This window comes from Cupressus sempervirens, chromosome 4 (genome assembly GCF_028749045.1).
Source record: "Cupressus sempervirens isolate cs-2001-9-10 chromosome 4, ASM2874904v1, whole genome shotgun sequence".
NCBI lineage: Eukaryota > Viridiplantae > Streptophyta > Pinopsida > Cupressales > Cupressaceae > Cupressus > Cupressus sempervirens.
In genome coordinates this window covers 690,381,057-690,453,145 of record NC_143121.1, presented here as the reverse complement: position 1 = coordinate 690,453,145, position 72,089 = coordinate 690,381,057, and positions in this window count along the sequence as shown.

Genomic DNA, 72,089 nt, shown 5'->3' with positions numbered 1-72,089 from the left:
TGCAATAAGAATTCCACTCTAACAAGTTGTATCAGAGCTTGGTCATAGGTTCAAATCCTCAGACCCTCGGGTAACACTAGGGGGAGATTATTAGAAAACTTTCAACATTTCCCTCGAGATTCATGACATTAATGGATTAACTATCTCCCGTATACTATAATTTGAGTGGTTATATCGGGCATTGACAAATAAATCTTTTGGTGCAATGACAACCCCACTCTAACAATTAAATGCATTTATAACCACAAGAATCATAATGTCTCTTTGGGTTGTAATTGATGTTAAAGCTTGATATACATTTTTTGACTTGTCAAAATAAGATATTATTGCTACCTTTTCACTTTTTTTGTATTGAGGACAACATATGACCAACAAAACAATACTCCATGTTCTTTTGAATTGTATTTTTTTGAAAGTAGAGGCTTGTGGTAAAAATTTAAAATACAATGTTAGCATTTAATCAAGGTACCTATAACCTAATATAAAAAAATCAAGAGGAAAAAAATATCTTAGAGAATCAAAATAATTATAAAAGGGAAAGTGGGAAAAATCTATGTAGAGATAGTACTTTGTTGTAGGGAAGCATTCCCTCTCCTTTGTACAAAGCATAAAATGGTCTCTATATAAACAAAGAATAAAAGGTGAACTAGCCATGGAAAAGAGATATGAAATACTCAACCAACATTGAAAATCGTAAATAGGGGAAAAGAGATATGTAAGTTTTCTAACTTAGAAAATAAATGACCAAAGGAAATGAATCAGTTCTGTCTTAGGAGAGAGATTAGATACATTTTGTATTCTTGTAATCTATATGCTCTCATATTTTGTATAAGGGAAAGTTTTTGTAGATAACTTTTTTTATGAGTACATCACCATTTTTAACAATTCTACTAATCAATGTCCATACAAAAATATTAATAAGTAGCTACATCTCTCACTTGCATAAAGAGGAAGAAGCTAGTAATCACTAGCTATTTATTTTTTTGTCTTTTCATAGATATAGTATGCCCAAGACTTTGGTAATGTAATGCCCCGCCAAGGGATCCAAAGAAATTTTACTAAGTTTGCCAAACAATTTTTTTTTTAAGCATGAAAGATAAAACCATTCATAACATTTGCGGAAGCAATAGCAACAATTCAAATGAAAATAAACATAACATATATACATAACAGGCTACATTCTTTAGAGATCCCTTAACGTTGTATCACATCTAGATTAACTATTCATGTAACATCCCATATTTATGAAATAACAATGATACATCCAATGTACTTAAACAATATACAAGTGTCCTTTTGTAATTATATTTTAGTTTAGCTCAATCATCCACTGTACATATCACAGGGTATGAAAAGCTTAAAAGAATAAACATCCAAGTAAATAAAGTACATCATCATCATCAAATATTAATCCATGATGCAATAACTTAAATGAAACCACATATCATACATGATACATCATCACAAAAGATATAAACATCCATCACAAAAGATAACCATATATCACAAACATAAATAACTAAGTGCATGGTTCCTCCCAACCGTTAATAGCATCATTAGACCATCGTGGATCCTAGCCATCCCTCCGTGTGTAACATTCCAAAGCACCAAAGAGATCATCGGTATTAACATAGTAGGAATGTCACTCCTAAAACATCCTACTAACATGCAAAGTAAAGCATAATAAATCAATATAAGAAACATACCAGTAAATACATCCATCATAAGGTATATTATCTATCATAATGCTCCATGAACTTAATGAAGAATAAATACCAACTAAGGATACTCCAGCCACGGTGTTTCAGACGGATCTCAAATGATAAGAGTGAAATACACTACCACCCGACCGCATGGAACCTAAGTGGTCCACTCCCATCGTGCTGAGGAGATAATCTCAAGTCCCAAATAGGATATCAATTCACGAAGCACAAATCTCTATAAGTCCAAGAATCCTAAAAGTATACTAACTCAAAGGTTCCATCACACAAAACTGACATCTAATTCTCAGAGGCACACAAAGACATGTAGGAAACCTACTCTGCAAGCGAGAAAGTGTCATCGCATTTATCATGTACAAGTTACCTTGGCAGTTAGCTAAACTTCACGGGTCCATACTGATCTCATGCGACCACTAGTATCCTCTCATACTAACAAGGCATACTACAGAATGCACGGTCACAACCATGCGTTCTCACTACTCCCATCCTAGCCTGTACAAGCACTCAAGGCATGGGCGAGAATATCAAAACAATTATCTTTTTAAGTTCATTTAATCCCCATTTAGTGTGTAAATGTTATCACTTATTAACCAAACTTACAATGAGTTACCCTAGCAGCCACTTAGGGCTCTGGCCCCCATTGCAAGCCACTTCCCGACACTACAAGTAGATTACCTACCCTAAGCTCATGGAATCATAAATCTCAAAATCATAAAAAATAATCCATAATAAAATCATCAAATATGCATAAAAGCATCAAATATCCATAATAAGAATCATCAAATCACCAAGATAAGAATCATCAAATCTCCACGAGCATCTGGAAAAGCATCCATAGAAAATCATGACCACAACAGTTCTCTATTGGCAACTGAAGGCATCACTGATAATCATAATAATCATTGGTTCTCAATAACCAAAATATATCTCAAAATAAATCACTGTATCCATTGGTTCTCAACAAGCAACCAAGAATATCAAAATCATACTGATCGAAGACTCCAAAATGGTTGAGTCAAACATGTCACAACATGACATCATCAAGAAATAAATCCACATTTCAGTCCCATCATGGCGACTAGAAAGTAATCCAAGGATAACTAATCGATGACTCAAAAATGATTAGCTTAAGCATCTCAGATATATATACATCTTTGCTTCACACATGAAGGCTGAAGAACAAATACAAACATTTCATAGAGCATACGATCACATAACCATGGTTGGGCTTATAAAGATCAAGACCAAATAAGATCAACATGCCATCACATCTCATAACCCCCGAGCCTCTGGTAATAACCTAGGACTGGTCAACACTAGTCAACCCAAAACCCAAAACAAGAAGCATATAGAATACACGATGCAAACACATGTTTTGGTTTACTAAATTCACATAGTTGAATAATGTGTAGGGGTTTCCAGTTTTCTGTTTGCAAGTATACTTTCAAGTGTTTTAAGTTTCATCATTTGACCTACAAGTCAACCCAATTGTTCCTCGATAGCATTACCCTTCCATTATTAAAAATTACATTCTAAGAATAACTTAAGGATAAATATTCACTAAACTGATCATCATTGACATTAATTAAATTGTCCTTTATATTTAACCATGATCCATATTCTAATTGATTAACCTTTCAACTTTTTTTAGGATCATTATTCGTTATATAGAAGAGGACCAATTATAATTCTTCGAAAAGAGATTATAACTTTATTAAAATGATCAATTACATCAATCAATTAACATAGGTCCATATTCTAATAGTCCTCAATTAAATATTTCTAAGTCTCCACAATTAAATATCTAAAGTCATCATTCAAGTCATAAGAATAAGACCTATCAACTTGATATCAACATTTCTACAATCTTATTAAAAGAATTATATCAATTAAATCTTCATTACTTTACTTAATTGTTAATTAAATCTAATTAACTCTCATTAATTCAATTAATAATTACAAATTCAGTTGACTAATAACTAACAATAGTTTGTGCGTAAAAAGTCATCTATAATCCAAATATTCATATTGATAGTTCAATAACTTGTTAATAACAAGCTATGTTGAAAATCTTATTAATAAATCTATAATGACCACCTTAGCCATTCTATCAATGAAAACTAACTTTTCCTTGACAAACCCTTATTATTGATAATCATTCAGTTAAACCCCATTTGATTCAACTAATTATCAACCAACTATATTCCATTTCATTAACATTAGGATTAGTAATAGTTTAATAACTAATAACAAGTTAAAATAAATCTACGATAACAGATTCTTTATTATTTTTGCTAACAACAATGTCACTAGTAAATTAAATATAACTACATTAAGAATCGTTCCCCGGATAAAATTTACCAATAATCAATGGGTAATCATTTGTCCAAAATAATCTTTGATGATTTTAAGTATAATGATCACCAACTTCATTAATCACAATTTCATTCATGATAACATGAATTCATTTCCATTGTATTTTTCCTCCCTTAATTTGATCTCAACTAAATTCTTAATACTATACTTCAATTATTAACTAGTGTCAATTAGATTGAATTTAATTGAATCTATATATAAACTTATCTATACTATCTTTCATTAATAATTTATTAAACTTAACAATTATTAATAAATAATAACTCACTAATCATTTCAATATTCAATTATAATGATTGATATTCGAACCAATCAATGAATAACAACTAAATCATTAATATCTCTTTTCTTTTAATTTTTTCTAAGTTAAAAATCCATTTACTTAAATTGACTAATAATTAATTACACTTCTTCTACTATTAACTAATCTTAATTAAATTTGATTTAATTAGATTAGATAATAAACCATATAAAACTATATTAATAAGATTCTAATAAGGAAATATTACAATAATATCTTTAATTCATTCCATGCTTTGATATATATTATTTTTGTGAAGTTTAAGCATAAAGAACTCTTGGTTATGGGAAATAGAAAAATATTTGTCTTTGAATAAAACAGTCTCAGTACGACGGCCATATCTCCTTAATGAACCGTTGGATCGGCCTGAAATTAAAATATGTTGGAGAGGGCCAAGTTGTGCCCATTTTGACTGGAGCGATCAAATAAATTTGATTTCGATAAAAAGTTATGAATGACTGAGTTCGGGTCTATCCAAGGGGCAGCGACAGGACAATTTGTGACGAATTAAGAATTTCCTCTTAAAAGGTAATTGTTCTCTAAATTTATCCAATGATTTTACTAATGGATTTGGCCATAAATCTTGAAACCATTTTCAAATCTATTTCAATTTGATTCTAATTCGAACCCAAACCCATTTTCTCTTTTTTTTAAATCCATGCATATAAAATTCTCAAATAAATTTAATTGCCCAAATTGAAAATGCATACAATAAAAATATGAAATTCCTCAGAAGACATATGGAAGACACGAAGAAGACAGGAATGCATGATGCAGAAATAGCATAAGAAAAATCACAAGAATCTACTCAGATTCTAATGCTAATTCGCTCTTCCTCAGAAAACTCGTAGAGCAAGCTCCTTTCTTCAGAGTTCTTGAGTCCTCCAATGCTCCAATTGCTCTCCACCCCCTCTCTAAGCTTCTATGAATGCCTGAATATAAAGAGCTCTCAAGAAACTTTTGGATTGCTTCTTGAAACCGCTGAAAGGTGTCACCAACTAAGCATGGGTCTTTTCTAATTCTTTTTGATGAGTCATAGAATTGTAGACACCTTGTGCTTAATTGATGCACTAACCCCCGTGTTGTTGACATATGTTAATTCCCATGCAAGCTTATAACTCCAATTTACTTTTTAAATAATCTCTATTTAAATTTTATAACTTTTATTATTATTATTTTATTTATTACTTTATTATTATTTTATGATTATTATTAATTTTAATTTCTAGTTTTCTTTTATTTAATTTCTTTTTTCCAATAATTCACATTTAATTAATTACAATCAAAATATCAAAGATCATGATATTTTATTAATTTTCTCAAATAAATAATTTATTAATTAAATCTATTTATTAAGACTTAATTAATGGAAAATTCACCATAGACCTCTAAGATAAAATATGAAAACTCATCATAGAACAAATCATACAAAATAAATCTAAAGGGTTAAAAATCACGAAATGTGTCATCCAACACATTCAGTGGGTATTAAACTCAGATACTTGTCCTAATTTCCAATTAGGACAAATGGCTCAAAGGGTTGAGATTTGGACTTGAAAATTTATCTCCCCTCTCTTATCATTGAGATAATATGATAGGGTACGCTCATCCTGGCAATTCAGGGAAGTCGATACCCGGTACCTGCAACCTGCATAAAAATCATGCATGTACAAACACAATATTTACTAAACTAAACAGACAATGGTAGGAAGTGGTGCATCGTGTAGATTCCGACTAGCAGGTGACTATGACTCCCTTCCTTAACCATATCAGACACGCCATACAAAAGCAAACTCGCAAGGCAAACATGCACACAATACACATGCAAGTATGGGATAAGTATCCATAAGAAAGCACATATGATAATAAATCATCATTAATAATTGAAAGCAATGTAATAATCATCATCAATAATTGTGAACACTAAAAATAATCATCATACATACATGAAATGTAGAGTCTAAGTAATCTCATCACATAATAAACTGAATCCATAGCACAATATCTGATAATCTCAAAAGAATGCTGCTAACCAACAACATAAAACTAGTTCTAAAAGAGTTTAGCAGCGATAACAAAATGTGAACCAGGGGCAGGCATTACAGGTAGTCATGCCAAAAACATTATCTATGAAGAAGGAAATTTATAAGAATGCTAACCGAAAGAGCTTTACATTGAGTTTTGCCTCTTCTCTGTTGTTGAATTCCATGAAAGCATAGTTCTACACAGTATCTTGCTAACAATCGATCATCTTAATTATTTTTTTTAAAGAAAAGATATTAAAAGTAGGCATTAATGAAAGGAAATGAAAAATTCTAATTGACTGTAGAGGAAAATGTTAATCAATGGTTAAGTTGAAGCCCTAGGAAGTATCTCTCTACTATAGAATGAACTAAAAAATTTAATTAAAATAGTGATTCGAAATAATTTTGAGTACACATTTAGTGAAAGAACAAAGTTGGATGCATTTAAAATAAAATAAAAATTGAAATATTTTTGGATGCATGATGTCACTCTTATGTCAATTTACACATTGGACCACACAATATTAATATGATATAATAAGAGGGGGTTGAACCCACAATAGCAGGTTAAACTTTTTTGGAGGAAGAAATTCCTCCAAAAAAGTGCAAGACAAATTTTTGGCCCCAAAACTTTTGATAGAAAGTACTCACATAGTTTCAATATAAACTATAAAAGTTCCATTTAAAACTACTTTTGAAGGTAGTTTCGATCTAAACAAAACATGGAAAATAGTTTCAATCGAAACTAAACATGACAAGTAGTTTTGATAGAAACTACCTTAAAAGTTTTGATTGAAACTTTTAAGGTAGTTTCTATCAAAACTACAATGAGGCAAGTGGGGTTTAAAAACCCCACCTGTGGCCCCACAAGTTATTTTCATAGTTTGAGCCAAGAGTTTTGATCAAAACTAACTGTAAGAGGGGCATCTGACTCATACATACATACATACATACATACATACATACATATATATATATATGCATGCATATTGTGGATATACACGCTCTCTAATTTTTAATGTTTATGTGTTTATTTTTATGTATGGACATGTGTTACATGTATATTTATTTTTAATGTATGCATGTGTTTGTAATATATATATATATATATATATATATATATATATATATATATTTCAATATATATATATATATATATATATATATATATATATATATATATATATATATATATATATATATATATATATGCATTAGTTTTTAATTTGTATATATACATATTTATATATTTACATAGATACATATGTATATTCATATATGTATGCATATAAATTATATATGTTTATGTGTTCATATATTTAAATATATATGTGCACATGTGCATGTGTATGTTGAACACACATTATATATGTACATGTTAATATTTTTTTTAATACTTGAGTTAAATTACACATTGGAAATTTTAAAATTGAACATTTTCATGCACTCAATTTTTTTTTAATACTTCACCTAAATTACTCTTGACTTAAACTAAAAACTTTGAATGAGAACACTAAATTAATAAAGTGAACACAAAATTCTAAACGTAGAAATATAAATAACTTACATGTAGCTTAAAATCCCTTACAAACATTGTATTCAATCATAATGAATACCATGAACCTAGGTCCCTAGGACCCCTTTAAATGTATGCATACATAAACTAGAGACCATGACATTTGTAGTTTAGAGATTCATGTAATGGATTGATGATAGATTTTGATATTCTTCCATTAAGCCATCATTTTAAGATCACTTTCTATGTTTTCATATAGAAATTTCAATGTTAGATTATACATTCTCCTCTCTAGGCTTTAAATGATCCTAAACTAGGACCCTTTGACATTTACATATATGAATTATCTACATGGCCTCTTTAAGTTTATAAAATTATGGTGGATTAAGGTTTGATTTTAGGTTATCCCATTTTAAGACATCTTATATTAGGACCCCTTAATTTATTATGATCTCTAGCTCGATACATGTTCAATTTTAGATTCTATCTTTTAAAGTCATTTTAAATGAAGATCCCTTCAAATATTTTATTATGACCCCTTCAAATATATCCTATTAGATTATGTATTTTTATGTCATCCTATTAAGATCTAGTTCCATATGACCTAGCTATGTGTCCTAGTCCACCCATGAGATCTACTAAACTTAATCAACAAGTATAAAGTTACTGTTCATGATATATAGACTTAAAATAATCCTCTTAAGATAGATCCTATATTCCATATGTTTGATTTTATGTTCTCCCCATGTAATTCATTATTTTATACTATCCTTGTAAGACATCCTATTAGCACCCCTTTATGTACACATGATATATTAACATGTTTAATTCATGTTTAGGACTTGAGAGTATTGCATACATTTTCATTTGATGTATGTATAATTTATGACTTATATGCATGTACATGTTCAAATATCTAGTTTAGGAAGTTTATGTGCATGTACCTATGCACATATGTATATGTTCATTTCATGTTTAGGACTTATACATGAATGCTCATTACATGTGTAAAAATAAATTTGATACATTTGTATGTTCATTTATGTTTTAGGACATATATATTTAAAAGTACATTTGATACAAGTGTACTTTCATTTCATGTTTATAATAAGTTTGACTTGTGTATATTATTATCTTTATCTTTTGTAGAAAATGTTATATTATACTTCATCTTCAAATTCCTTACTGCTGAACGATAATTTGCATCTGAAAGTGAAAGATTTCTTGAAAATTTATAGTTCAATGTCAATTTAGGCAAACAACTGTAACCCATTGTTGTGGGTCCACCTAAGTTTCAATTTTATATGCTGTAAAACTTATCCTAGATGAGAGATGGGGTGGAATTTGAATAGATACCTCAAGTTTACCAAAAAAAATCAATATATTATATAAATATATAGGTAGGTAGGTAGTGGCGTGAGGAATATGATTTGGTAATATCACAACTATGTGAGTCCAAATCATTTCCAAAAGTTATGAGAGATGTATTGAACTAATAACAAGCTTAAATGGCAATGCATTACTTCCAATAGCCACAAACACAAACATTCAGATGATGTTTCACTTTGAATTTTACTCTAAAACCTTACTTTAATATTAGTGATCAAATTTAGAGTTCAGGAAGTCATTGCCTTGGAAAAATTTGTTCAGACATTTCAACATTCTCCCAACTTTATTGGTTTCTTCATATCTAAAGAATGGGAACAATAATATCTCCACATCAAAAGGTAACATTTTAATATGCTTCTCTGAAATTGGGAAAACTTATCACATTATAACTTATTTACCATGGCCGAAAAGTTTTATTAGTCCATGACTTATCTATACGGTAGGGAACTAATATTTTAAATGGTGGTCTACAATTAATTTTATAACCAAAATTACCATAATATTAAAGTTCAAAAATGATTTATTTTTTCATTAATTTTCAAATGTAACAACTTTTATTTTTTGATTAAATAGTATCATTTTTGGGAGGAGTAAAATTGATTTTTTTGAAATAATTTTTTTAGGAAATAGACCTTTAGAATATTCTTCAATACGAAAAGAGTCTACTATAAGATTTGAAAATCCAATAATCTTTTACTATAGACAAGACACATGGATCGACAACATTGCCATCATAGATGGCATTCTCAACAACACTCTTCACACACTGTCAAAACAATCTATATAAGGATATAAAATCCCAAACCAAAAAAAAGCCTTCAAATTTTTTCTACAATTCTAAATGCAAAAGTCTATGCTAAACTCCTAATAATACCAAATCTAAAGGCGATTTTCTGCAATCCGTCTATTGCGCTTAAGAAATTCATAGTTCTTACAAAATATTTAGTATAATAAGAAGCATATACCATACCACTTCGGTGAGAAACATTTATGAGAATTTCCTTCCAAAACTACCTACAGGAAGATGAGAGTAGTCATCCCTATTTTCAAGGGTTCTACCACATAAATTTTTGCACAAAAACTGTTTGCTCACAAATTACATAGACAACGTCTAAATGGGAAGATCTAATATCAAGTAATTTATTGATGACAAATGGGTCCATGCTATAAAATATTTTATAGCATCGACCCCTTTGTGTTCTCTTCAATCTTTGCAAAGATAAGTGTTAGATAAAGCTAGAGCAACAAGCAAGGAAGGAAATAACACCCAAATTTACAACTCCATATAAGAAAAAGTTTCAAATATAATGGTCACAGGATTCTTCGAAAATTGCCACTTTCTTGTGCCTGATGTCGAAGAAATATTCATAAATAGCATTAGGAAATTACAAATATTTTATAGCATCGACCCAATTGTTGACACACAATTTTTAGAAGATACAGGCAACAAATTTTCCATCAACAGTATTTCCTTACTGCTATGGACGAATACTGCCTAGATATAGATTCTAACCACTGCAATAGAAGATTGTAATCTGAAATGTAGAATTGAATTTATAGCACAAAATCTCTGAGCTTTTCAAGAGCACTCAGATAAGTAAGAAAATTTTCTAATTTAAAGTTTTGTACTTTGCTAACAATAGATGGTTCCAAAAATTCCAGCGACAAATAAGGAGTCTCGCAAATCTTGAAGATAACTTTATTTAATGCTTTTCTATTCTCTTATATGTCTACCTTTATTATAATACAAATAGACAGGCAATACATGCACCGATATCTGGAACTTTCATATAGATATGTAGGTTTCTAGTACATATTTACCTGTGCCAGTGGTAGGAAGAGAAAATTATGCTGAAAAAACACCTCTGCCTCTACCTTTTCAACCCAGCCATTCAATGTTGACTGCGAATTTCAGAGAAGTTTAGGCCAAACCAACTCCACGCATTAAAGGGATTGGATGGAAACCAACTACACTCATTAAAGGGATTGGATGGATATTGTCTTTTTCAGGATACCAAAACAATTTTAGTATTCATACATTATTTGAGAACTGTATCAACCAAAATTCAGCACAATCTCAAATTCAACACAATCCCAAAGGAGGACTGTTCACTGTATGAACAAATCTGCAAAAAGGAGAGCCGCATTAAAATTAAATTTAACCAAACTTTAGCCAATCTTAACCAAGATCAATTAGAATTACAGAAATGGTTCTACAGTCGTAAATCATATGAAAAGGTAAGTCTCCCTAAACACGATCCTACTTAAAGTTTTCACTCTCGGCTAATACTTTAACCCCAGAAGCCAGAATACAAAGCCAAAAAGGAGTATTAGCCCAAGAAATCAAACTGGAAATAGCCCCCAGGCATAAATTTGATCTGATCCAAATCTGCCTAAGCTATTAGCCCATGAAATCAAACTGGAAATCACTTCCAGTTAAAGAAATCAAACTAGAAATCACTTCCAGTTTCAGACTATGAGACCGAGTTCAAGCAGAGATTCAATTTCGTATATAATTTTCAAAGATGCAGCTATTGGGCCAGCTCAAAATTCATCATAATCTGAGCTATTTGCCTACTATGAAACTCATGAAAGAAGAATTTTTGCATAAACCCACCTCAAGGCAGGATCTTAACCCATTGAGCGAGCCACCTACCAAAGATAACCTCCATCGCCGATACCCACAATGAGAAACTGTCAAGCACAAAGACAAGTTAAAGACAAAACATAACGGAAAACTTTACAGAATACCTTCCAGCAAAATCAAAGCACAATTTCAAGAAGCCTAAATTACTAATATAATGAAATATTTATACTCATAGAATATTATGAGCTCGATAGGTCTGTTAATGCAGAAAACACACAAGCTACGACAGAGAAAACATGTGGCTTTAGCTTTAATATCAGCACTCTTCTCCAAAACAATGTAGCTTAAAAATGAATAGACAACTATTTGATGAATACACAGAAGAAATCAAATCAATAAGTGACGAAACTAAGAACTTTTGAAACTAAATCCGGTTCCTTCAGTAAACCATAATAAAACATAACAATACAAAACAAAAATGCTTTCAATTTCATTAGAATACCTTCAAGAAAATCTCAGAAAACAAAGGACTCATCAAGCTCCTCACAGACTTCCACAACCTTGCAGAAAGCCCTCATTCAATATTTCTAACTCATCACACCGACAATTACAATGACGTGACATTTGCAGTTGAAATAAGCATTGTTTTAGGGATTGAAAAAACTACAAAAAGATTGAGAATTAATTATTGTTGATGTCTGTTTTATGACTCACCAAATAGTAGAACAAAATACCAAAATATCTTATCCTCTCTTGAATAAAGTCTTGTGTATGCTAAGATTGCTAGAAGATCATACAATGACTTCAAGGCTCTTTTAATGCCAGGTATTGACAGTGGATAAGATCAGTGGTTGATGTGATTTGCTGATGATCACAAGGGGCCTTACGTGTTTATTCATATTCATTTCAAGCCATACTGGATGTGGGAGCTATCTTAAGGTTTTGCAATGAAGCATTTTTAATTTTTTTTTTGAATTTTTCACAGACTATGCAAAAATTAAATAGGATGGGGTTCAGGAATTCTATTCTAATCCTAAGGGTAGTGATAACAAAAAATAGTATTCTAGTGGACAAATTCCTCAATTTACTGAATTCAACTTCACCAAGTTATACTACAACTAAGCATGAACCAGTGCAATCTTTAAGGGTTATGGAAAAGATTTTCATATCACCGCATACACCATCATAAAGAACAATGTATACAAATGATAGAAGTTGAGTGTATGCATGAAAGAGGTTTATACTACCTTTACACAACGAATTAGAATCACTAAAATGTCAAAAGTATGAACCAAAGGAATTCATCAATACACCATCATATTCTCCATTGTAATCACCACACATTGACTATGCTAAACTTAATCTACTTGAAGAGATTTTAGGAGAACAAGCAAGCACTAAGACACGTCAAGTATTCACCAAACTCCAATGAAAACTTTATTATCTCAGTAACTCATAGCAACAATCTCATAAAAATCTCCTCTTTTACAAATGAGAAATGAGGCCTTTATATAGGTCCTCGATTACAACGGGTGGCCCGGATGATCACAATAACCGATGGCCAAGATCTTGCCACATCAACCCTAATTAGGGTTAGGGCAATGGAAAAGAATCTACATTAATGCCATAAGGAATCCACTACTATAGTTGGTAATAAATGCCCATCATGCATGCTAATTTAAGAAAGAGTGGGGTGTAATAAATGATCCCTATGCACACCCACTCTGCATTTAATGCATCTATCCTTGATTTCTTTGCCTGAAAGATCAAAATCGATCTAATACTATTTCCAACTCCTCTATACTGATGCTTGGGGAAGATTCTTGCTTGAATTCTAGAACTGCAATTACTCTTTCTGCTTTTCTCAAGCTTTCATCCCAATCTGGTAGTAAGTCCTTAGTAGTGTGCATTGTATTTGAGAAGATGGAGAAGTTCTCAAAATCATCTCTTCCATATACGTTTAGCTGAAAGAATTCCTCTAACTTGACTTTCAGATTATCAGTTGTCATTTCCTCTTCCCTTAATCTTTGTGATAACAAGAATGCAACTACATTTGATATTCCTTGCTTGATGTTATCAACAATCTTTTTCCATCGACTGGATTCCCTGGTAAAGCTTTCAAACATTTCCTTAGCCATGTTCTTGAATTTTTGGATTTGAACTTTGATCTTTGAACCTTGAATGTTTGGGACCAGATCACTTAGTACTTTGATCTTGGTACTAGAATTTTGGATTTGAGCGTCTTTCTTGAATTTCTAGAACTAGAGCTTTCTCCTCCTTTTTCTTCAAATGCTTTCAATTCACTATTATGCCTTTTCTTACATTTTGAAGAATTCCCCCTCTTTTTTTTTTTATCATCATCAATCATTTTTCTAGTCTTGGGTACACACTTGAAGAGGGTGAAATTCAAGATCTAGAGGAGAAATTCCTAGCACTTAATCCCTTTTCATTTTTCCATGAAGGAGAAAGTTTCCAACACTTAGCCATTTATTCTTCCATGAAGGAGAAATCTCCAACACTTAGCCATTTTTTCTTCCATAAAGCCATTTATTCTTCCATGAAGGAGAAATCTCCAACACTTAGCCATTTTTTCTTCCATAAAGGAGAAAGTTTCCAACACTTAGCCAATTTTTCTTCCATGAAGGAGAAACTTCCAACACTAGCATTTTTTCTTCCGTCAAGGAGGAATTGCCAACACTTAGCCAATTTTTCTTCCATGAAGGAGAAAGTTTCCAACACTTAGCCACTTTTTCTTCCATGAAGGAGAAACTTCCAACACTAGCATTTTTTCTTCCATCAAGGAGGAATTGCCAACACTTAGCCAGTTTTTCTTCCATGAAGGAGAAAGTTTCCAACACTTAGCCATATTTGCTTCCATGATTTCTAATTCTCTTGCTCGTGGAAATTTTGAGTGGTCATAGATTTTGTCCATGATGGAAGAATTCCGCAACAACCATTTTTCTCCAAGGCTAGAAATTTTGAGTGATCGGGGATTTTGTCCATGATGGAAGAATTCCACAACAACCATTTTTCTCCAAGGCTGGATTTTTTGAGAGATCATGGATTTTTTCCATCATGGAAGAATTCCGCAACAACCATTTTTCTCCAAGGTGAGACTTTTTGAGTGATCATGGATTTTGTCTATGATGGAAGAATTCCGCAATAACCATTTTTCTCCAAGGCTAAATTTTTTGAGAGATCGTGGATTTTGTCCATGATGGAAGAATTCCACGACAACCATTTTTTCTATTATCTTCATGCCTTTCTACTTTTGGATATTTCATGGGTGATTCTAGACTTGAGCATTTTTTTTTCTTGATTGACTATCATGCTTGCTCATTCTTTTGGATATAGACACATGTACCCTTTTGGCTCTTTATCAACCATAGTTCACTTGTTACAGAAATAGACCTGCCATAAATAGACATTCTAAAAATAGTAAGTTGTCCCAAAGTCAAAATAAGGCCAATCTAAGAGGTAGTGAAATTTACTAGAAATAGACTCACTAAAAATAGACTTTCTAAAAATAGTAAGTTGTCCCAAAGTCAAAATAAGACCAATCTGAAAGGCAACGAAATTTACGAAAAAAAGACTTACTAAGAATAGACTTTCTAAAAATAGTAAGTTGTCCCAAAGTCAAAATAAGGCCAATCTGAGAGGCAATGAAATTTACTAAAAATAGACTTACTAATAATAGAATTTCTAAAAATAGTAAGTCAAGACATTCAATTCTAAAACAAGAAAATAATTTCCATTCTCAGAGCCACATGGACAACACTTTTCACATCTTGCCAATTTTACCAATTCTCATTTGAAAGAGCGAACTTTAGAAGATTTAGCCCAATACTACCAAGAACTAAAGCCAAAAGGACAAGACCAAGAGACAAAAGGGGGCCCCAGGCTTGGGCGATGATGTGACAATTGGTCACAACATCTGGTGACTTCATGGGTGAAATGTTACAAAAATTTCAAGGATAAAACTTAATCTGAACTCAAAATCTCTAGTTTCTCAATCTTACGTTACCAATAAGAGAGAAAACAAGCTCAAAAAGGGAGAATAATCATATATTGGATCAAAACACATTTACTCCATGACAACCTAAGTGTGTGCAAATGTATTAATTCTAGCTCGAAAAGACCATTTAGAAATTCTAGGATTAATCATGACAAGTTATTGATTCCTCTTGACTTCAAAAGCATCCTGGACATTGCCCCGCTGCCAGTCAGGTGTCCATAGCCCCGACGGAGTTGTCGCTGTAAAACCAATGGAGATTGCTCCACTTTCAAAAAATTATTCTTTAGAACACCTATGTAGATTTCCGCGTACCCCCAAAGCCAATCTTATTATTTCATCATTTTCTTTTTTTATTCCTTTTGAATTGGTATTTCATTTCTTTCTTTGCTCTTGGCTTGTAAGCAATGAAGCTTACCATGGGTTTAGGATTTACAGTGGCGCTGAAGCAAGATTTTAAAATTTTCACAAGTCATGACCTTTCCCAAAGATACATAAATGGACTTAGAGCAATAGTTAAGAGTGTGAAATATGTGGCAACCTCAGAGTTCATGTGTCAAGACACAATGCATGATTAACCTTCCAAGTCAAGTATGTTTTCTAACCCACTGAAAATATATGAAGGATAGCCATGATTCTAATGTTCTTCATAACAATTATCCAAGAAATGAAATAAACAAACTTAGTGAAATCTTTAGATGAAGTAACCAAATCATCACATAACTCCACTTGCAAAAAAATAACAATTCTCGCAACTATGAGCCACCTAGCAAAAGCCAGAACCGAAGCCAAAACAAAAGAAGAGAAAAAACCGAACCACCCAAGGAAGACAACCTAAGGAAAAATAAAACAAAACAAATAAGGGAAAGAAACCTAAACTACACAAAGCCAAAACTCCTAACCAGGAGAGGGAAGACAAACCAAAACCCCACCTAACTAAAAAAAAAAAAACAAAAACAAAAACACGCCACAAAGAAAAACCTAAACTAACTATGTACATGTTAGGTTTCTCAAAGAAAACCTAAGGGCATAAATAATGCTTAAGGAATTGCCCATTGATAGGCAACTGAACTTCCTTTCCTGTTAGAGTCTTAAGATTGAATGCATTATCTCCCAAAATTTCAGAAATCTGATAAGGACCTTTCCACAGATTATCAAACTTGTCATGTTCACCTTTCTTTTCATGTGCCTTATCCCAGCGAAGTACCAGATCTGAAATTCAAAATTCTTTAACCTTTGCCATTTTTTCAAACCATCTCTTAACAACTCCTTGATGTTTAGCAAACTTTTCCAATGCTTCTTCCCTCTTCTCTTCCAAGTGCAATAATTGGGTCAAACGTGTCTGCACTCTATCTTCTCCTTCCATAAAATCTTGCATGAATCGTAGTGTTGGAATTCTTAATTGGATAGGAAATATTGGATCTTGTCCGTAGACCAAATGATATGGAGATGTCCCCAAAGAACTCTTTATTCTGATCCTATCCACCCAAAGTGCGAATCTTAGCTGTGTATGCCAATCTCTAGGGTTATTGTCTAATAACTTCTTCATTGCACTCAATAGATTTTTGTTTGTTGATTCTGCCAATCCATTCCCTTGCAGATAGCGGTTTGATGAAAAGTTTAGTGTGATCCCATAGTCAAAAGCCTAGTTTGAGAACTTCAACGATCTAAATGCTGGCGCATGGGGACATCCAAACCTGGCAATGATATTTTCTTCAAGAAATTTGATAACAACCTCTGTTGTACAATTTTTTAGTGATTGAGCCTCGGTCCATTTGGTGCAATAGTCTGTAGCAGTCAGGATATACTGGTGGCATCCTGATGATGGTGGATTGATGGGACCGATGAAATCTAAACCCCATTTTGCAAACGGTTTTACTTCAATAATAGGTTGTAATGGCATAGCAGGATTTCTTTCACATGTCACAGCTATCTGACATGTGTGACAAGTCTTCACGTGTTCATAAGTGTCTTTAAACAAGGTTGGCCAATAATACCCTACTCTTGATATTTGATGAGCCATAGCCAAACCACTTCCATGACTGGTTCCATATTTACTATGAAAATGCTCAATGATGTGTCTAGCCTCTTCCTTTCCAACACATCTTAAATAAACCCCATCATGATTCTTCCTATATAGCACAGATCCTTGAAGCATAAAATTTTGACTCTTCATTCTCAATGAACGCTTTTGAACAGAGTTCAAGTGTGATGGAGACTTATGGTTTAGCAAATAATGAACAATATCATGATACCATTCATCTGGGGATACTTCTTCTAACACATATACTTGTTGTACTAATCCTGGACCAGTTGTAGAAAAGGTTTGAGCTAGAGCTTGTCCTCGTACCAACTTCATTGGTTGTATCTCCATGTCATATTCTTGAATAATTGCCATCCACTTTCCTCTTCTTTCTCCCAATTCATTTTGCATCAGCAAAGTCTTTACTGTTGCATCAGGAACTATTGCATAAACCTTGTTTCTTAGGATGTAATGTCGGAATTTCTTTATGGCTTTCACCAAAGCATAAGCTTGTTTTTCAACATTCGGATATCTCAATTCTGCATCTTTCATGGGTGAACTCATGAATGCAATAGGATGTTCATCTTGATCATCTGCCTTTTGGGTGAGGATAGCTGCACAAGTATGTTTCGAGGCAAAAGAATATATATAAAAAGGGTTGGTATAGTCAGGACTCAACAAAACAGGAGCATCCACAATTGCTTTCTTGATTTCTTCAAATGCCTTTTTTGCTATAGGGGTCCAATCTATCCTTGCTCCTTTCTTTAGCATGTCATTTAATGGCCTTACTATTTCTGCAAATCCAGTTATGAACTTCCTTACAAAGTTAATTTTTCCAAAGAATGACTTTAATTCTTTCTGAGTAGTTGGCAATCCTATCTTTGATATTGCCTCAATGCGCTCAAGATCAATTGAGATTCCTCATTCTGATATTACATGTCCTAACAATTTCCCTTCAGTGACAGCAAACATGCATTTCTTTGGATTCAAGGAAATCCCATATCTTCTACATCTTTGGAAGATTCTCCTCAAATCATTGATGTGATCTTCCCTATGTTGAGAGAAAACTATGAGATCATCCATGTATATGACGATGCACTTCTTTACCAAGTCCCTGAAAGCATAATCCATGGCCCTTTGAAAAGTAGCTCCTGCATTGATCAAACCGAAAGGCATTCTTCTATAAGAAAATGTACCCCATTTAGTTTTGAATGCCGTCTTTAGTCTATCTTCTTCTTCTACCATCACTTGGTTATATCCAAAATAACCATCTAAAAATGACATCATTTGAGAACCGTTAACAACTTGTATCACTTCATCTAATGACGGCACTGGATAATTATCCTTCTTTGAAGCTTTATTGAGATTTCTAAAATCCACACACAACCTTATCTCTCCATTCTTCTTTCTAACAGGTACAAGGTTGGCAACCCACGTTGAGTGTCGAACTGGGAATATAATCCTTGTTGACAATAACTTCTTCACTTCTTGATGCATTAGTGGTTCTAACAATGGATTCATTGGTCTCTGTCTTTGTCTAAATGGTTTACTATTTGGCTTTAACGGAATAGTATGTGTAATGAGAGACGTATCATATGTCTTCAAATCTTCATATCCCCAAGCAATGACATCAGGGAACTCCTTCATAAGCTTCAATATTTCCTCCTTTTCTATGGGGGTACAAACTTTCTCGATAAATACATTCTTGACATTTTCTCTCGTTCCCAAGTTCACCTTTTCACATTACCCTCCTTCAGTACTTTGGTACTTGAGGGAACTTAGTGTGTCGGCATAAAAAAATCTTTCTAGTTCAATCATTCCTTTTGGAATGGTATTTTTCCTTAAATTCATAATCTCATCGATTTCAAATTGAGCTTGTTGTTGTTCTCCTTCATCTATGACTTGTGCTTCAAATACCCTCGAGCTTGTCAAAAAATCAAGAATATGCTTGTCATCTTCAAACACTTGAAAATTTGTAATGTTGTCAGGGACTGATGGTACTGAAGTTAGCTCAACTATAAATTTCTTCACACAATCCATGGCTAATGGTTCTAATGAACTTTCAAATTGAGCCAAAGAGTTTGCTATTGGATTGCTTGTTCGACTTATCCTTTTAATATTGAAAGCATTAAAGCTTTCGATTAGGTCCCAAACTCTATTGTGATACCGACCCAATCTTTTATCATGGCATGTATATTTCTTGCATACCTGCCCAATGACTATGTCTAAATCTCCACGTACATGTAGGATTTTGGCACCTTTTTGATAGCAAAGAGCAATCCAATGACCAGTGATTCATACTCAGCCACATTATTAGTACAAGGGAATTGCAACCTATGTGCTGCCAAATATGTTTCTCCAGTTGGGCTGATGAGTTCAACACCAGCTCCACTGCCTTTCTTTGATTTGGATCCATCAAAGGATAGAGTCCATACTTGATCATTTTCATATTCCATGGGTGATCTTACCTTTGAATCCTTGGATTCTTTTTGATGTTCTTCTTGTCCTATTTTACCTTCTCAAATTCTTTCTTGCCGTGGGTCTAAAATTTTCATACAGGATGAGTTCATTCTGACCACATTTTCTGCTATCCATGCTTGTGGAACCATTTTAGAAACTTGTGCAATTGCTTCTTTGCACATGGTGCATGATATCTCAGAATGAAAAGCATCATGTATTCTACACCAGTTGGGTAACAACAGATTTTGAATGGATGCATCTTTTCCTAGTTTAACTTCCCACTTAATGCTTTTTAGGAAAAAATTCCTAAAATTCTCAAACATTCCTTCATTCAGTGATGGCTCTAAATTATCCATAACTAGTACCTTAGTGAAAATTGGAGTCACATCAGGACATCCCCCTTGATTGTAACCTTGCAACATTAAAACCTCTCCAGTTTTGGGAATATATGATCCCAAAGTGGTTTCCATAAACAAGGTCTCATTGTGTTCACCATACTCAGTGATCAACAACTGGAGCCTTGGAGTGCTCTCTATCCTTATCTGATTGGGAATTCCCTTCCATGGGAGCCACATGTGTGAAAAGTGCATTGCAATATAACCATTCAATTTCCTTGCCCAATCTCTACTAAGAAGCATGCCATACCCTTCAGGAATATCCACAACAGATATGTCAATACAACTTTGAACACGTGGATCAGAGGCCAATTGCATGTGAATATTATTCAACTCTCCCATGACCGGGACTTCAGTTTTATCCAATTGTGTGACTTTCTTATCAGTCTGAAGTGGAATCAATCCCAACTTTCTACATATGTCCAATGGCATTACATTAATTGATGCATCAGAGTCAACTAAACAATTATGTAACATTTTTCCAAAAATTCTAACGAATACTAGGAAAGGTGCAGGTTCCTCCTTCCCTTGATAAAAAACCACTGGCTTCTGCCCTTTTGAATCAAATGTCTCATTATTATGTATAGAATTTCTCCCATTTTGAGTTGTCATGGAACTTTCCACTATAGGAGAATTATCTTTGATCATTTCTAGTGATGGATTCTTTGAAGATACTTGTCCATTTGATGTAACCTTTTGATCATCCTATGAGTTTTGCACCATTCCAATGAAACTTGAAGGATTTTGAGCAAGCTTAGATGCATATGGTGATACATCATCTGCAACATTTGTGTTTTGCGCAAAATTGTATTGTTGGACATTGGATACCCCTCTTGGAGGATGTGATACATTTTGAGAAACAATCTTTGTGGGGGCGTTATTGAAGCTTTCCAATAATGTATCTCTAATTTCTAAAATCTTCGTCAATTCATATAGTGGAAGACTTACTTTAATTTTCTTGAATTCCTCTAGTACATAAGAACTCAACCTTTTCAATTCCTCTCTAGAAGGACTTCCTTTCTGTGTTTGTCCTGGATTTTCACATTTCCTTTGTTCTCCTTGTTGAGTAGAGGATTGAAGATTATTCTTTCCTTTATCATTTTGTGAAGAATTTGTCATGGGAGATTGGCCTCTATCTCCTTGAGAGCCTGTGAGTTGTCGATATTCAGGGGAGTCTCTGAGAGGCTTAGGATTATTGTTCGCATTTGGATGCGGGGGAGTTGAAAAGTTATTTGGAGGAACTAATGATGTTAATGGCTCATGGTTCCTATAATTCCTCTGATATGTCTTTATTGGAGTATTACCAGATGTTTGTTGATAAGCTTGCACTTCACTTGTCCCTTCCACCAAGACACTATTATATAGAGGAGGGAATAAAAAGCCATCCTTATGTAGTGATTCATTCGGGGATACTGGTGGAGGTTGATTATCTGGTGGGACTTGATAACGCGACATCTCTATAGGAGCATTTGCTGAAGCTGGTGGGAATTTTTGATTAGCTTGTATTGGCATGTAATCTTGAGAATCAAGAGGATGAAACTTAAAATCATCAAAAACCAATGCTTGGTCATATCTTGGTGAGGGTACTATCTCATATCCCATAGGAGGAGGATTCTCAGATGTGGTAGTGTTCCTCACTTCTCCCTTGGAAATATCCGCTACTCTTTGAAATTTGTGACACTGTAATTCAGAATGTTGACTAGTCTCATGTAATCTACACCATCCAGAAAGTGCAGCTTCTGCTAAGAAAACTTTATCAGCTAGGTGATTCTCAGATGGAGGATTATCCAATGGTGATGGTACGCCTCCATTATTTGGATTAGTGTTCCATGATCTTCTTTGATGACCTTTTTTATTATTATGATATCCTTGATTTCCTTCATTGAATCCTTGGTTGTGTCCTTGATTACTATCATGATGTGGAGGGGTATTCCCTTGATAACCTCGGTTGCTACCTTGATATGACTGATAATTTCTTTGTGCATTTTGCAACTGATTATTTTGATTTCTAAGGTAAGTGACCTCAGTGGAAAATTTTTTCACTTGTTCAATCAGATCTCTCATCTCATCTTTTTCCTCTTGGGTCCTTGTAGAATTTGTCGTGTTCTGAAGATAAATTGGTTGTGTGGGCATTGCCTGCGACATAGGTGCTCTAGGGTGCAACACCAACTGGCTCGGAGGGGCAAGAACTGGATTGATAGTCGGAGCATAATTCAAAACTCCTTGATTCAATGCATTTGCATTTCCAAAATAGCAAGGTGCTCCATTCGTAGTTGCTGGTGATTGTAAACTAACTTTCTCTGCTTTAGCATATGCTTGGATCAAGCTTGCAGGAGCCGGATGAGTTTTTTGAACAAACATAGATGTGAAACAGTCTAGGGCTGCATAGTAGATAGGTCGTGCTGCATCATCTCCTATGCGATATGGATCACGCAATCTTGAATAAGCCCTTTGAAATCGGTTATTGAAAGCACCAATTGATTCACGTTCTTGTCTCCTTATCTCGATAAATTGTCTATACAATTCTGCAGGGGTGATAGGCAATCTAAACTTCCCGAGGAATGCATCCTAAAATTGTTGCCAAGTCTGTATTGAATTTGAAGGTAGGTTGATATACCAGTAAAATGCTTCCTCACCCAATGAATAAGGGAATAGTCTACATGCAACATCCACATCTTGCATGTTTCTATTCTGAAGGACATCCTCAAAAATTTTAATGTGTTCATCAGCAGTGCGATTCACATCATTCACAAAGAATTTAGAACAAAAGTGTTTAGGATTCTTTGGCATATTATTGTATGCAGCAAATGTTGCAAGGGGTGATGCATTCTATGGACGCCATTGCTAGAACTTGTTGTTGGACAGTTGCAGGTGAAACAGGTATTTGCACAAATAACTATTGAATTTGTGTAGCTCTTGGTGGAACTCCTCCTTGGATTGATCCTTGTGCTTGATGTTGAGGTGGTGGAGTTTGGAATATCCTTGTGAGATCAGCTACACTTGGTGAATTTTGACTCGTAGATGCTTCTTTATTTTCTCACCTAGGCTTTGGATCAAAACTAAACTCTTGTAATTCGTGCGCTTTCGGGGTGAATCTCAAGGATCTTCGATGTACCTTGGGTGAGGATGAATTAATGTTCTCCAGTATGTGAAACTGCTACGAAATCTTTTAGTTAAGGCCCTCCTTCTAGCACCAGTTTCTGTTGATGTGTGTTTTATGACTCACCAAACAGTAGAACAAAATACCAAAATATCTTATCCTCTCTTGAATAAAGTCTTGTGTATGCTAAGATTACTAGAAGATCATACAATAACTTCAAGGTTCTTTTAATGCCAGGTCTTGACTGTGGATAAGATCAGTGGTTGATGTGATTTTCTGATGATCACAAGGGGCCTTACATGTTTATTCATATTCATTTCAAGCCATACTGGATGTGGGAGCTATCTTAAGGTTTTGCAATGAAGTAATTTTTTTTTTTTTTGGATTTTTCATAGAATATGCAGAAATTAAATAGGATGGGGTTCAGGAATTCTATTTTAATCCTAAGGGTAGTGATAACAACAAATAGTATTCTAGTGGACAAATTCCTCAATTTACTGAATTCAGCTTCGCCAAGTTATACTACAACTAAGCATGAACCAGTGCAATCTTCAAGGGTTATGGCAAAGATTTTCATATCACCGCATACACCATCATAAAGAACAATGTATACAAATGATAGAAGTTGAGCGTATGCATGAAAGAGGTTCAGGCTACCTTTACACAATGAATTAGAATCACTAAAATGTCAAAAGTATGAACCAAAGGAATTCATCAATACACCATCATATTCTCCATTGTAATCACCACACATTGACTATGCTAAACTTAATCTACTTGAAGAAATTTTAGGAGAACAAGCAAGCACTAAGACACATCAAGTATTCACCAAACTCCAATGAAAACTTTATTATCTCAGTAACTCATAGCAACAATCTCATAAAAATCTCCTCTTTTACAAATGAGAAATGAGGCCTTTATATAGGTCCTCGATTACAACGGGTGGCCCGGATGATCACAATAACCGATGGCCAAGATCTTGCCACATCAACCCTAATTAGGGTTAGGGAAATGGAAAAGAATCTAAATTAATGCCATAAGGAATCCACTACTGTAGTGGGTAATAAATGCCCATCATGCATGCTAATTTAAGAAAGAGTGGGGTGTAATAAATGATCCCTATGCACACCCACTCTGCATTTAATGCATCTATCCTTGATTTCTTTGCCTGAAAGATCAAAATCGATCTAATACTATTTCCAACTTCTCTATACTGATGCTTGGTGCAGATTCTTGCTTGAATTCTAGAACTGCAATTGCTCTTTCTACTTTTCCCAAGCTTTCATAAATTACTAATAAACAAATTAATGATTATAAATATAAATATAAATAGTACATTTTTATGTTTATATGTTGATAATATAAATAAAAATATAAGGCAAAGACCTTGAACTAATTTTAAACTTCATTTCAAAATATAATTTTATTGTAAATTGTAAATAAAAAATTATGAAAATATTGTTTCTCTAATTTAATTATGCATATTATTTTAACATATCTAATTATTTTTGAAATAAAAGATCAAAAATTAAATTATTATATAAAATTTAAATTAAAAAAATTCAAATCATACATAAAAATTTAATTAGAAAAACTTACAATTCACCTATATTTTTGAATTCTTTTAATACTCTAGCAGCTCCATGAGAAACTGCAATTCTGTATCAGAAAGGAATCATATATGATTTCCATAATTTTGGTCAGTTAAATTTTTAGTTGGAAGAAATCACTGCAAGTGAGTTGTTCCAAATTGGAACTGTTTAGTGGAGCTTAAGTATCATAAGATTGCATTTTATATTTAAAGAATTCTGACATTTATTCATTATTCTATTTAATGTTTCACTAATAAGATAGATATGCCTTGGTCCTTGATGACATCTGTCCTATCTCTTTATTTGTTATTTTGTATATAAATGTATTTTACTCATTGCCTTTTTCCTAATGGACTAATAAGATTTGAAGAAAATTGCATTTTAAATTTAAAAAAAACATTCAATTTAATAAACCATATATAAACATAGGTAAATCTTAAAATAGTTTAAATTTAAATCATTGACCAAAATAATGTTCCATCTCTTAGGACACAAAGTCTCTAGTTCTTGCCCATACTGATACTACATCTTAGTTATAGTCAAACTATTAAAAATGTATGCAATCTACCTATATAGAATGTTCAATCATGTATGTTTTGTAAATTTAAAATCTATGATTCATGAGAAAATTGATTTTCTCTAATAAAATTAAAAAAAGATTTAAAGTTATAATCAATTATAATATATGAACAATCCAAATAAAATGAGCATTGTACTTTCAATTCAATTCTTGAATTAGCCAAAATGTTAAAATACAAATATACTTTGAATAAAATGACGTTAACAATATGTCAATGGAATAATTACAACTCAAAAGACAAGCGTCTAGTTCCTGCCATAGTGTATTTTGAATTGAAGGTTGTAGTGTTAAGATAAAGTTACTTGTAGTGTTAAGATAAAATTACTTGTTATAGCTAGTTATTTGTCTAGAAGGATTCCTTTTCGACCATTGAAATTTCAATTTAAGTGTAAGTATTAGTGTCGTAGACTAAGTTTGCAAGAATTGACATTAGGAATTACTTATAACCCTTATAAGCAACATAAGCAACATAGATAAATTATTAAAAATGACATCCATACACATTTTATTGGATTAAATGCATGGTTACAAAGAATAAAATAGGTATCAACATATATTGTGTTTAACTACATAAATTACGACACTGCTACGAATTTAGTAGAGAAATCAAACAGATGCCACCGTGCATATATTTGAAAAAATATTTTATTATAAATGCTACAAATTGTTTAAAAAAAACTAATCTGTATGTATGTAAGCATAATACTTTAGGTCAAATTTGAACGTATACCTTCCAAAAGACATTAGTTGAGAAATCAAATGGGTATCATTAGATCAATGAATTTTATAAATACACTGCAAATTTGGTGGTGTCAATTGGCATTTCATTAGATAACATATATTTTGCAACATTGAAAAGTGTATGACTATTAATTGCATTATATTACAAATATAATAATGATAAATACCATTAAATAACTCAGCACAAAAAAGGGTGTGAGTGTATATTGTATTATATTACAAGGATAAATGCCACAAATTCAGATGACAGAGAAAATGTATATTAACATACAATCTAAAGAGACGGTTTGAAAAGATTGTCCAAATACATAAAACCCATGAGGTGGTACTAGAGGAAGAAACAATCCACATTGGTGGTGGGCTTGATATTCACAACTATATCTAGAATGAAATTTAAAAAAATTAGAAAATCATTTATGCTTGTCTAGTTTTTCTCAATGACCCAATAACAAGCTTATAGAATATAATATGACAATTATTTTTGGTAATTATTACTCCTTTTGATGCAAATACTACTTACTATTATTCAATTTAATTGTCAATTGATTGTATTAAATTCATTAAATGAGATTCATGCTGTGTACAATACAATAATCCAAATTATGTGTAAAGTAAAAATGGTTCTTAAGGACCCTTGGATAAACAGCCAAATAAATGCACTTGATTTGATAGTTTATATAATTAATTAATTAATTTTAAAGTCAAAGATCAGTGGTTTTGTGGTTTTAAAATTAATTAATAAATTACACAAACTGTAAATATCAAATTAGGTGCCCTCCACAAGACGTTGCGACAACCAAAATTAGATGCACAAATGGAATAATAAATCAGATAGTGATTGATTGCCCTCCACAAGTTAGAAATGCCAAATTTGGATTAATGAAATGTTCATTGATGTAAAAAGGGTACAATTTTCAGCAATATACCAATGTAAATGTTGATTAAAATAAATATTTGTTTAGTCATAAGGAACGTGATTGAATTTGAAATTTAAGGTAAATAGCATTTCTAACAAATTCATTTTTTAATGAAAATCAAAATTACGTATGTTTTTAAAGAAGTCATTTTATTTATTTATAAATCTACCGTTACATACTATAGAAAAGTGAGGTTGAGGAAATGATAGTACCAAGATTCTAAGCACCTAAAACCTGCTGATTTTGGTTGGCTTCTGCTTGGAGTGAACGTCACCTCCATCAGCCATTAACCTCTTCAGAGTGGGCTTTAATAGTCTTCTAGCGGCTCGTCAATGATAAAGATAAGTTGCCCATCACTTCCTCTTCATCTAGTCAAGCTAACCTCTCTGTAGCATAAATCCCACAAGCCCCATGTTAGAGCAGGTTTACCAATGACTAAAATCGTCTTGTAAAATAGATTATGAGAAATGAGAAGCTAAAAATGCTAGATTCATAAGAAACTTCAGTTGCATAAAAAACTGAGGCCAAGGAAGAAATTAGGTTGACAGAGTAATCCCATAGGTTTACTCCAAATCACTATAATTAAATTTAATTCTGTAAGTGAAAGATTTCAGAGCAAGTAAAAGATTTCAAAATGGTATTTTCTGAGCAAGCGTAAACAAATGTCACTGCTGTCAAACTTAACTTTGAAGGCATGAAGACTATTACTGTACTTACCCAATGATGCAGCTAGTACAGACCAAAGTTTGTTAGAGTGCCACAAAATCTTGTGCATCGTAACTGGGAGCTTACAACTGCGTAAATGTAATGAAACCAATATTGCTTAAAAAGGTGAAAATCCTTCAAAAGTTTATTATCACTGCACTAATATAGATGAGGAATTGAAATTCTATACAATAAAGATTCCACTGCATTCAAAAACACCCAATTCGGAAACATCAATTTGTACTATTGATACCCCATTTGGGGGTGAACAGCTAATCCAATATAGAAGGAAGAGTACCAAAGGCCAGTTTTTGTAAAAGGAAAAGCCATTCATACAGACTAGCACAATAATACTCCATACCTTGTCTCTGCCATCATTGAAGTTGCTTCTAGTAACAACCTAGATTGATGGTCTGTGTTATATGCTCTGGCATAGGCAACATTCTCCAGCACATCTGCTCCATTGAGCACAAAGAAAAGTGTACAAGTGAAACCAAAAGATATTCAACCCTTCCACTATTTGTAGAAGCCTCTATGGTCTAAAGGTTCCTTCAGCATCAATATAAAGTGCCTTCTCCACCTCCTTGATCTAAAGGAAACTATACAAAGACCACCCTTAGTGTTCAACTGAATCACTTTTAGAATGTGAAAGATTCAAAAAGTATTCCAAGTCATAATCCCTAACATTGAAACTTTAATCAAAAATCCTTCCATACACCACAGTTTGTAAGAAATCAAATGAGTTTGCATTTTAATGTCTTTCAAAGGTTCTAGACAAGTCCAATATCTAATCTCCTGTGCACACTCAATGCCGATAGAACACTGCATTAAATGTTAACAATAACCACTGCACAAAGTAGAAAATATCACCTATCAAGCTGGCACATCGACAGAAGAAATAAATATTCAATACAGATTTTTTTGACCCTTTAAAAGTACTTGTCCCCATAGTGCACTGTACTATACGTGGGCATGATAAAGTTCAAAATAAAAACTTCATTCTTTGACCAATCAAAAGTTTCGGGAAAAAAGTGAACAATGACTATTCACTTATAAATTTATATATTCACAAGGTTTAGATAAACAAACATTATATTTAAATAGGAACAGATAAAAATTCTGAAATATGATTGGCTATATAAAAGTTAACTAAAAGCATCTACTAGTATTCTGCCTATGGCATAAAAGTTAACTAATAAATATTGACCCCGAGGAGAAAATAATAATGAAATTGTTAGTTGTAGGAGATAAAATAATATTTTTGTTTCATATATGACCTTGAATGGATGGGATATTCCACATGGTTTCATTCATTTGGTCTTAAAATCATAAATTAATTTGGAATTTTGTCTCTATTATAGTTTACTACAGTTTTTGTTTCATAATTAGTTGCATATATAGTTGGTCTTTTTTAGTCCATTCCTTATCTATAAGGTAGGGAACTAATATTTTGTGTGGTGGTCCACAAATAATTTTTATAACCAAAGCCATTATAATGCTAATGTTAAAATTTTTTATATTTTTGAATTAATTTTCAATCAACAATTTCTATTTTTCATTGGCTAGTAGGATTTTTTCTAGGGGTCAAATCAATTTTTAGAGATAAAAAATTACAGAAATAAAAATCTAGAAAGTTCTTTAATCATTATCATTGCCCATGACCATCACCCTCCTCTATGCTTGCAAAAACTTAGCTAAACCATGGTAGGGGAGAGGACCCAACACCCTAACTTCGGAGAGTTCAAAATATATCGAAATGATAAAAAAAATGACTAATTTTTTTACATCACCTTCTTCAAGTAGTTAAGTGTTTAAAACTAAGGTTTTGAGTCACGACTATCAAAATTGATGTCCATTTAACTTGATATTGTATAAAGTGTTCAACTAGCCATTTTTTGGACCCCCTACTGTTCATAGTTAATTACCACCCCATATCTTTGATTATCGATGTCCCATAAGTTGAACATTCCAACATGTTAATTGACCATATATATGACCTTATATAAACATTCCGACTTTATTAGTTGCATAGTATAATATTTATAGATAAATGATTTTGATCTACATCTAATTATTATGTATCTAGCTAAAAAACAAATATGAGCATATAAAAGTTTATTTAAGAACTAATAATTATTATTAAGAAATGTATTATTAAAGCACTTATAACCTAACCCTAATTGTATTTTATAACATTTAACCTACACCTTTCTACATCTTTCTACATGTTTCTAACATTTAACGTAGATCTTTCTACATCTTTATCGGATGCAGTATCTTGTGAACGTGTCTATTTGAGGTGCATGCAGGTACTTCGGTGGACATGTTTCAAGCGATTTAATTGTTATGAAAAACCTTGTGTTTTCTTCTGTGCTTTGTTTCTTTGGTAAGAGGGTTTTTACAGTTTACTTGCATTTTGTTTTCGACTTTGTATAGATTGTCTGCTACCGCCAGTGTTGTTAACATCTCATGCCGTATGGCAAGGATTAACAAAGATGGACGTCAAGGGGACCAGACACAATATTCTCTCTGTAACTCCATGTGAAAAGACATGAAAATGTCTACAAATCCATTGTAGAAGACATGGAGGTGTTTATGGGTCTATATAGTAAATGCTTGATCCTTCAACAAATTCGGTATATTATTCATAAAATCTACTCCAACAAGGTTTGGCCCCTACTATGGCACATTAAGGGTAAGTGCATCAATGTACAGTGGCGATTCATTGTTATAACTTACTGCTTTCTACATATTTCCTATCTTTTTTCATGATTTTTGCCTTAATCTATATTTGGGCAGGGAAACTTCATAGTCAAATGCAAAACAAAGGAGACAGATGGAGATTTCTACAAATGTATCTATGGACACACAAAATTTTTATGGATTTGGCATATTTCGAGCAGGTAAGGTCTTTATCAAACCTTACTGGGCAAATGACCCAGTCGTTCATTTTTGCAATTATGGGTGGTCATAGATTTTTATTTTTGCATCATTTCATGGATTTGTTAGTTTAAATTTTGAGTTAAACCCTTGTCATAACCCTGAATTTTTATTCTCTGATTCTAGATCTAAAGGGGTTTTGTGTTTTTGTTAATCAAATTGCTATTCCATGCTTCGATGTGTGAGATTTGGTGTATTCCTGTGATTGTTTGGATCTGTGTGACCAAGAATCTTATTTCATGGTTGTCTCTACAATGTTTAAAAGCTTCTATTTAGGCATTGAAAGGGAATGGCTCGGACAGGTTGTAAATTTTGTAAATAATCTTTTCTCATGCATTTTTGGAATTTTATAAACCCTTGCCCCCAATTTATTCTGTGATTATGTTTAGATAATCACACTTCATGAGTACATCTCCTTCAAGAATCGTTATCCTCTCTCTAATGGAGGAATCATTATCTTGAAGATAGTCATTGGCTATCACCCTTCCTTACTTCCAACACAATGTTTACTTTTGGCTTTTTAAAGCAATAGGTTCCTCAAACAATCCACAACCACCACTCATGTTGGGGAACATTACAAAGTAGCATATAATTGTAGAAATCTCTATTATCATGTTGCATTTTTTTCTCAAATAGGAATAGGATCCCATTCTACAAAATTTAGTTAACTAATTGATGATTGGTATTCCAGGTGGATTATTGAAAATGAGAAAAAAAGCTGTTGGGTATTGTATTCACTAACCTCTTTTTTTGATTGAATAAAAGACCAATCAAAACTTATACTACATCCATTGGTTCTTTCCACCATTGTATTGTGTATGTTACCTTTAGATTCTTAATAATCTGGCATATATAGTTTGGTTGGGAGAATTTCATTTAAACTGATTGTTTGCAATTTACAACCGGCTCCCCTTGCCCCTATTTTTATTGAAAGTTTGATCCCCATTGTCAAATGTCCCTTCATACTTTGATTACAGTTTCATGATATCAGATTAGAGGAAAACCACATTTTTTCATTGATAAAGGAAATTAAATAGTGCAACATTCTAACATCACAACCAACACTAAGTAAAAATATAAATTAGGTTGCCACAGTAATTTTAGAGGGCTTCATTCCCAACTATCAATGTCTAGCACTCACTCATATTTTCTATTGTAGTCCTTGATTAATTTCCAAGGGAACATTACATATTTTATCAGTTTTGCATTACCCTTTGATTAATTGCCTTGGCCCCAGTGAAGCTGACCCAACATACAATAGTTACGTGTATGAACTCATAAATGATTCAGTTGAGGATCTTATTAGCCACAATTCAACCATGCATATCCCAATACAATCAATGGGTTAAATTTTGGGTGCTTTTTCTTGAAATCTTCATTTTCCTATGTAGCATATTTGATAACAGAATTATTTCACTTGATCAAATACTCTTAGTGAATGTTTGAAGGATTCCCTTAAGTTCCAAAATATTTCCATTGTTGTCAGCAAGTTTATTATAGGGGGGTCATCAAATGGCGACTTTGATTTGTAATGTCCCCAGCTAGGACTTTACTTGATTTACCCAAAAATGTCCAAATGGGTGGCAATTTAATTAGACTATATAATAATCCTTACTAGAAAGCTACCAATTCCCAATATGTAACTTCCATCATTATGTGTTTAGAACTTTAAATCAAGTTCAATTAAGAAACATCAGATGATTTATAATACATTAAACATATAACATAGTATCATTAGGTAGGGATAGAATATTGCATATCATGCATCTGATTAGAATCTGGAAATCAAATATGGCTCCTTCTTTATCACTATAGCTCAAACAACATGTATTTTTTGATTAAGTTGTGTAAGTTGTAACACATTTTTGTTGTTGTGTTGTAGTACAACATTTTTCAGCTTCTAGTAGTTGGAACATAAGCATGACAAAAGAAATTACATAGTTGGAAATAGTAGAGGAGGTAGGAGATAAGGACTAGTCAATAGAACATTACAAAATGCCAAAATTGTCACTAGAAAATAAGATTGGACTGCTATTGTAAAAGAGGACGAGTCTATAGTATATAAAAAAATGACTAGCTTATGAAAATAGAAGTTCTTTTGCTATAACAAAATGACTAGCTTGTGAATATAGAGGCACTCCATATGAAAATTTCTATAGGATCATTAGTTCACCATAAAGCTAGGGAAGGGTTCAGGTTCACCCTCAGTACAATCTATTGTAGGATTTTCTAGACTAGTTGTATCAACTTGTGGGGTGATGGGAGTCATATGCTCAAACATATTTTCATCTAACAATTTACCAATTGGGAATTGCTTGATTGGAGAATGAGGGGGGCTTTGGCTAACAACAGATTGGATATTATGGAGGGAAGCATAGGTAGGGGATAGAATGTTGTACATGTCCCTCAAAATTTGATGATGCTTAGGTAAGGGGGTTTTTGGAGTACTATTGGTGCTTGCTCTGTTTGCATTTGGTTTTGAAATACTGATGTTATAATCAAGTTGCATAGGGGATATATTTTCAATTCCTCTATTGTCTTTCTCTTTTGCTGGCCTACCTTACCTTTTCTTTCTTCTTCAACTCCCTCTCCTTTTGTTGCTGCAACTTTTCCTCTTTCTTCTATTGCTTTATTGTTTGTCTTTCAAGTTTCTGATCATCTTTCCTTTTTCTCAGCTTAGTTTGTAGTATTTTCTTTTCCTCCAACTGTTGTTACTTCCTTTCTTTCAACTCTTGAAGTTCAACTTTCCTTGTTTCTTGTTGCTCCTACAACATTATGTACTCATTAGATGTAAGCATTTGAGTTTTTCTTCCCAATCTAAGAGTAACATTATTAGATGGCATAGATCTCTTTCTGACCCTTTCAATTGGTAGCTTCAAAAAACTTCTTAATGACCCCTGATTGCATAACATTTGTTCATCTTCTGTCTCCAAAGCTCGAGATCCATTAAATGCATCTAGAGTATGTTTAGCTAGTCCACCTTCATCTTCACTGCATCCAACTTCATTCTCATTATGATCTGTAGTTTCCCAAATTTTTGCTTCAGCATAGTAATGAACCACCTCTTCTCTTGGTATTGAAGGTGGAGAAGGAACAGATAATGAAATGTCTTTATTTTGAAAGTCAATCTGCACTCCCAATTCTTTTGCTCCTTCTTTAACCTAATCGGGTAAATCAAATTGGGTTGGCAAACTCATATCATCATGCATGCCAATTTCAAATTGAGTTGAGGGTACAACATCTACTGGTGAATTTTGGCTTTCAAATGAAGCATGTTCTTGCATTTTTTCCATCTATGCCACACAATCTTCAATGGGTACAACATCTATTGGTGGATATTGGCTTTCAAATGAAGCATCTTGTTGCTGTTTTGCCATTTGTGCCACACAATCTTCAATGACAACATCATCATCATAACCAGCTAGCCTTAAAATACTTGCAATTCCTTCAGCAATACTTTCATCTTCCACATTGAATGCATCACTTGGCTTCATGTCATTACAAAGAGCATCACTATTCAATGGCCAAATTCCAGTCCTTTGAAAGTCAGCTATAATATTATCAAGTACAAGGGAAAGTTTGAAAGCTTTGCTTGCTAGTTCTGCTAATTCGATTCTCTTTATTTCAATGTGTGGATGTTTGGACATCCATTTTGACCTCTCACATTTTAAATTATATGACTTGAATGGAGAAAATACACTTACATCCAAAGGTTGTAGTCGATGACTAGTGTGAGCAGGCAATGTAAGAAGATCTATGCCTAATGATTTTGCCTCTTGGATTGTAGCAAAGGCAACATGGCTTCTATGTCCATCAAAAATAAGGAGATGCCTATTCTTGGGTGAAGCACCACCTGGAAAAGATCTAGCAAAATGATGAAGCTAATTTAAGAATAATTCTTTTGTCATCCAAGCATGTTCTTGTGCTGCCATACAAGCTCCAGCTTCACAATTAGCAATGTAATTCTTAAGTCTTCTTTTTGCTTTGAAAAGATAAAATCCTGGTATGCTATTACCTACAACATAGATACAACATAGTACTATAATCCATTCTCTACTTTTAGATAAGATTTGAGGCACACTTCGACTTCCCAACTTTGCAATCACTTTCATCCCACAGTTTCTACCTACTTGCACTCCTGTTTCATCACAGTTCCAAATGTGTGTTGGTTCATAATGGTTAGTATCATACAATGGTTACAAATTATTATAAAAATCTGTGACAATACTTGGTCATAGCATCACTACTCTATCCCTATCTAGACCCTTTGTAGTCTTTATAGTCAAATTTGGATGGCGTTTGCAAAATCCAACCCACCAGGATCTACTAGGTAATCCATTTTTGAATGGATTTGGCCTTGTTTGGAAAATGTGAGCCACATGTGACTTCAGATGAATCACCTCCAATCCACGACCAAGTTAAGCTAAATCCTTACACCACTCAACAACTTCTAGCTCTTCTTCCAAGGAGAGAATCGTCGGGGGTCCCTTGATTTTTGTTGTTGTGAGTCCTGCTAACCAATAAGATAAGCTACTAACAAGGATTCCCCACTTCTTAGCTTCTCCTCTTATTGAAAAATAATTATCTTTGACATCTTCAATTGCATGTTCCATATCCTCTTCTGTCCATTGCTTTCCTTGCAACCTTTTCTTATTCTTTTGGCTTTCAGAGTTAAGAATTGTGTTATTAGGAGTTGGCTTGGCTGAACTATCTCCATCATCAGACTCAATAACATGTAATTTAACACCTTGTGGATAACGAGTTCTAACTTTTCTAGTAGTTCTTTTGCTTCTTCTCTTCCATGCTGCCATAATGCCTAAATAGAACAATATACATTAGAATAGTACTATGACAGATTATGCTCAGCTACTACAACATTTGAAAAGAATAACAACATAATTAAAAATGACTTTGATATTTTTTTTATAGAACTTTCATTGTTATTTTTACATTTGAACTTACTACAACATTTGAAAAGAATAAAAAAATATTATGATGCAAACATTTTATGATGGATTGTACAGATTTCTATAGTATGATGTTATAATACTATGATGCAAACATCTTATGATGGACTGTACAGATTTGTATAGTATGCTATTATAATAATATGATGCAAACATCTTATGATGGACTATACAGATTTCTATAGTGTTCTGTTATTTTTTCAAATGTTTTATGTACTTTTTTTATAGAATCAAATCTATAAATAACAACATACTATTAAATAGTAGAACTATAACAAAAATAGTGAAGTATGTTGTTATTTTTTTCAAATGTTGTAAGCTATTATCTAATAGTTGACTATAATAGCATACACTATATGAAAAGAAGAACACCATACACTATATGAAAAGAAGATCAGAATAGACTATATGATGGATTGTAACATCATACCTTAAAATAATAACAAATTTTGATTGTAAAAGCATACACTATATGAGAAGAAGAACATCATACACTTTATGAAAAGAAGATCAGCATAGACTATATGATGGATTATAACAGCATACCTTAAAATAATAGAAAATTTAAAATACCTTGATGGTTGGATGCTATTGGGCCCTTTGATAGTGAGAAACTGATGCTACTGGGCCCTCTGATATTGTGAGAAACTGATGCTATTGGGCCCTCTAATATCCTAAGAAACTAAGTTCAATGCAGTCATAGACAATGCAAACACATTTGTAAAAGAACTATTTCACCACATGTCATATTAATACCTAGAATTTTTTCCCTCCTAGTAATTAGAATTTGAAATTTGAAAATGGTTGATCGTGGCTTACAAACTCTGGCCTTTTTTCTAAGACTTTTGGAAATGGTTGATCTATGGCTTTCAAACTCTGTAATTTGATTGGCTTACATTTAACTTTGTGCTTTTCAAGAATAGATTTTAAATTATGTTGCATTATTTATTTGGTTTGAATGGATTGGATTTTGAATTATGTTGCATTAATTGTTTGATTTGAATGTATTGGGGAGCTCAAACAAATCCACCATTATGGTTGCAGGCACTCGAAGTTATTGCATTCACTCCAGCTTTTCTTGTAAAATACTCTAGCTTTGCTTGCAAACTTCTCTAGCTTTGTTGATTGAAGACTTCAATTCCAACATGATGGTTTTAGAATTTGTCAGAGATGGGATGAGATATCGTTAGAGATGGGATGAACTATTAAAGAAAGTTGATTTATGTACATTTGTATATGTGTTGGTAGTTGAAAAACAATAGTCTAGTCATCAATTAGACATCAAGTAATGAGTTGACATCTTGTCCATGAGTTTGGACAGCTATTTTGTAGATTTTGTGTCATTTTAAATATAACATTTATTGCATGTATCTTGATATTGTGTACACAGTAGTTTGACTTATGCAAATAACTTTTAAATGGGTTTTATATAAAACATGGAATGAATGCTTTTGTCCAAAAGTGGTATTAGATATAGTAAATCAATGATCTAGCCATGGACATTCTGAAGTTATTTAGTTTGAAGTAAACATTGGTAAATTTCAAACAGCAAAATTAGTGTCTTATTGTACAATTAATGGGCTATATTGATATAGTAGTTGGCCTAGATTATCTTAATGGGATTCACAACTATTGATACTTGTTCAAGTACCGGTTCCTCTCCCCTAGATGTGATAATATACATATTTCTTTAGATCATACTCTACTAGCGAAAAAATAAGAACTAGTAATAGCATCAATTTTTGATCAATATTGTACTTAAAGAAGGAATAAAGTAGACACTACAACCACACTAGTAAACTAGTTTCATGCAAGAAACAAAGCCTTAAACCCTCTTAGTCATACCACACAAAGGAATATCCATGTACGCACATATCATGCCATAGTTTGAGCTATATAAGATTAGGTATGACAATTAGTGTTCTTTTTAACTTATAAATGAATTGGACTATTAAATTCATTTTTGATAAAGATGTGTGGATTTAATTGAATAGCATGTATTCTAATTGTAGGAGAAATAATTTAAGCATGCGTAAGTAGAATAATATAAAAATATTTCAAATAAGAAGTTTTTAATATTTATTTATTTATTTAGAATTATTTATCCAATATTCTATTATTATTCTTTAGAATAACTGAGAGGGGGTGGGGGGTGAATCAGTTATTTAAGGTCCAATGCCACTTTTTCTCTCAATCCTCAATAACACATAACTGAAATTATCATGCATGTAATTTGAACATTTAAACAACTATGAAAAGTAGACATGCATCACACCATAACATTGAGAATTTTATAACCCAAAAACCCTCCAAGAATAATAAAGTAAAATTGGGGTGGGGATGATACCCACAAAATAACTGCGTAATTGATTTCAACCACTTCTGATGGTCTGCCCTGTTAAAGACCTGCCTTGTTAAAGGCTACAACACATTGTTAAATGTGACCTTGTTAGAAAATTTCACCATACTGTTAGGAATGGGCCTAGTTAAAGGACTTTGGAACATTCACTTGGAATGTCACCCTGTTAAAGAATTTACAACATGGCTATTAAAGCAACCTAAGTTCATAGGATTTATCTTAACTATTACAATTGCTAGAGAGTAACAAAAATAACTTTTGATCTGTTACAACTTACAACATATATTGTAGATTACAGATCACAATTCAATTCAATCCTTTGCTTGGCTTTAATTACTTCAGATCTGTTAGCTTGTTATCTCAAGCTTTGTCACCTTGAGTCTTCTTACTCATCATACCAATGCAATCAATATCTGTTGTCACCTATTCAAATAGAGTATCTGTGCTCTCTTTCTCCTTAGCACCTTCTTCAACACTTCATTCTTTCATGCCTGATGACCTCTCCTACCTTGCTTTGTGACCTTATGACTCCTTAAATAGAAATCTAGAGTCTCTTTTCAGCTTGATTCTCCCTCTCCAATTTTAGGGTTTCAATAGATTAGGTAAGATACAATGTATCTATCCAATATTTTACTCTTATCTAGAAACTTCATCTAGAATCTAATTTTTTTTTGTTAGAAACAGTTTACATAGTGTTCTATGCCACTAGCTCATCATTCTTATCTTCTAACTGGTTCATAGAATTCTAGATAACTCCCATGTTGGCTAAGATCTGGCAAATCTTCAATTTTCAAAATAATGCAGCAACTCAACATTATTGATTTAATGATGCTTGGCACCCTTTGTATTACTCGGCTCTTGTAATCTACTCAATATCTGTTGGTTTACTGATGCTCAACATCCTCTGTATTACTCAGCACTTGTATCTTGCTCGACACTTGTATCTTTTCTGCTACTCGGCACCTCACCTTCACTTGGCACCTGAAGACCACTCAACACACTCTAAAGGTGAACTTGCTCGGCTTCAACTAAGAATCTGTTCAACACTAACTAGCTTGCTCGACACTCTCTTATGAACTTAGTTAGGCTATACAAATGACTTAGCTAAAACCTTAAATATCTTTGATATGTATTGGTGTGTCTATCCTTTGTCTTAGAGTATGTCATTAATACACTATTTCATCAATGGCTTAGCTGATCGTTATACTTCATTACAACATCATAACTTCAACCTTTCCCTAGGTACTCTAGTTACATCTTATTGATTTCCACCTCCTTGTCAATCAACCATCTTGTAGTATTTGGATTACTAAAGCAATTGTCATTCCTGCAAATAGCAAGTTTGACATCAATGACAAAACAATGATTGAAAACATTCTTTACTAGTTCCATTACTCTTCATTGCATTTCAATCATTTCCAACAATCTCCCTCTTTGGCATTGATGGCAAACCAAACTGATCACTTGATCAACTTAGGTACCACCAAAATCATATTCGTTTCCTGCTACATTCTGCTTCCTTCTTCACTGCTGCATCCTTTACTACTGATCTCATATATCTCCATATCTTTACCTTTCATTTTCTTCATAAATCTCCCTCTTTCATATATATCTCCCTCATGAGTATCTCCTTACTTTGTATTGATTAGTTTTCTGCATATATCTCCCTCTTTGACATAAATTCCAAGGATGGAGCATCTTTAACATGCGAAATATAAGCTTTGCATCTCATGGTTTCTTCCTCTGTCACCATGCTTGTGACTAATTTGGAGTTTCTTGTTTTTGCTGTCATCCTCTACATATTCCTTTTGATATTTCAATGATTTTCTCCAATTGATGCAGGGTAGCTTCTTTTCTTTTAAACTGCTTGAGTTAGGGGTATTACCCCCATCTTGCCTCTAAGATATTCAAAAGAATCCTTGGGAAATGGTTTGGTGAAGATATCTACAGTTTGTTCCTTTGTGTGAATGTATTTCATCTTCACTTGTTTGTCTTCTACTAGTTCTTTGACATAATGATACTTGATTGCAATATGCTTGGTTTTTGCATGCATTATTGGATTATTGGATATGTTTATATCACTTGTATTATGACAATACAATATCAAAGGTTTGGATACTTCTTTTTTCATTCCTTTCAATAGATGTGTGAGCCACACAATGTTTGTGCAATTGACTGCTGCTGCCACATATTCTGATTCTTTAGTGGACTGAGATGTGCATGTTTGCTTCTTGCTAGTCCAAGTAACTAGTCTTTTACCTAAAAATAATGCTCTTCCACTTGTGCTTTTTCTATCATCAATGTTGCCTCTCCAATCTGCATCTGTGTATGCATTGAGCTCAAACTTTTCATTCTTTTTAGAATATAAGCCAAAATCATCAGTTCCTTTGAGATACCTCATTATTCTTTTTACTGCTATGAGACGATTCTCTTTAGGATTTGTAGAGAATCTAGCCACTATTCCAACTGCTAATAGTATGTTTGGTCTGCTGTGTACAATATATTGTGGTTTTTCAATCATGGATCTGTACATTTTTTTGATTAACTTCAGCTGATACATCATTTTTGGATAGCTTATGTCATGTTGCCATTGGTGTGCTAATTGGTTTGGAGTCTTCTAATCTAAACATTTTAATTATCTCTTTGATGTTCTTTGATTTTGTCATAAATATACCATGTTTTAGTTGATGTACTTGCAAACCAACAAAAAATTTGATTTCTCCAAACATAGACATCTCAAACTCATGTTTCATTTTGTGAGCAAAACTTTTGCAAAGAACTTCCTTTCCTCCAAACACTATGTCATCCACATAGATTTTAGATACAATAATATCCTTACCTTCTTCTGATTTGATGTACATGTTGTTGTTATCATCAGTTCTTTCAAATCTTATTTGCACTAAATACTTGTGAAGTCTCTCATACCATGCTCTAGGTGCTTGTTTCATACCATAGAGTGCTTTATGCAGTTTACACACCATATCCTTGTCGTTTTCATCAACAAATCCCTCTGGTTGTTCAATATAGACCTCCTCTTCCAATATAACATTCAGAAAAATAGACTTTACATCCATCTGATAGACTTTAAAACCTTTATATGCAGCATATGCAAGTAAAGTTCTTACTCCTTCCATTCTTGCAATAGGGGCAAATGTTTCCCCATAGTCTAATCCTTCTTCTTGAGCATAACCCTTACATACTAGTCTGGCTTTATTTCTAATAATCTCTCCATTCTCATCTAGCTTGTTTCTGAATACCCACTTGGTGCCAATCACATTCTTGTCAACTGGTCTGGGAACCAAACTCCAGGTTTTGTTCTTTATTTGGTCAATCTCTTCTTCCATAGCTTTATACCAGTCACCATCTTGTAATGCATCATACACTATCTTAGGTTCAAATTTTCTTAACAGACATGATTCATTTCTTAGTCTATTCCTTATCATTGGTCTTGCATCTTTGTCACCAATTATCTATTCAGCAGGGTGATGCCTCTTCACATATTTGGATAATCTTGGTTTTGTCCTTGTTTCCACGTTTGATCTTTTAGATTTAGGGTCACTATGCACTTCATTTTCAGGTAGCTCAACATCTTTGTCATGTGTACTAACTTCAGAGTTAGAATGAGCATTTTCTTCATTCTGCAACTTGGCTTCTGAATGCAGCTCAGCATTCACTGGTTGTGACTCGGCTGAGAGTGAAACTTGCTATTGAATTTTGGTTTGATTGTTAGTATCCTCATCAATAGGCATTCCTTCATAAGAATATACAAAGGTTCTGTATTCATCCATTCTCTTTGATTTTTCAACTTGGACATCTGCATGCTCATCAAAGTTTACTTTTTCACTTTTCACAATTTTGTTAGTGTTAGTATTTAAACACTTGTACACTTTACTTCTAGTGGAGTAACCAAGGAATATGCCTTCATCACTTTTTGCATCAAATTTTCCATTTCTAGCATCTTTAAGGATAAAGCATTTGCAACCAAATACTTTGAAATGCTTTACATTGGGTGAGTGACAATACCATAATTCAAAAGGTGTTGCACTTGTACCTTTCTTGACTTGTACTCAGTTTAGTGTATGAACGACCACAATTATAGCTTCTCTCCAATATTTTAGAGCAACAATCTTTTTGATCATTAATGTTTTGGCACAGTCAATCACAGATCTATTTCTTCTCTCAACAATTCTATTTTGTGGGGGAGTTCTAGGAGCTGATGTTTGTCTCTTGATTCCTTTGTCTTTGCAAAATATCTCAAATTCGTTTAATGTGAATTCACCACCTCTATTTGATCTCAGGCATTTCAAACTCATTCCTATTTCCTTTTCAACTCTAGCCACATACCACTTAAACATTTGAAAAGCATCAAATTTTTGTTTTAAGAACATAACAGTCATCATCCTGGAATAGTCATCAACAAACAACATTATATATTTATCTCCTTTGTAGCTTTTTACTTCTATTGGACCACATAAGTCAGTATGGACTAACTCAAGTACTTCTTTAGATGTATAGTTTTTACTTTTGAAACTTGGTTTGGTCATCTTTCCTAGCTGACATTGTTTGCACATGATATTGTTAGGCTTCTTCAGTTTAGGTAAACCTCTGACTTTCTTCATTTTGCTAATATTGACCAGATTATCAAAGTTGACATGACATAACCTTCTATGCCATAACCACACATCATCAAATTTTTCAACAAGACAAGAAGCATTTTCCATATCAAGATAAAATAGATTACTTCTTGTTTGATCTCCTTTTCCTATCAATTTTCCATCAGTACCATAGATTTTTGCAGTTTTGTTTCCAAATTCTACTTTGCACCCTACATTGCCTAACTGTGAGACACTTAGCAAATTGTAGTTTAGTCCTTCAACATAATATGCATTATCACATGAAATTTTCTCTGCAAGCTTAATGAAACCTTTTCCTTTGATTTGACATGGAGGATCATTACCAAATCTAACACTATTTCCATCATACTGAGTAAAGTTAACAAACTTACTTTTTTCTCCTGTCATGTGATGTGAGCATCCGCTATCTATGATCCATTTTTCATTCTTTTTCATACATGTTACCAGTGTTGTAGGCTCTTCTTCATCAGATTGGTCCTTCATTGCCACATAGATAATTTCATCATCATTATCATGAGAATCTTCTTCAACAATAAACCACTTCTTGCCTTTGTCTTTGTAATCTCTCTTATCATCTTTTTTTCTATTTTTTTACTTGTTACCTTCCTTGTATTCCTTTTTTTGTGTACACCTTGCAGCAATATGTCCTACTTCATTGCAATTGAAACAAATGATAGGCAGCTTACCTTTGAATTTTCCTTTTCCTTTGTGAAATCTTCTAGCTAGTAAGCTTACAATTGTTCCACATCTTCTTCATCAGTGCTACTGTCACTGGATACATATTTCATCTTTCTTCCCTTCTTTGATTTCACCTGATCAACATCTTTTAGTGATAGCTTGGCCTTGAAAGCAGATTCAACATTCTCAGGTCTATAGTTGTCAAAGTTAGATAACTCAAATGCAGTGAGTCTACCAAGTATACCTTGAAAACTTAGATTGTTTCCTGGCACACATCTTAGCTCTTATATAGCTAATACTCTAATAGCATAGATAGGGAGCAAGGTTCTTAGGAACTTACTATTAATAGTATCATCACCTAATTGACCACTCAAGCATCTTATTGCACTTACCACTTCTTTTATTCTAGTGTCATACTGAACAACATTCTCACCTTCTTCCATTTTCATATCATCGAACTTTCCTCTGAGGCTTTCTCTTTTTACTCTTTGGACATTCTGATCTCCTCCATAAATGTCTGATAGGACTTTCCACATCTTGAATGCACTGTCAAATCCTTTGATATCATCGAATTCAGCATAGTTGAGTGCAGAAGTAATTTCCAGCAATATCTGATTATGTTCCTATTTATTTGTCAAATCTTTTGCACTTAGAGTACCAGTTGGATGAACATGTTCAGTAATAATTGAATTTTGGGCATAATCTCCTATGGATCCAAGATGTAGCTTCATCAAGCTTTTCCATGCAACAAAGTTGTCTTTGTTGAGCTTGGAGACTTCTCTTTTAGGCATTTTGATCTTTTCTACTTCTAGTCCCTGTAAACTAAGTCAGCAATAGCACTTTGATACCAATTGTTATAATTCTTTACAATAACTGAGGTGGGCGGGGGGGGGGGGGTGAATTAGTTATTCAAGGTCCAATGCCACTTTTTCTCTCAATCCTCAATAGCACATAACTAAAACTATCATGCATGTAATTTGAACATTTAAACAACTATGAAAAGTAGACATGCATCACACCATAACACTAAGAATTTGATAACCCAGAAATCCTCCATGAATAAGAAGGTAAAATTGGGGTGGGGATGATACCCACAAAATAACTACGCAATTGATTTCAACCACTTCTGATGGTCTGCCCTGTTAAACACCTGCCCTATTAAAGGCTACAACACATTGTTAAATGTGACCTTATTAGACGATTTCACCATACTGTTAGGAATGGGCCTAATTAAAGGACTTTGGAACATTCACTTGGAATGTCACCCTATTAAAGGATTTAAAACATGGCTATTAAACCAACCTAAGTTCATAGGATTTATCTTAATTGTTACAATTGCTAGAGAGTAATAAAAATGACTTTTGATCTGATACAACTTACAACATATATTGTAGATTACAGATCACAATTCAATTCAATCCTTTTCTTGGCTTTAATCACTTCAGATCTGTCAACTTGTCATCTCAAGCTTCATCACCTTGAGTCTTCTTACTCATCATACCAATGCAATCATATCTGTGGTCACCTATTCAAACAGAGTATTTGTGCTCTCTTTCTCCTTAGCACCTTCTTCAGCACTTCATGCTTTCATGCCTGACCACCTCTCCTACTTTGCTTCATGAACTTATGACTCCTTAAATAGAAATCTGGAATCTCTTTTCAACTTGATTCTCCCTCTCTAATTTTAGGGTTTCAATAGATTAGATAAGATACAATGTATCTATCCCATATTTTACTCTTATCTAGAAACTTCATCTAGAATCCAATTTTTTTTGTTAGAAATGGTTTACATAGTGTTTTGTGCCACCAACTCATCATTCTTATCTTCTAACTGGTTCATAGAATTCTAGATAACTCCCATGTTGGCTCAAATCTAGCGAATCTTTGATTTTCAAAATAATACAACAACTTGGCATTATTGATTTATTGATGGTCGACACCCTCTGTATTACTCGAATCCTATATTTTTCTCGACATCTATTGGTTTACTGATGCTTGACACCCTTATGTATTACTCAACACTTGTATCTTGCTCGGCACTTGTATCTTTTCTGCTACTCGGCACCTGACCTTCACTCGGCACCTGAAGACCACTCGGCACACTCTAAAGGTGAACTTGCTCGATTTCAACTAAAAATCTGTTTGGCACTAACTAGCTTGCTTGACATTCTCTTATGAACTTAGTTAGTCTATACAAATGACTTAGCTAAAACCTTACATCTTTGATATTTCTTGGTGTGTCTATCCTTTGTGTCTTAGAGTATGTCATCAATACACTATTTCATCAATGGCTTAGCTGATCCTTATACTTCATTACAACATCATAACTTCAACCTTTCTCTAGGTACTCTAGTTACATCTTATTGATTGCCACCTCCTTGTCAATCAACCATCTTGTAGTATTTGGATTACTAAAGCAATTGTCATTCTTGCAAGTAGCAAGTTTGACATCAATGACAAAACAATGATTGAAAACATTCTTTACCAGTTCCATTACTCTTCATTACATTTGAATCATTTCCAACATATTCGATATATGTTTATTACTTAATTGATTTTTAGTTAGGGTTGTTGGTTTGGGTGAGTATAATAATGGTACTATTAAAGAAAAAATTTCATGTAACTTATGTTGATAAGTTTAGATGCAACATACAAAGAAAATGGTATTAAATCAAAATAGCAAGATAGAAATGCTAGAGATGAAGGAAAATGGCCTTGAAAAAAACTAAACACAAATACTACAAATGAACAAAAATGGTATTCATATCAAAACAACATACTAATTAGTATTGAAAAACTTCATTTTTCTACAAACACAAATCCATATTCTATTTCTCATAAAAGATTGGGGCTCTAGCTTGTCTAGATCTCTTATTCTTATTTGTTGGATTGAAATGACATTCTATGGATTGATCTCTTTTGATTAATGGTCACTTTTTATTAATTTAAAATATAATGTTAGATATTCACAAAAAGAGGGCTGATGGAAACATGATCACCGCATGAAAATCTTTTGGCACCAAGGATTTGGGGGTTGATCTTTCCCCCCCCCCTAAATCATTTAGATTTAAGTAGAATTGATGGGAGACTCATTTAAGTCTCAAACTATATGTTCAATGTCTGAGAATTAGTAAGGGAAGGAGAGAGATACCGAAATAAAGTAAACTAAGAGAAAATTATCAGAATAACTACAAACATTATATATAATATAAAATTATAGAAGAAAGAATATCTCTTGTAATTTCTTTTGAAATCATTAGAGAATCATCTCAAAAAATAGAAATGAAATTTAAAATAGAAAAAAAGAACTTGATAGAAGAAGGGCACATAAGGCCAAAGGAAGCCAATTTCAATGATTTTGTAGCCTGATAATCTTGAAATTTCAATATTTTTGAGGCAAAGCTGCAATAGATGAATTAGAACTAGTGGCAAGTGATAAATGAGGAAAATAAGCGACTAAAGAAGGGTGGGAAGAGAAAGAGGAACATGCAAACAAATAAAATAAAAAGAAGAATCTCTATGGAAAGAAAAGGAAAAGCCTATGGAGATTGGCTTTGATAGTATGGCAAGGAAAGAAAAAATAAAGGCACAAAAAATGAATAAGAAGCAAGGAAAAAAAGCAACAAAAGGAATAACATGTGACTTATTTGAAAGGGGACAGACATCATCAAAGAAGGCATATCTAAGCTAACAACTAGGTAGACAAAAAAGGAGTAGGAAAAAAACATGAAAATGATTAGATTATCACTAACCTAAGAAGTAGTTATTATATAGGATATACTATTTCTATGCAAGACAAAGCCAAAACAAGTGGGACGAAGAAAAATTTGATACCAATGCAAGGGTATATTGTTACGTTTGAGTCTTTAAATTATAAAAGTAAATATTATTAAAAATATAAATTTTTGGAATTTTAAATATATAGGTTAATCTATTTTAACTATATTACGTTAACAATCACTCTAGATTTATTTTCCTAAATTAAATAAAACTAAAAATTAAATATTTGATAAAATAATATAATACTAATTTTCATTAAATTGATGATTATTTTAAATTTAGTTATTAATGTATGATCTTAAATTGGATGAACTTCAATTTATGATCTTTTGGCTCCTCTTTAGTGTGGTTGCATTTCATGATTGCACTTTAAGCACACACTTTCCGTCTTTTCTCTTCTTTCTCCAAGGTGAAGTTTAGGTAGGACCTAATTATTCTTCCTTGATTTCCCATTCTCTCACACATTGGATGTTGTAGGATTTAATCTCTAAGATTCCTCTTCTTTCTTAGCCTCATATCTTGGATCTAGTATCAGATTATCAAACTTTGACATACAATGCATTGAAAACATTTGCAATCCCTAGAGATGGAAAACTGGGACCTATGAATCTGATCTCTTGGGGAACAAGTCAATCTCAACCACTTCCTAAACTTGGGCAACCTTAGGTCAACATATTCTAGAATAGGTTGACCTAGGTCAACATATTCTAGAATAGGTTGACCTAGGTCAACCTATTCTAGGAGGGTCATGTATTTTTGGGTCTGCTCCTATGTGACCCTCTTAGTAAAATCTCGCTCATTGTAGTCATCTCTTATAGGGTAATTTCTAAAATTCACTTTAAAAGGGCATCAAATCCTTCATTTGCAAGTGATGAAAGCAAGAAGAAATAATAAATGGATACCCAAACATGACATAGATCAATTGCAAGGTGAAAGAAATAGGTTGGTATCGTGTTCTTCAATGCAAAGTGATGTTATCATTCTATAGATCAAGCATCTAAAAAAAACATGTGATCATGGAGATACAAGGGGATTACAAATATAGAAACATTACTTATCCTTGGGATCACAACATACAACATATGAGGATCATAAAGATTGCCACGGAAGACTAAACAAACCATCCAACACCAACAACTGTCCAAACACCACTACTGACCAAAATGACTAATTGTGGAAGGATTCAAATGATTTTGAATCCAAAAACATATCAAATTCATAAAGAAATTCCAAGGTATTCAAGAACACCATAAAGGGTATCAAAAACACCTCCAAAAAACTTCTAGTTAAACTGAAAAGTTCCTGCTACCCACTTGAGTAGATTTTTCCAAAACCTAGGCAATACTTTAAATTAGCATAGTACGATACTTTCTAGTATCGTACGACATTTCTAATGAATGTGTGCGATAAAATTAGGGTTTGGATAACACTTTTCAAGAAGGTGTGTTATACTTTTCTAATATCGTATGATGTTTCTCAAAGAGGCATGTGATACAATAGATTGTTGCATGATAGAGTCTACATGGGTGTGTGATACTTTCCAGTATTACAGGATTCTTCTCCTTTGGGCATGTCACACTTTAAACTATCACCCAATGCTGATGAATGGTTTCCTAAAGAAAGCAATAATTAATCTAAGGACCAGAACAAGGGATAAAATAGGAAATCAAACCTCCACACTGGGGAGTATCGGATCCACAATCAAGGAAAATACAATCGAAACAATATTTACAAGATGAAAATTGCATCTAACCATCTAAAATAGCAATGAAGGGAAAGTACAAAAGGTAACATTACAGTGTACTAAAACAACATCACAATAAATTGAAACAACATCGCAATGAACATAATAACCAAACTAAGTATGCAGTTCCTCCTAACCGTAGTAGCATCATAAGACCATCGTGGGTCCTAGCTATTCGTCACGCATAACATCCCAAACTACTAACTAGATCATTAGTGCTATCTTATGAGGACATCACTACTAAAATGTACTATAATATAAGAATAAGGAAATCTAAAATGCTAGAAATTAAGCATAAGATAATCCTACAAATTAAACTCATCTTCTACCATATGCTAAATATCATAATACAAGAATGTGTCAATGAAATTAACATCATCTAACATGATAACCAAGGTTTCCAATGAAAGCATAAACATAGAGGAAGCATACTTTGAAACTTGAAGTACCAAGTGAAAACATCTAGCAATGGTCATATTGGTATAAAGAACCATCTCTGTACACCGGTCCCCAATAGTGGTGAAGGTAGCTATGCCTCCCAACCATGTGGAACTTGTAGGTACACTCCCACAATACTAATGGAGATAATGATCCAACCAAAAAAACACATAAAGAAGACATCCATGGCTAACACTCATGCTAGGTAGTATGATGACTAAAACCAAGAACATGGATAATGCAAAAGCTATAGGTCCTGATCAGACACTCAATGGGCTACTAAGTAGGGGGTGACATCATGGCGAGTCCCTTGGCATTGACAAGCCCAAGCTCTAATCATGTAGATTCAACTCCTCGATGGAAGGCTCTAAACTTAATTGGGTGCTCACACATTTTATTATCTTAGGTTTTATTACGACTAAACATTTTATTTAGTTATCAGTTAATTAAAGCTCCCTCTTCCAACCTATGGTGCTATGATTTCTAGGTTGCAAGATAGAATCCCCCTCCATATGCTACCCGACCCTAATCATGCTCATCCAATGATGAGTGCCCATAGGCATGCATATTCCCAACCCAACCCTAATGGTCATAGCTCTTGGGAGTACCATGGAAGATTGGGCTTAGCAAGGTACTTGACAAATGTATGTGCATGTAATCATGTGTGGCACACCATCATCATAAAGATCACAATACAAGGATTGGATGAGAACTCAACACAAAATATCACTCAACTAAAAACTATCTTGGGAGGACAAATGATGAAGTGCAACAAATGTTCAACTTACATGCAAATAGATGATCCAGGTCCACAAAAAAATTCATGCCAAGAAAACCCAAGAAAATAGGGTGACACACAAAATGAGGTAAAAACCCCCAAAATGAGAAAACTTTAAAATTAATACCCATTTGGTCTTTGGGCACAAAAACATCAAAAATCCAATAATAATTGGGTTCAAAAATTGTAAGGGAAAATTACCAACATAACGACATGAAACCCCAAACCCCCATCCAAAAAAAAAGGTAAAATGTTCATACTCTACCAATCGGGTAGAACTAGTAAATAGAAATAGAGGGGAACACTAGTTCTTAGCGTCCTAAAAAATTGCTACCAAAAATAGAGGTTGACATGAAGCAGAAACAAGAAAATGGGAAAGCCCTACTTGACAGCCAAAAGGGCTAAAATAGAAAACAACTAGGTAAAATAAATAACTCGAAGATACTATCAAAAATGACAACAAAGCAATGTCTCCCCAAACTAGATCCAATGAGTCTATCCTCACGAAGATCACACACCTGTAGGTCTCGCAATGAACAAAAGACCAATTCTTTAGAAAAGGATTTAAGAAAAAGTTCTCCAATTTCTAAATTTCTAAATTGAAAATTGAGGAGTTAATTTCCTCTTTCCATACTTATTCACTTTTTGAGTGAATAATCGATTAGGAAAAATAGCCACTTAAACTAGCTAAGCTTTGAATCCTCTCGAAAAAAAATAGGCTATTCCTAGAAATAAGAATTCATCTATGGAAAAGTTACCATAAATTAAATTCAACAAAAATTAAAGCCCGAAAATACAAAATCATAGAAATTAACTCAACAACTTTTGTAATAATCCAAACCTCTATATGAAAAGACACACTTGCTGGTCTAATCATCTAATGTAAATGAGTTTAGATTTAATAATAACCAAAAGGTTTAATTTAAACAATTACTTAAGGATGGGTCAACCATATAGGGATGACATTGGTAAAATATTAATAGTGTAACCACTAACTCCATGTGCCACTACTAGGGATATAACTGCTACACATTAAAACACATGGTCAAATGCATTTGTATATAGTATCATAGTTGAAGCAATAAATATATTAAATAACTTATTTAACCATTTATTCAATTATGCCTAAATAATCCGTTTACATCACTCACGTTTGCATAAAGCAAAAAGAGACAAGAATGAAGTAAATAACCATAGCATAAAATCCATCACATGATAGAATCAGAGATATGTCCAAATAATAGATAATCAAATATCATCATAGACCTATTGTCATCTCAAATTGGCATCAACATGCAAATATTCGATAAACTAAATAACATAGAAACAAAGCATCTATGGTACTAAAATCAAAGTTTAACATCCGACCCTTAGGTCATCACAAAGTACAAATAATAAGAGTATCAAGTATCTCTCAAATCAAAATAGACAAGACACAAACTACAAACAAGATATACACTACATCCTCCCCCACTAGGTCATCACTACATCCTCCCCCACTAGCATAGGGTTAATCTTGCAAGAAGACAAAAAGATAGGGGTACAATCCTCTCAAACATTTAGCATCTTCCCAAGTCATAGAGGTCTCATCGCTTGGGTCCCATTGGACCCTTACCTACTCGATATCCTAACCTCACAAGGTTAGCTTCCATTGCTATAAGATACAAATGGGCTCCAAAGTAAGTTTCCTATTCGCTACCTGGAAAGCATCCCAATTAAGAACATGGATTAGACTCAAAATATATTGCCTCAAAAAGAAACATGAAAGACATTGTAGATGCGTGATAAGATAGGTTGCAACACTAGTCGATAAGTAATAGGACCAATCCTCTTGAGGATATCAAATGGTTTGACAAAAAATAGTGCCCACTTAGAGCCTTTACATACCTGATGGGGCTCTTCCTTGTTTGCACTCTCAAAAACACCCATTACCAAAAAAAAATTGATGGTCCAACCTATGAGCATCTACATACTTATTTTTCCTATTATGAGTTTAACCAAATGCTCCCTAGTATAAACAACCTACTATTCCGTATCCTAAAACATCTCTAGACCCAAAAGAACTTAGTCCTCTAAATGATCCCAACTCAAAGGGGTATGACATAGTCTACCATTCTTGGCCTAAAAAGGTGATATGCCAAGAGAACTATGATACCCATTGTTGTATGCAAACTCAACAAGGTACACATAATCCTCCCACTTCACCTACCTATCCATCACATACATGTGAAGCATATCCTCGAAAACCTGATTTACCCTCTCAAACTAACCATCAATCTCTAGGTGATAAGCTGAACTAAAATTGAGTTGTGCACCCAAAGCATGTTGGAGAGACCTCCATAGTGCATAAGTAAACACTAGATCTCTATTTGAAGTAATTTGACAATGAATCCCATACAAATGAACAAAATCCTCTAGGAAAACCTGTGGTATAGAAGAATCTATGTAGGATGTTCTCATGGGTGAAAAATGTGCTACCTTGGACAACTTGTCCACTATCACCATGATACAAACATGTCTCTATGATGGCATAGAAAACCCTATGATAAAATCAATGTGTATCATATCCCATTTCTAATATGAAATAGTATGTGGCTACAAAAGACCATCTAGATGTTGATGCTCTACCTTCACTCTCTAGCACTCAAGGAATCTAGTAACAAAATCAGCAACATCATACCTCATCCCAACCCAAAAGTATAGTTGTTTAAGATCAACATGCATCTTCTTGACACTAGGATGTGTAGAATATGGTGCACAATGTGCTTCTAGTACTACCAAGGGATGGAGATCACTCAACATAGGTACATATATATGCCCCAAGTGTCACAATAGTCCATTAGACTGAAGCAAGTATCAAAAAAATCTCCCCTCAGGGGTACCTCTAGAGTTGATCTCTGCCCTCACCTCCTCATACCAAGTGTCACTAGGAAAAGCCTCCAAGATACGGCCTCACAAATGCACTCCCATTGACAACAATGATACCTCATGTTGCCTCCTACTCAAGGCATCTATGATGACATTCTCCTTTCCTTTAATGTAATGAACATCAAAGTCATACTCACACAAGAACTTCATCTAGCTACATTATTGTGCATTCAGGTTTGGTTGAGTAAAAGTGTACTGCAAGTTCCTATGATCACTATGCAACTCAAACCTATGTCCTAAAAGAAAATTCCTCCAATGAATTAGAGAACACACTATGGATGTAAGTTCTAAATAATGAGTGGAGTTATTAAGCTATTGGTCCTTGGGTTTTCTAGACTCATATGTAATCACTTGACTATCTTGCATCAACACCACACCCATGCCTTCCAAGGAAGCATATATAAAAACCATGAAATCACCTACGTGATTAGGCACTGCAAGGACTGGTGCACTAGTCAAATACTCCTTAAGAGCTTTAAATGTTGCCTCACACTACTCTAACCAAACATATTTCTTCCCTTTCTGCTAAAGAGAAGTGATGGATGAACTACTTGTGAGAAATCCTTCATGAAGTGATGGTAGTAACCCATGAATCCCATGAAACTATGAACCTCTAGGACATTAGTAGGTATCAGCCAATCCATGGTAGCATGTATTTTCTCTAGATCCACTACAATACCATCACTAATGATGATGAGTTCCAAATACTTCACCTTTGACTAGAAGAATCCACATTTACTCTAGTTTCTATACAACTGATGGTCTCTCAAGCACTATAATACTTGATAGAAATGGACTTCATGTTCCTCCATAGTTTTCAAATAGATCAATATGTCATCCAAGAACACAATGATAGGCTGATCATGATATGTGAGAAATACTCCATTTATTAAACTCATAAACACTAATGGCACATTGGTTAACCCAAAGAGTACAACCATGAACTCATAATGCCCATACGATGTATGAAAAGTTGTTTGATGAATGTTAGCCTCCTAGATGCAAAGGTAATGGTATCCTAACTTAAGATCAACCTTCAAGAACACTCATGCTCCCTTGATCTGATTCAACAAGTCATCTATCCTCAGAAAAGAATACCCATTCTTCATCATCACCTTATTCAGGTTTTGGTAGTCAATGCACAAATGCAAAGATCAATTCTTCTTCTTCATGAAGATTACTAGTATACCCCATGGGGATATACTAGGATGAATGTGGCCCTTGGCCAACAATTCCTCCAACTACAATTTGAGCTGACTCAACTCCTGAGTAGTCATGCAATAGGGAGCTCATGAAATTGGCTTTGCTCCTAGTACAAGATCAATTTAAAAATCAATGTCACAATGTGGTGGCATACTTATAATCTCATTAGGAAACACATCTACATACTCATGAAGAAGGGGGTGATCATCAAGTGTCACCATACAACTCTTGGTTTCCTAAAGATCACTGACGAAAACATGAAACAACTGACAATCCTTTTGCACACTCCACTTGAACTTATTAGGTAAAATCACCCAAAGTGATACTAATCTTGAAAATCCCAAAAGTTCCACTTGTCCACCTCTATCATCAACATATTGTACCAACTTACAGTGGTAATCTATATTCACATGATTTTTAGCTAACAAATATATGCCTAACACAATGTCATATGATCCTAGAGGTAGGATATGAAGATCCACTATGGTGGTGAAGGTTCCCAAATTCAAAATACAACCACTAATCAAGGAGTCTACAACCACTTTGGAACTTGTGGCTAACTCAACCTACTACCTATCAACCTGATGCACTACCACTAGCCCATATTGTTGAATAAGAGATGGTGAAATGAAAGAGCCTAAAGCACCATAATCAAAAAAAAATGAAGAAAAAATGATATGTAACATACCTATAGCCTCAACTACCATACCTTTATGCTTAGCTTGGAATTTTTCAACCACTGCAAAAAACTTATGATTCCTACTAGCATCTCCCACTATAGGCTTGGATCTAGCTACACTCTTACTAGATCTTGAAGATGGTTTGATAGAACACTCAAAATAATTATGTCTGGGCTGACCACAAGAAAAATAGTTTTCCCAAAGATGGAATTTGTTCCATAACCACCCTAAGTAGCACTAGGATAAGGTGCACTACCCTTGCTAGAATTGTATTGAACACTCTAAGGGGGGCAATCATGCTAATATTTCTATCCTTTTCTTTGGTTATCTCCTTTCTTCTTGGTGACACTAGAAGACTAGCTACCATTGCCCCAAAACCTCTCCTTATCCTTATGGTGATATACACCCTAAGAGGGTACTAACTGGGCTTGCTCCTTTCTTGAGGACTGAGAATACTATGCATCCTACCCCAAGTTCCATGTAGTTTGGTTCTGAGAGCCTACCTTACTATTGAACCCTCTAGTCACATTGATCTATATGATCCTTGCCTTCTCAATGATAGGTGCAAGTTGTCTTGGTTGATGGGCACAAACATCCCTAATGATAGAGTCCCTTAGGCCCCTAACATAATGCTGAGTGGTGAGTGCCTCATCACGCCTATAGTTTAAGTACTGTTCAACCCGAGGAACTTCTTCTCATACTAATCTACTATCATAAAGCCTTGCTTAAGCTCATGAAATTCATTAATATGAGCCTCATGGTAATGTGGAGATAGGAATTTCTCCCTGAAGCTCTCTTCAAAGATCTCCCAAGCGAGATCTGCCACATCGATATGAAGCCTATCACTCTTTGAATCCCACCAAATAGAACCATGTTTTCTTAGCTACATGATAGCACAATAAGCTTTTACATTGCTTCCATAAGGTAGTAAGGAGAAACAACACCCCATATCAAGTAACCAAATCTCAGCCTTGAGTCCTATCCCCTAGCCATCAAACTGTGGTGGTTTGGACCTCAAAAGTTCTTGCATCATTTCAATCTAAGTAAAATCATCATTGTCATTCTCAACATGAACGATCCATTAGTCTCTTCTACCACTACGTGGTGTTTGAGAATGTTCCCATTCACACTCCTCTCTATGCTCTGACTGATGGGAATCTCCATGATGAGATCCCTCTTCCTAATTATGTTCCTGTTGGTGCTCCTCTACATGAGGGCCCAACTGAGAAAGAATCTCCTATAGGAGTGGCATCAATTCCCTCATGCCATTCTAATTAATATTACCCTATTCTACGTCACCCTTCTATTATTCCTCTTCCTAGTGTTCTTCTTGAACAACTTGTTGACTACCACCTAGACTACCAGGTCTTCGCACAGGAGGCATCCCTATGGAACCAACAAGATAATATCAGAAACATCCATCACAAGCATAAGATACACAAACATGAACCAACAGGATATCACAATATCAATAATATAATAATAATACACAAAAAAAAAACACAACATAGTGGAAGCATAATGCAAAGATCCCAATGTTCCAACATGGGCTTTGATAGGAGGTGCAATGCCCTGTTCAGAGATCCTTGGAACAAGAATGAAATACAAGAGAATATAATTTTTTTGTAAATAAGTATAGATATACACAACATACAATATACGGGGATCTCAAAGATTGTAATAGAAGACTAAAAAAATCATCCAACATCGATGGATCTTGAAAACCCACTACTGACCAAAACGACTAACCACAGAAGGATGAAAATGATTTCGAATCCAAAAAGATAATGAATTCAAAAAGAAATTACAAGGCATTTGAGAACACTATAAAGGGTATCTAGAAAACCTCCAAAAAACTTCCAATCAAACCAAAAAGTGCCTACTGCCCACCCAAAAAGGTTTTTCCAAAACCTAGGTGATACTTTAAATCAGCATAGTACAATAATTTCTAGTATTGTATGACCTTTCGAATGAAGGTGTGTGATACAATAAGGGTTTGGGTGACTCTTCTCAAGAAGGCATGCAATACTTTACTAGTATTGTATGACCTTTCTCCAAGAGGCATGTGATATAATAGAGTGTCACATGATAGAGTCTACATGGTGTGTGATACTTTCTAGTATTGCATGATTCTTCTCCTTTGGGCATGTGATACTTTGAACTATCACCCAATGTTGATGCATGGATGCCTAGAGAAAGAAAGAATTAATATAAGGACCAAAATAAGGGATAAAATAGGAAATCAAACCTCTACACTGGGAAGTACTAGATCCATAATCAAGGGAAAGACACTTGAAACAGTAGCTACAAGATAGAAACTGCATCTAACCATCTAACATAGCAGTGAAGGGAAAGTACAGAAGGTAGCATCGTGGTGTAGTAAAACAACATCAGAATAAATTGAAAAAATATTGCAATGAATAGAACAAACAAACTAAGTATGTGTTTCCTCCCAACCATAATAGCATCATAATAGCATTGTGGGTCCCAGCCATCCCTCGTGCCTAACATCGCAAATTATTGACTAGATTGCCAATGCTATCTTATGAGGATGTCACTACTAAAATGTGCTACACCATAAGAATAGGGAAATCTAACATGCTAAAAGTAAAGAATAAGATAATCATACAAATCAAACTCATCCTCTACCATATGCTAAATATCATAATACAGGAATGTGTCAATGAAAGCATAAATCATAAGGAAGCATACTCTGAAACCCAAATTACCAAGTGTAAATATCTAGCAATGGTCATACTAGAATAAAGAACCATCTTTGTACACTAGTCCTAACTAGTGGTGAAGGTAGCTATGCCTCCCAACCACATGCTACCCATAGGTCCACTCTTGTCATGCTGATGGAGATAATGATCTAACCAAAAACACACATAAAGCAAACACCCATGGCTAACACTCATGCTTGATAGTATGATCACTAAAACAAAGAACATAAACAATGCATAAACCACAAGTCCTTGTCAGACACTCAATGGGCTACTAAGTAGGGGCTGACATCATGGAGAGTTGCTTGGCACCAACAATCCCAAGCTTGGATCATGCAAATATAACTCCTCGACAGAAGGCTCTAGCACTGTGTCCTTAAACTTAATTGTGTGCTCACACATTTTATTATCTCAAGTTTTATTACCACCTAAAATTTATTTAGTTATCACTTAATTAAAACTCCCTCTACTAACCTATGGTGCCATGATCACTAGGTTGTGTGATAGAAGCATCCTCCATATGCTACCCTACCCTACCCATGCTCGTCCAATGATGAGTGCCTAAAGGCATGCATATTCCCAACCCAACCCCAATGATTGTAACTCCAAGAAGTACCATGGAAGATCAAGCTTTGCAAGTTACCCGAAAAATGTATGCACACCTACTTGTGTGTGGCGCACCACTATCATTAAGATCATAACACAAGGATTGGATGGGAACACAACACATAACATCACTCAACTGAAAATATTCTTAGGAGGATGGATGTGACATGCATCCCAAAGAAATATAAAAGTGTAACAAAGGTCTAACTAACATCCAAACAAATGATCCAGGTCCACGACCAAATTCATGCCAAGAAAACATGAAAAAATAGGGCAAGATGCAACATTGAGGTAAAAACCTAAAATACTATAAAACTTTGAAATTAAAACCAATTTGATCTTTGGGCATAAAAATGTGAAAAATCCAATAAAATTTGGGTTCAAACACCATATGCAAAAATGGTCAGGATAATGGTGTGAATCCCTAAACCCACATCCTAATAACAGGAAAAATGTTCATACCCAATCAATCAGGTAGAACCAACAAATAGAAATCAAGCAGAACACTAGTTCTCATCCTCCTAACAAATTGCTACCAGAAATAGAAGCTAAAATGAAGCTAAAACAAGAAAATGGGAAAGATCCACCTAACAACTGAAAAGGATAAAATGAAAAACAACCAGGTAAAATAAATAACCTACAGATACTGTAAAAAATGATGACATAGCAAGGTGTCCCCAAACCAGATCCAACAAGTCTATCCTTGTGAAGATCTCATTGGCATAGCTCTCACAATGAACATAAGACCAATCCTTCAAAAAAGGTTCTCCAATTTCTATATTGCTAATTTGAAAAGTGAGGAATTAAATAACTCTTTCCATATTGTTTTTTTTTTTTTTTTTTTTTTTGTGTGTGAATAATTGATTAGGGGAAATAGCTAGTTAAACTAGCTAAGCTTTGAATCCACCCAAAAAAAAAATAGGCTATTCCTATAAATAAGAATTCATCTAAGGAAAAGACGCCAAAAATTAAAGTCAACAAAAATTAAAGCCCAACAATCCTAAATTGTTGATTTTAACTTAACAAATTTCATGACAATGTGAACCGCTAAATGCATAGACACATTTATTGGTCTAATCACCTAATGCAAATGAGTTCGGATTTAATAATCATCAAAAGGTTTAATTTAAAAAAATAATTAAGGATATGTCGATCATACAGGGATGACATTGGTAAAATATGAATAGCTAAATCACTAACTCCATGTGCCACTGCTCGGGATATAACTCCTACACACTAAAACATATGATTAGGTAAAATTCCATATAATATCATAGCCAAAGCAATAAATGCATGAAATAGCTTATTTAACCATTTATTCAGTTATACCTAAATAATCCATTTACATCACTCATGTTTGCATAAAGAATAATGAGACAAGAATGAAGTAAATAACCATAGCATAAAATCCATCACATGACAAAATCAGAGATATCTCCAAATACTATATAATTGGATATCATCACAGACCTATTGTCATCTCAAAATGGCATCAAAATGCAAATATGATAAACTGAACAACATAGTAGTAAAGCATATATGGTACTAAAATCGTAGTATAACATTTAACCCTTAGGTCATCACAAAGTACAAATAATAAGAGTATCAAGCATCTCTCAAAATCTAAATAGACAAGCTAGAGACTACAAACACGAGAGACACTATATTCAGATCATTGTTTTGGTATGGATATTTAAAAACCACTTTTTAAAAATACCTCTTTTAGGACCATACCACACTTATTTAGGGACACCATAATTTGACACAACTTAATTAATTTTTGTGAATCCTTGTAAAAGCAGTTACCTAACACACCAAAGAATGATGAGAATAATTCTCTTTACTTATTTAATAAATATTTTTTTAAAATTAATTTTTAAATGAGGACTAAGCTAATTTATAAAACCTCTTGTATATATAAACCATAATTTAATCAAAATTTAACATTTTCAATTTATTTTTAACTACAAAAGAGTTGTGTGAAAATTGATGACATGAAAATTAATTGAAGAAATATGAAAAATTAATGAAGTTATTAAATTTGTAGTGAATCTTACTATTTTATGTTTAAGAGACACTTTTGATTAATAAATAATGAAGAAACAGAAAATGAACTCATAACACTATAAAATTTATATGTTTGAAATTAGAACAATAAGGCCTATAATCAATTTTTATTTTGTCAAAAAATTCAATGGGGAAGATTGTATAAAAAATATAACAATCCCTTAAATTCTTAAATAATTTCCTTAGTCAAAATTTGATACATAAAGGAACATGCTTGGTCACACCAAGCCTGCACCATGTCTTTCCCCAAGGTAAAACTAGATTCCAAAGGAAAATTCCCACCCATGGCATTAGAATCAGGCATCCAATTCTAATTGAGCCTTGCACAAATTAGGCACCTAATTTATAAATAATTAGGTACTTGATTATTTAAAAATTGGGTTCTCGATTGTTAAGTAGTGGTTGGCCCACAAAAGCATGACCCACAAAGGACTTATTAATCATTGGAATGATTGATTGATAGTTTCAAGCTGCAACAATGAATATATGTCATAATTATTTTGGTTTCTTGTCATATTGTACAATTTGCATGCTATTGATTTGAATTCAAAATTGGTGCAAACATGGGATCAAAAAAATGAAGAAAGAAGAAAATAAAATTTATGACAAATTAGGACATTGGAACAACCAAAGAGAAGGAAGCACATCGTCAATGAGAAAGAAGACAAAGAATTAGAGAGTTGAGAAATGTTGGATCTTCAATTTAAAATATTGCTTCAAAAGAGATAGACATTAAGGATACCACAGTGGATGAAGAGGATGAAGAAGAGAACCCTATACAAGGATATTTAGGTGCACATTCTAATCAAACATTCATTATATGTGTGTCTCCAAACTCGCAAGTTTCTTTCTCATGATGAAATTGGTGATTTTGTAGAAGTAGGTTAAAATTTAAATGGTTTAGGTTTTCTTCATGAGAATAGATTATCAAATGACCATACACAAAAAACTCTAATGGAAATGCAAGGCCCAAAAGAAATACGAAGAAAAAATGAAAATGAGATTCAAATTTCAAATAACATTTAAAATGAAATTCAAATTGAAAATAAAAATTATATGAATGTAGACAAGGAAAAACCAAGTATTGAACATACATGTTTGAAAGATATTGAAGTGTGTGAACATAATTTTTATTTTTCTAATAATGTGCTAGATAATCTTCATGGATTGGTTTCATGGAGACAGATTAGGACACATGCTAATAGATTATATAGACATTTTTTATAATAAAAAATTTGGATTTCAATGTCAATTAATGTTGCAACTAATTAAAATGTCTAAAATATGAAAAGTAATGAAAAGGTTAGGAATGTATGAAAAGCCCAAGAATAAAAATGAGTCTTTAAAAGAAGTTGTATCTATTGTTTCTAATGCCTTAAATGTTATAAAAAAGAAAATTCTCTCTAAAGATTAGAATGTAGCATGGTAAGCAATAACAATAGCTTTAGTTAGCAAATCAACTATTGACAAAATATTGATTAGTAACATAAGTGGATATCTTAATGTGAGTCATAAAACTTTAAAAAGAGCTATAAAGAGAAGGGTTAACTTTGAATGTGATCCAACAAATAGTTTGTGAACTTCTAGTGGTAGACTCCCAAGATTTGATATGAAATTTACTAGTGAAGTCAAAAGTTTGGTTGAATTTTTTTGGCATGATAATATAAGAGTATCACCTAATCCAAGAGATATTCTTAAATTGAAAGTTGTCTCAAAAATACGTCATCCACATCTGAAACACCCTTTGGACATGCCTCAAATTGAATTATTGAGAAATTTTTTTATGATAAGGTGTTTGTTATTACCATTAGTCAAAGATATTTTAAAAAGTGTAAAACATGGTATGTATGGATTAACAAGGAAGGAATCACTTATTGTTGTAAAAATCATTTTCAATTTTGTTACCATTATGATGTCTTTCAATCTATACATAGTATCATGCATATTAAATTAATATTGTAGGACCGTGGTATAAAAATACTACCTCAAACTATAAAGGATTTCATATCAGGTTTGTTTTGCAAGACACCTAATGACCAATATTTTCTTTTCAGTGCATGCCTTTTTGGTATATGTGATATGTGTAGCAATCTTTCTTTGTTAGATGAATTTTTTCATGAAAATTATTTAATACTTTTGGATAAAAATTAGTTGATGTAAAATGATTCAAAACTATTGAATATCCATTAAAGGATGGGAAGATTGGAAAAAACGTGTGATCTAGTTCTAGATAAAGTTAGTTGTAATGCCTTTATGGATGAGTTCAAGAGTGTGATCATACAAAAAAATTTTAAACACTCTCAATATGCTAGATGGCTTGATGGATACTCTCACATATATGTAAGAATACATTTCCAATTATTACTATACTTTTAGTTGTTGGCTTTGCTAAAAACTACACACTTTCACCTCAAGATGTGGTACAAGCACAATATTACAATTCAATGCAAGTATCCATTTTTGTTCATATAGTTTATAAGCATGTACTTGATAGTATAGAGGAGAATCAAACAAATTGAGAGGGTACCATTTCTATATGAGTGATAATAAACTTCATTCATCTAAGTTTGTCCAATATTGTTTCAAGGTCTTTTATGATAATTTAAGAGAGACAAATTCAAATGAGACAACATTGGATATGGTTAGATAATTGTATAGGACAATTCAATAATGATTATAATGTTCTAGTGGATGATTAAGACACACAGAAAAACTAATATCCAACATATGTGGAGTTTTTTTGAGGTTGGACATGGTAAAGGGTAACATGATGGTACTAGTGCATGTGTAAAGAGAGCCCTTTGTAGAGAGAACTTAAAATTTAAGGAAAAAGCCAAATTAAAAAATGCATATGAGATTGTGGGATGGTGTAACAAATATTTAAAGATAGGATTAAGTTAGAACTCTACAATTAGATGTTTCTTCTACCTAGTTCAAGAGTAGAATATCCTTTCAAGATATAACAGTGAGACAATTAGTGGGTCAGCTAAATAAAATTCATTTAGGAGTTTATATTCTCACATTTGGAATATATGGACTAGGGAGCTTGATTTATTTTCTTAGTTTTTTCTTGTAGGTTAACTGGAAGAATGCAAGAATATATAATGTGCTGAATATTGACAACACAAAGCATTACCACCTGCTAACACACATTTTCAAGATTATATAGTAAATGAAGGCCCAAATGTTACATTTGCATCAGAAGACTATGGTCATATTTCATACCTCATACAATTGGTATGGACAATTTAATTAAATTTTTTTATGATCATGATTTAATTTATATTATTTATTTATGTACACATGTGATTAAATTATTTATGTACTTTATCTTAACTTGTAGGACATGCTTATGTTGTTATTGCACCTAATGATAACGATGAACATACTAAGTATTGGCTAGCTAGATGTGTGGAACCTAAGAAAAAATTGATATGTCATCGAGTATATGATGATGTTTTTGACTATCCAATTGGGTCTGTCGATGTACCTGGCACATGGCTACGTGCATACCTAACAAGAAGAAATAGTTTACCAACATTTGAAGACTACCAATTAGAAAAGAATATTTTACAATGTTCTCATTTGGTTGTTGCAATGAATATCAAATTAGAAAGATACAAAGGGAGACTTTCCAATAAGCTACTATGTACAATTTTAATGGATGACCAGAAGACAATCATAGATGCATTGCAAAAGAAAGAGGATGTAGATGGTATAGTCGGATGACTAAAAAATACACATATGTAAGTTTTTTCTTTATTGTGCTCTGTTTATATATGTACTTATATAATTTAAATTTATGTACATGTGTTTTTGATAGAAAATTAGAGAACTTAAATATATACATCTTATTCAGGTCTCAAGTACAACTTATGCAAATTTAAATGTTTAAGGTGGATCCAACATCAACATCTTGTGCAATTACACATAGTGAGTACATACATTACACATATAAACATAATATAGATAGGTCTTATTAATTTGTGCTTTTATTAACATTTAAAATTCTATTTAAAAAAAGTAAAAAATTTTGTAGGACCTCATTTGAGGAAATGTGTTCAACCATTTTATTTTTGATATCGAAACATGTTATAAACATTTAAAAACATGAGTTCGCTTCTATTTACGTCCTTCACATTGTGTTACATATATAAGACTTCACTTATTTTAAATATACGAATTCACATTTTTTAATAATATATGAGATTAGTTGTGTAAAATATAGCAGTTCACTTCTATTTGAAAGTTAATGGTGTGCACTTATTATTTCATTCTTTGTCAATTCAAGTAATGACCTCCTATATTTTTCCATTACTTTTACATTAAAAAATGTTTAAATTAATGTTCCTATATTTAATTAAAAATATTAAAATTATTGTTCATGTACCATATACTAACAAAATGTGTTATAACATGAATAAAATATGTCACAAAAAACAAAATGGTTCATACTTACAAAATGATAACATAAAAATCTATACTAGATACACTAGCATGATAAGAAGTCATAAAAATATATAAGATGGTCTAACATGTGATGTTCATGATCTATTAAGTAAAAAATTATATATAATATAGATAATTGTCCTAATACAAAGTGTATCATAATAAATAATATATTTCATAAAAACAAAATCTAAAGGTTCCAAAAAACCTAATCTATCTGATCTGATGTCTTCTTTACTCCATGCAAAGAGTACTTAGATGGATCATCTTGTGTAACATAATGTATCTCATCCTATGTAACATGACATGTCTCATCATGTGGGATATCCTATGGGCCATTGTGTGTCACTTCCTGAGAAGACAATATGTACATGCTTGATTTAAATGTGTGTCAAAATCTAGCTTCCAAGTAAAATTTAATATTTAGTACTTATTTAAAATAATACTAGAGGAGATAGGTTTCTTATGTAATAGGAGGAGGTGCACTATCATAGCTACCAAATGTGGTAGTGGTAAGGTCCTATAATAAAATACATAAATTTTTAAAATTTGATAATGATCATAATTGAAATGTCCCTTTTCTGATTTTGTATGATATTTCCAACCTTTAATCAGATGTTTAAGATCAAACAACTAATATCACAAAGATCCTCCAAATTTCTCAAGAAACCCCAAATCGGGTATGCCAGAAATGGTGCCAAAAGCTTCACAGCTTCACCTATTATTAATAAATCTGAAAATGGCCATTTTTACATAAATTTCAGCAGCATAAAAGCCTAAAAAATGACATTTCCAGATCTATATAGCCTTTACACAACAGCTCACAAATGTGGGACAAAAACTATGCTCATCGAGCTCCCGAAATTAACACAAAAATGCCCGGAAACACCACAAAAACACTAATAAACTATCTCAGAATTTTAATCACACCCCAATACATATATTCAACTCTATTTTAACATCTTGAAGTCTGAAATACAGCAGAAACCCAAACTGATATGAAATACTCAACTGAAAACACCAAACTCATACAAAAAACACACCCGAAAACCCACAAATCTGCACTGTTCAGCACAAAGGCAAACTCTGTATGAGCATGCACATGGAATGGATTCAAAATCCCATCCTTAGCCTTCTTGGAAACCTACAAACTCCCATTCTTGGGTCTCCCTGGAAACCTGCAAACTCCCGTTCTTGGGTCTCCTTCTCCACAGGTTTGGCAGCCTTTGAAGAATAACAAAGAATGAGCAAAAATCAAGTTCTCCCCCCAGCCCAAAATGCCTCCAAACCCCTTAAAAGAGGGTATAACTGTAACTCACATCCAAGAGAGGTTAATGAAACATATTTTAATAATAATTTTCATTTATTAGTCCAACAGTTTCCAAAGATTAACCCCCTTTTTCCGAAACTTCACTTTCTTGGGCCTGCCTGCCTTAGCAAAGATTATTATTTTTTAATTATTTGAAAAGGGAACATGAAAAGTCCTCCCCTCCCAAAAATTGCTTGTCCTCAAGCAATCACTGAACAATAAACCAATCAATCCACCTGGATCCCAAATGTAGTCATGAACTATACTACTACCAATTAACACAGGCTCCTGCAATATCCTCTGCAATATGACCAAGAGGAATCCATAATGAAACTGACAACTATAGCTCAACCAAACTCCAAAATCACAACTTCCACAGTCAGAAACCCATGAGACACAAACTCTTAGAACATCAAAATCCAAGTAAAGTGGACTACCAACATAGTAAATACCATCAATGCATTCCACTGGCCTATACGGAATGTACAATCCAACTCTGCAACAATGGTGAATGCTCCCAAATGAAACTGTTCCAAGTATGGAGAATCCACACACTACACAACACCTACAGTCAACACAACTCTATAGATCACCAACCACTATCTCATAACCATAACTACCATGCACCCCTAATGGTGAAAAGCCATCACAAGATAAATAGCAAGAGTTGGAACCTAAAACAAATTTTCCTGCCAACAACTCCTCAACACAAGGATCAAATGCTAACTGATGTACATACCTTGCAATATAAAGTTGATAAAAAAAACTAACTTCAGTCAACAGCTCACTATGAACAAGTGATACAATCCACTGTGACTGATCACCAGCTAAGTCAAGAGATGTCATAGCCAAAGGAGTAGAATCAATAACAACACCTGCTGAACCATCACTCTGAAACTCCTGCTCTAAGTCATGTATTATCAAGCTGTCAACTGTAGAACCTATCACCATATCATGCCCATCACAACTCTCATCCTGAGACCTCAAACTATCCCATAACTGATGACAAGCACTAGGAACCAAAGTACATCTTTGTATCATCATCTCATCAACATGGTCATCAAAGGTAAATGGATGAGCGTACCTCATAGTGTAATGCCGATAGAATGTGCCAATCTCAATCAGTGGCTGAGACTGTAATCCAGATGAAACTAACTGCAATTGATCATTAACCATGTTGGAACTGACTACTACCTCCGAAGATATCACCAAGGGAGTAGTATTACTAGTAGGAACCATGCCAATTGCTAACTCACCAACATCACACATGATCTTTGATACATCTCTAGTCTTCGTGCCATTAGTACTAGAGGCCACCACCATGTCAGGCATACAACAATCTGCTACAACACCCAACTCAACTGAACCTGACTCTAGTGGGAATGAACCTGATATGCCAATGTTAGTATCAAAGATGTATGCATCCCCATCTCCATTGTCTCTGACAATCTCAGCCATGGACATCCTCGGATCACCAAACACCACAGCTTGTGACTGTATAGAATTAGGTAAAGACTGTAGTCACTCTAACTCCATGGTCACCTTAGCGAAATGAAACTGTGACTCCTTGAAAGCCAACTGTGTACTCTCAAGAATCTCAGAAGTGACCTCAAGCTGCTCAGTAAGCTCACTCACCTCATCTTCCTTGGCCAACAATGCATCATATGCTGTACTACCCCACTCCATAAGATAATCTCTGTCGGCTACCAACTGCATATAATTATGTCTCAAAATCCGAATAGCCTCCCATAAAGAGTGGAACTCTGTCAAGGAAAGATAACTGCCTCCCTGCTCATCACTAGTAGGAGAATACCATCCATAAACTGCTAACAACTGACGAGCAGCATCGAAATGCTGGAAAGTGATAGCAATGTCTCGATCACTAACTCTCAACTGATTAGACACATGATGGCACTGGCTTGACTGTCTCCTACAGACCTCCTCTGATGCACTATCTAAAGGAGTATCCTCAAAGTTACTAGTCTCTAGAGTATTACCATCCATATCCTATGAATCAAATCTAAAGCTCATATCAACGTACAGGTATCAAAAACATTAGCATTGATGTCCAAATCCTCTATACCCAAGGAAACTAAGTCTTCAAAATTGCCCACTGCATCCTCCTAGATGTCATCAATGCCAATATGATCCTGGGACTCATCTATACACCCTGCCAAATATGAAATATCATAAACACATTCTAGCAAGTATGGTCGACTGGATATATGAACAAAGCCCAACATTGGTGTATAAAAACTAAAACCAACATCAGACAAGATACTGGCACAAGAAAAGACAACACCATGTAATATGCTAATCAAATCCATGATAGCACCCAAACAAACACTGCTACCAAAAAGTGTTAAAGATCTCTAGTCAACTTTATCCCAAATGCCAATATAACAATCTCGAGTGGATATCCGTAAACTAGAATCAACTGGTAACTCAAGCAAACTCCTCACCTGAGTAATATGACCAATACCAACTAACTCGACATACCTGTCATGATGAGATAATGAAGTCACAATACTATCCTTGTTCACCTTCAGCTGGCTGGAAAAATCATGTGAAGTACTACTAGCCTCAACCTCATGTGATGAACCATCTAACTGTGCCTGGTATTCTTTCTTAGCAAAGTCATGACTGCTCAATGTCTGCTCATCTCTACCAGGTATCTCACCATCCTGCACAACAACATCCTCATAATCATCATCTGAACCCACTACACTGTAGTCACTGCCTGTTGTAACTATACCATCCTGAATACCTATGGCATCACCCTTTGACGACTTGTAAACAATTGTCTCAATTTGAGTATCAAGTTGACTGTTACTATCAATCTGTGTAATATCCTTTCCCACCACCTCCTGTGGCAGAGTAGAATCTGAGACCTCTACCTGGCTATCAGCTAGTTTCTCAAACTCCTCATGTAAGTTCTTGGGAATTGTGTCATCTGTCCTATGAGGAAATTTTCCAAATAGAAATCCAGTCAACTTATCCACCTTAGCTGGGTCAGACAACATGTCATTCATTATACGGTGGTGCTCAACCAACTGTTCAGACATGTCATGGCTTATTTTCATAAGTTTATCTCGAATTTCTAAATAACCATCCTTTCTACTGTTTTGACTCTAGATATCAATTGTCCAAGATCGTGTCCTCTGAGACTTTGTACTATACCTGTCCATTTTGGATAAAGTAGAGTGTAACCCCAATAGGATATAACTTCTTCAAACACCAAGAACTAACATGCAAATGATTAGAAGTAGCATGCAACCATAGATTTGGACATGCAACTGATTAGAAGCAACATGCAACCACCAAATTCACCAAGAACTAACATGCAAATGATTAGAAGTAGCATGCAACCATAAATTTTTCATGCAGCTGATTAGAAGCAACATGCAATTATCAATTATGACATGCAAGATCTGGGTAGTTGTCAAAACTAACATGCAAGATCTGGGTAGTTGTCAAAAATGACATGCAAACTTCTACAACCACCAAATTCACCAAGAACTAACATGAAAATGATTAAAAGTAGCATGCAACCATAAATTTTGACATGCAGCTGATTAGAAGCAACATGCAATCATAAATTATGAAATGCAAGATCTGGGTAGTTGTCAAAACTGACATGCAAACTTCTACAACCACCAAATTTACCAAGAACTAACATGAAAATGATTAGAAGTAGCATGCAAACATAAATTTTGACATGCAACTGATTAGAAGCAACATGCAACCATAAATTATGACATGCAAGATTTGGGTAGTTCTCAAAACTGAAATGCAAGATCTGGGTAGTTGTCAAAACTGACATGCAACTTCTACAAACCCTCAAGCTGGCAAGATCATGGCTCTGATACCACTAAAATGTCCCTTTTCTGATTTTTTATGATATTTCCAACCTTTAATCAGATCTTTAAGATCAAACAACTAATATCACAAAGATTCTCCAAATTTCTCAAGAAACCCCAAATCGGGTATGCTAGAAATGGTGCCAAAAGCTTCACAGCTTCACCTATTATTAATAAATCTGAAAATGGCCATTTTTACAAAAATTTCAGCAGCATAAAAGCCTACAAAATGATATATCTAGATCTATATAGCCTTTACACAACAGTTCACAAATGTAGGACAAAAACTATGCTTATCGAGCTCCCGAAATTAACACAAAAATGCTCGGAAACACCACAAAAACACTAATAAACTATCTCAGAAGTTTAATCACACCCCAATACATATATTCAACTCTATTTTAACATCTTAAAGTCTAAAATATATAAGCAACCCAAACTGATATGAAATACTCAACTAAAAACAACAAACTCATACAAAAAACACACCCGAAAACCCACAAATCTACACTGTTCAGCACAAAGGCAAACTCTGTATGAGCATGCACATGGAATGGCTTCAAACTCCCATCCTTAGCCTTCCTAGAAACCTGCAAACTCCCATTCTTGGGTCTCTCTGGAAACCTGCAAACTCCCATTCTTGGGTCTCCTTCTCCACAGGTTTGGCAGCCTCTGAAGAATAACAAAGAATGAGCAAAAATCAAGTTCTCCCCCCAGCCCAAAATGCCTCCAAACCCCTTAAAAGAGGGCATAACTGTAACTCATGTCCAAGAAAGGTTAATGAAACATATTTTAATAATAATTTTCATTTATTAGTCCAACAGTTTCCAAAGATTAACCCCCTTTTTTCGAAACTTCACTTTCTTGGGCCTGCCTGCCTTAGCAAAGATTATTATTTTTTAATTATTTGAAAAGGGGACATGACAATAATAAACTATGTATAAATAACAATACTGACCTAAAAGGATGATGTTTGTACCTCCATCTAGCTTAGTTCTATAGTCCCACCAACACTCATGGTGACATCATCCTAAAATCATGGATGCATAAACCTTGAGTCAAAATTATATATACAAGAATTACAAAGTATGTAAATTAAAAAGTACATAACTTACACTACATTTTTTTGAAATAAAATCACACACACACACACACACACACACAGATATATATATATATATGTATATATATGTATATATATGTATGTATATGTATGTATATGTATGTATATATATGTATATATATGTATGTATATATATGTATATATATGTATGTATATGTATGTATATATATGCATGTATATACATATGTATATATGTATATATATATATATATGTATATATATATATATATATGTATATACATATATACATATGTATATACATATATATACATACATATACATATATGTATATGTATGTATATATATGTATATACATATGTATATATGTATATATATATATATATATATATATATATACACATATATACATATGTATATACATGC